This window comes from Sipha flava, unplaced genomic scaffold, assembly GCF_003268045.1.
Source record: "Sipha flava isolate LNK unplaced genomic scaffold, YSA_version1 255_pilon_pilon, whole genome shotgun sequence".
Taxonomy (NCBI): domain Eukaryota; kingdom Metazoa; phylum Arthropoda; class Insecta; order Hemiptera; family Aphididae; genus Sipha; species Sipha flava.
This window is the reverse complement of record NW_020272908.1, coordinates 332,305-404,393: the sequence shown is the minus strand read 5'-3', so window position 1 is coordinate 404,393 and position 72,089 is coordinate 332,305. Positions and strand designations below refer to the sequence as shown.

General features: G+C 30.2%; 5 protein-coding genes across 6 annotated transcripts in view; 4 read left to right on the top strand and 1 right to left on the bottom strand.

Moving 5' to 3' along the window:
- LOC112684678 (general transcription factor II-I repeat domain-containing protein 2A-like) overlaps window positions 1-6,381 on the top strand; it is a 19,306-nt gene extending 12,925 nt beyond the window's left edge. Inside the window, exon 5 of the mRNA XM_025556314.1 lies at window positions 6,268-6,381. Coding sequence (XP_025412099.1) covers window positions 6,268-6,381 — 114 coding nt within the window. The remainder of the gene's footprint in view (window positions 1-6,267) is intronic.
- Window positions 6,382-28,463: 22,082 nt separating this feature from the next.
- Window positions 28,464-30,371, top strand: LOC112684677. The gene has a single exon (XM_025556313.1). The coding sequence runs from the start codon at window positions 28,464-28,466 to the stop codon at window positions 30,369-30,371; it is 1,908 nt and encodes a 635-aa protein (XP_025412098.1).
- Window positions 30,372-36,878: 6,507 nt separating this feature from the next.
- On the top strand, window positions 36,879-47,767 carry LOC112684667 (thrombospondin type-1 domain-containing protein 7A-like). The gene is made up of 22 exons (XM_025556301.1): window positions 36,879-37,133; window positions 37,241-37,444; window positions 37,522-37,655; window positions 37,939-38,136; window positions 38,481-38,852; window positions 38,922-39,046; window positions 40,425-40,598; window positions 40,706-40,812; window positions 40,890-41,113; window positions 41,189-41,562; window positions 41,647-41,768; window positions 41,991-42,188; window positions 42,246-42,639; window positions 42,708-42,846; window positions 42,926-43,101; window positions 43,252-43,396; window positions 43,523-43,770; window positions 43,870-43,991; window positions 44,103-44,245; window positions 44,620-45,013; window positions 45,549-45,771; window positions 47,660-47,767. Exons 2-22 carry the CDS (start codon window positions 37,330-37,332, stop codon window positions 47,712-47,714), a joined length of 4,182 nt encoding a protein of 1,393 aa, XP_025412086.1. The 5' UTR covers window positions 36,879-37,133; window positions 37,241-37,329; the 3' UTR covers window positions 47,715-47,767.
- An 863-nt stretch (window positions 47,768-48,630) lies between these two features.
- On the bottom strand, window positions 48,631-56,768 carry LOC112684684 (acetylcholine receptor subunit alpha-type acr-16-like). 2 transcript variants are annotated; one of them, XM_025556320.1, is made up of 9 exons: window positions 56,488-56,768; window positions 54,599-54,747; window positions 53,951-53,995; window positions 53,565-53,674; window positions 51,622-51,835; window positions 50,102-50,282; window positions 49,845-49,997; window positions 49,299-49,465; window positions 48,631-49,020 (listed from the first exon to the last, which is right to left on the bottom strand). In XM_025556320.1, exons 1-9 carry the CDS (start codon window positions 56,564-56,566, stop codon window positions 48,856-48,858), a joined length of 1,263 nt encoding a protein of 420 aa, XP_025412105.1. In that variant the 5' UTR covers window positions 56,567-56,768; the 3' UTR covers window positions 48,631-48,855. The 2 variants fall into 2 exon arrangements, with proteins under 2 accessions (XP_025412105.1, XP_025412106.1); XM_025556321.1 differs by lacking the exon at window positions 56,488-56,768 and adding an exon at window positions 56,299-56,370 and having other exon boundaries at window positions 48,856-49,020.
- Window positions 56,769-65,287: 8,519 nt separating this feature from the next.
- On the top strand, window positions 65,288-71,845 carry LOC112684683 (acetylcholine receptor subunit alpha-like 1). Its single transcript, XM_025556319.1, has 9 exons — window positions 65,288-65,463; window positions 66,736-66,884; window positions 68,174-68,218; window positions 68,578-68,687; window positions 68,823-69,033; window positions 69,983-70,166; window positions 70,848-71,000; window positions 71,165-71,319; window positions 71,489-71,845. The coding sequence occupies exons 1-9, from the start codon at window positions 65,397-65,399 to the stop codon at window positions 71,627-71,629; spliced, it is 1,215 nt and encodes a 404-aa protein (XP_025412104.1). The 5' UTR covers window positions 65,288-65,396; the 3' UTR covers window positions 71,630-71,845.
- The last annotated feature ends 244 nt before the right edge of the window (window positions 71,846-72,089 follow it).

The following is a 72,089-nucleotide window of genomic DNA, read 5'->3' as shown; positions in this document are numbered from 1 at the left end:
TAAACAAATTGTATAACCATAGGTAATTCGTAAACAATTATAATTAATTATGATATAATTAATTATATTTAACCTTTAAGTTATCAGGTTATGTACAATATTATTTCTGTTTGTTATAATACTACATACATATTCATACAAGCGACTTCATTGTACAGTGTACACTAGTCAGTAAAAAGTCCATTATTTTTTAAGAAATTATTTTCTAATTTTTTACTGCATATTTTGATGTTTTTTAACGCATATTTATGCGTATATTTTAATACTTTTTAGCGCATAAAATTCCGAGCCTTGATTATTACATACAAGTAAATACTATTTATAATCAAACTTTCAAATGCATTATTTATTTTATACTGAATTTTGCTATTCTTTAGTATTTTGATTTAGGTGTAAACTTATTACAAATACTTCTCAGTGCATAAAATATAAAATTGTTTTCTGCACTTAACTGTCAAAATATTTCTGTTATTATTCGGCTCAATGAGTCGACTAATATTACTTGACAGACAACCTGTCAAGTTTGTCACAGCTTGACTATTCATTCGTGTGCGTTCTTCTGTAAACTAGACGCGATTTTTAAAACTCCATAAATTCCAATAACCTGACAACTGTGTGTAGATTTCATATAATATCCAATTCAATAATACATTTTCAAAACATATTTATAGTTCTTGTTTTCCATGATAAGTGTGAAATTTATTTTATAGTTGTTGATTTCTATTTATTATAAATGTAAAGATTTCATTACAAATTAAACTGCTACGCTACCATTACAAATTATTTATCTCAATAAATTCAATTTTGTTTCTGTTTAAAATAATCTTTAGTGTGAATAGTGTGATAGTACAAAAACCGCAGATTATTATTATTTATACTTTGTGTACTTAAAGATGAACATTTTCTAGACAAATTATGTTTCCCAGTCGTCTTATTCAACATTTTATTTTAAAATATTTCACTTCCGGTAACGTACCTAATACTAAAATATTTTTATATGACCTTTAATAATAAGACATCAGTGTATGTATATGTTTAAATTGTAAATATACATTACTTTTTTTCCTCATACATTACAATTATGAATTGTCACAAAAAAAAAAAGAAAAGAAGATAAATTCATATAATTAATGCAAAATCTCAACCAAAAAATTTAAAAAACATGTCTATGAGCTAAACTTAAATATTCCAACATTAAATTTTATATTGATTGAAGTTGCATAGTAACTTAATATTTTAAAGCATTTAGAATTCCCAATAAACTAGAGAAGGTGCTTTATATGGTACATGATCAAGAGTTCGACAGCACATGACAGTATAAAATCTTCGTGATTATTATAGTTAATATCATCTAGTATGACTGTAGCCCATGAAAACATCGTTCTAAAATATGTGTTAAGTCGTTTTCCTGTGAACAAAATGTTTGAGATACATTTTACAGGCTACACTATATGTAATACACGTTTTACATCGACGATCCGGAAAAACAGCCCAGAACCACTTGAAAACGCGACTACGTCGATAAAATGGTACCGGAGAATTGACTTCTGTGGTCAGCGACACACTTGTCGCCCAGGGACATAATTTGCCTTTTTTCCAAAATATTATTTATTTCTGTTCATTCGCTTTCCATCAGTCAACATTTTGAGTAAGGGGCTCCGTGTAAATCATGGTTTTATTGCCATTAACCATCGAAATATCTGAATATCAATATCTAGTTAAGTTCAGATGAATCGGACGTTTGTTTCGGATTAAATAGATTTTTTTTCAACTGTTTGGGGAAGACACAAAAAGTACGAGTACGAAAAAGACAAGACAGAACATAAATCCAATAGCACAACATGACTTTACAAAAGAATTTAATCCATGATATTAAGTTGACGGGTTGTAAGTAGTTATATACACTTGAAAAGAAGCCTATAAATATATTCCCACAGAAATTATGATTATTTTCAACTGGCTACATATATTATTATATAATCTTTGAAAAATAATTTATAATATTCTGTACTCACGAGAGTGATTTCAAAATTAATTATTAGGAATATACTGAATAAATAAATTAATAGTTATAAAATATAAGTTAAATCTTACTACTTATTATTGTCCTGTAATTGAATTATTTTATAACAATGCTTAAAGAAACAAACAGACACTTCGTCATATTGGCTTACAAGAATATAAAAAATGTCCAATTATGAATACTTATTTAAAATCATAATTTTAAATTAAATTTCTCAACATTTTGATGGTAGAAATGGAAAAAAATAGTTATTAGTGAAATAAAAATTTCTCATCACAAAGATACTTTTATATATATATATATATATATATATATATGCATTTTAATCTGTCAAGTCCTCATAACTTTCCTTCGTAACGAATAATCTAATATTTCCTCTCATAATTAAAAGCTTTAATGGACGTATAGATGTAATACCATTTGCATTGAGTGTATTTTTGAGCCTAACTATGTTTTTTTTTTTGAATCAGTATGAGTAGTTATTATTTACACATTAATAATACTGCATACAAGAACTTGTTTTTATTGATATTGTTTCTAATATAATTTCAATAGATTTTAGTAAATAATTTTTTTTTTATCTTTCTTTTACTTATATCAAATATTTTTGCCAAATAAAATAAATATAACTTATGAGTTCCTACTTACTTTTAATATATATGTTACAGCTTAAGTCCGAAACATGGATAAGGTGCACATTAACCAGATATTGTGCACTCTAGCCACACTGGTTAGTAGTAAAGTAGACAACGTTTAAAATCATAGTTTTGTACACATTACCTGGCTAAATTAACTTTAACCATCGGGTTATGGCTAATGTAAAATATTATTAATAAGTTCATAATTATATTTTATTTCAATAAAATGAATTAATATAGGTAAGTTAACAATTAAATAATAATAAACTACATGATATTCCCTATATTAATCTGGTATTTTGAACATTAGCCACTGATTGATGGTATAAAAAATTGACAAAACCTAGTATGATATTATAATTATATTTTCAACAGTACCCTAAATGTAAGATATGAAATTACTCATGGTGCTATTTTCATGAAGTGAATGCCGTAAAAAGATAAGATGGGACTATCTATCACTGCTTTTTATCTCGCGGTCATTTATCGTAATCGTTTGATGTTACCTATATGAATTTAAATCAGTTGAAATTTAGTTGTGTTCGGAGTAAAACGTCAACGTCTGAAATATAATGAGTTCAAAAGACAATTTTTACGTATGTTCTAATAAATTAATCACGGAAAAAAACAGAATTTGATTTATTTATCACAAAAGAAATATTCTTAAATAATAATTGAAATTAAAAACACAAAATCAATCTGAAAAAAACAAGCACAGATTACCGACGTTTAAAAAAATATGATATAATAATTATTGTCGGGAAAGACAAATTTATTTATCCTGTATGCCAGGGGTGGACAACTAGCGGCCCGTACTATATTTTAAAATTACATCATACAATTTTAAAGTTTATCAAAAACTCTTAGTGAAAAATCACTTATCAAAAACTAAGATACATTATAATTCCACTACAAGGAAGTCAGCAGCTGTCCAGTAGTCCGTTCAAAACGTGATGAATCGACCATGTGAAAAACCAGAGTAAAAGACACCATAAAGGATGCTTGCAAAGGGTCGAGTTCAAGAAAGATCAGTGTACTAGTACTGAAGGCAGACTTATAAGATCAGGCTCCTGATAGTACACCAACAGTAGTTTGCAACATTCGGTCGAAGAGATCCAGGGAGAACCGCAAAAGGCATAATAAACGGAGCAACGATATCGTTTTTTCGTACATCTGTCAAGCTGAATGGCGTATTCGATTTTCAGAGATTTCTGTCAGTTTTTCTTACACTCAACTAATTATAATTTCTTTATCACATATAAAGCGACATATGTTTTCAATATGTTTCATATTTGCCGTTTTTTTTTAACATTTTTATGCGATGCATAGCGGTGAATTGAGTTGCTGCGGCATTGGTCTGTGACAGCAATGTATCTCAGTGTGTGACCGGCCAGCAACGTAGTTGTGCTATAATAATTGAGCGGAAATGTCTGTTTTTTCGTGTTTTCTTTATAATTATCAATTGTTCTTATAGTAAAGAATCATGTGGCACTGAGATCACAAGTCTTCTTTTCATGATGGCACTGAGGTATCTTTGCAATCATTATGGTATCCGGTGGCCGTAGCTTTCATCGTGAATCCATTATCGTCATATGATGCACAATTAATCTTTCGTATCTTGTCTTTTTTCGTTATGTGCACCTCGAATTCGTTCAAGGATGTTGTTATTACTACAGTTATTTTTTGTTTAAACCACGTTTTTCTTTATTTTGATGTTTGATAAGTATTATTGTACAGAACTTAATTTCTGTACATTTATTCGTTACCATTTTTTAAGAAGTTTACTTCCCAGCATCAATTGCTTAAATAACAATTTAATTGAGGTTTTTGTCCTACGCTGCAAACTTGTATCTTTATTTGTGAATGTGGTTTAGTGATTGCATACACGCAGGAGCTGTGTATATTGTATAAAAATTAATCAACAATTCATTGTATTGCTCACATCCCTGGTGCATGGGATGAAATCCACCATCTACAACATAGTAGTCATATGTGAGTATTGGTCGATTTTAAGTGTCAAATTTATGTTCCTACTGATCGATGTAATGACATTTATCATTCAAAAGTTAAGGTGGTCATTAGTGAGAAAACTAAGGTAATAAGTAATATTATAATCAATGTAATTGTTTCGATCTATAAATAATAATAATAATAATAATAATATAATAAAAATAAATAAATGGGCGAGACAAAAAAATCACAAAAAACCTAACCTAATGTAGGTATGATAACGGGTGTCAGAATACCTTAAGCCTATTTCAAAAAAGTGTAACACTGAAATAAATAAATTTATAATTTGTATTTTTCTAATTTTATTAAATAAATATATTATTGTGCCTTAAATCAGTCTACTTATAATTAATTAAATTTTCCTAAGCTTTTTTTTAAATATTCGGAAGACGAAATTTTATAGTTTGATCTACAATATAACCCAGTTTGTAATTAATTTTGTTAATTTTGTATAAATAACTATGAACAAATTATTGGACAACAATTTATTGAGAGGGACTACATTTTTTTAATTGCAAGGGGCGGCAAAATACTTAGCACCGAGCCTGCGTATTTTCAAATGTTATCTTTTTATTTTATTATGATGGAAAATTTTTTATATCTAATTACAATCCAATTCATTCGAAAATATATTATAAATTTTATTTTTTTTGTTTTTAAAAATTATATCTCACAAGAAATGTATTATTTCTGAAAAAGTAGTGGGGCTATACCCAACCCTTCTATTATCTCCATTAGTACGCCACTATTATCGTTATTAAGGTCTATTTCCACCGTTGACTCCTAAAACCACACACTTTTAATAAAATACAGAAGAAAACTACACAATTTTTAAAATTGTATCTAAAAACCGCATACTTTTGATTTCGACCCAAAAAAAAGGTTATACTTATTTAGGTTAGATATATTTAATAATTTATAATTTATTCAAACTAAAAAAATGCATAACGAGTATTCTCGTAAAAATATATACTATATCAGAGATGGCCAACTTTAATAGACTTGCGATCGACCTCCGAGTTTAGAAAAAAAAAGTAGTTCAAAAAGTTTTATTGAGTATAAAAAAAAATTACATATATATATATATATAGGGTGTTTCAAAAAGAATGCAGGATGTAAATCTACTATAAATTAAATTTATTTTTCAAATAAATTATATTGTAATGAAATAAAAAAAAAAAAAAAAAAAATTAAAATCACTATAAAAACGATTCGGTAATAGAAAAATATAAGGTATATTTGTAAGTAAACATAAATAACATTACGATACAAGCAGTGTAGTAGACGATTTCCCAGGCTTGAATAGTACGCCGCTCGGTCTGTCCCTTATGGCCATTATGGCACAGTAACAATGAAACGTCAACATGTTAAATGTTGAGCGTAATATTGAAGCACAACGAATAAATTACTTCTCTGATAAACGCCCGACGGTAGATACGTCCGATTTGACGAATATACGAAGTAGCGGAAAAATGTATACTGTTCTCCGATTCTATCGGTTCCGCAACATCCTCGTTGAAGTCTTTTGACCCGACTCTGCTGCTGCGTTGGTTATTGTTTCTTCTGCAGTTCTTTATGGATATTTTCGACTCACAGTTGGTAGTTCCTGTTTGCATATTGACGCTAATTGCCAATTGGTCATGGACTTCTGATGGTTTTAATGCATTGATCGTTGGACAGTCTGGAATTCAAACAGTATTCCAATACTAAAATTTAAAAATGCAAAGTTATCCGTATACGTAGAGCCGACATATGGATTTTTAGGGCCTGAGCATATTAATTCGAGGGCCCCTCAATCATCACAATAATATACAAGTAATATGATAAAAAAATATATACCACGTTTGCAAAATGTTAGTAAATATAGTTTTCCAAATCTCAACCAATCAAGGTTATTTAAACGTATCGATACGATGAGTTACATTTTTAATAACTTCTCAACAATGTATTACCAGTTACCACATTTAACAAAAATGTATTTATCTCTTGATAATTTTTCAATAGCTAAAGAAACTAAAAACTTGGTTGTAGACCCATCAATATTTGCGATAGTGAATTTCTATGTAAATATGGATAAAATTATATGATTTTTTGCACTCCCAGAAATAACCATAATAAATTACAGTCATAACTATTTATTTATTTATTTATTTTATAAATTAGAATGACTGAACATGTAGCATGTATAATAGAGCTCAAACATAAACAAGTTAATTTTATTTAATTAAATTTATTAATATTTCATTAAGAAAAATAGTTTAGAAATAATATATTATTTTCAATAATCTCTAATGGGTAACGCCGAGTAATAATTCTAATAAATTTGGATTTTAAGGGGGCTCCTCATAAATTTTCCTAGAATGGGGCAAAACGGTCCCTTTGCGACGACCCTGCGTATACGATACACTAAATCGAAACCGTAAATATTACATTTATTCTCCTGTTGCACCGTCACGAATCTTTCAACTGACAAAGTCTTGTGTATCAATTCTTCATGTTTGCGCCTCATTTATTCATTGTATATGTGTAGTTGTGATTTTAATGTTTTGATAACGGTTGGTATTGCTCATTTGTTGCAGTGTTGTCGGCAATAGCATCAGCTGTTGGGTGTTGACGGCCCAACGCATGTGCGTATCACCGTTATGTAATCGTTTTCGTTATTTCGTATCGCGTGTGTGGGTTCGAAATATTTCTGGTTATGTTCTCGTGAATATTCAAGTCATTCCCCTCAGTGTCACCGAAAGTTCTTAATTTCGCGTGTTTTTTCAATTTATGTAGGTGACACTGAGATTTCGTGTCATAGTTCATGTTCTTGCCCGAGCAGTTTGTTAAAACCGTTCGACAAGCTGACTCGGGCCCTTCTTTTTTCTTCACGTCCGTCGATCGTGCTGGTTCCGTTGTGTTGTTGCGTGTTGTCGACTGCAGCTTTGTCCAAAACAACGTTTTTTTGTTGTGAATTGGCTGTTTGGTAATATCGTTCTAGGCTTTGCAATTTGTTCTAATTTGTTTTTCCCCAGTTTTAAGGTGGTCATTTATTGTACCAACAGTCTTTGTGAGTAAGCGTGGTTTCGTGGTTTGTGTTTGGGAGTGTTGCAGTCCAACTAGTGTTCGTGATTGTTATTCGTCTGGTGCGGTTAGCGGTGTTTTCGTGTGTGTGCGGGATCACACCTGTATTTTTTATTGTACTTAAATTTATTATTATACGGATCTCGACACCACGTGACACTATAACCGCACGCAAGGTAGGTGGTGCACCACCGTCAAAATTTATATTTATTGAAATGGCCGACATAGGCAACGTTTATATTATTTAATTTATATTGCATTGGCCGACATAGGCATCGTTTATTTATACACTGTTAGTGGCCGACATAGGCATTTACTACATTATTGTTACCATTTTGTTTCTTTTTTTTTGTTGAGCCAAACAGGCTACATTTGTGATTTATTTTTTTTTGTATTTATACCAACTGCTGTGATTTTTCTATTCGTTTTCAATTATACAGTCCACTACCAACATTATTTATATTATTTTTATTTAAAGAACGGCCCTATTGTTTCATTTTGAGCAATAGCTTAGTAATTAACACTTCATCAACACAGGAAGCATCGGCATTTTTTATACTTGGACCTCTACAATCTTCTTTCACAATCACAGGTCTTTTCATATCGGTTTTTCGCACGACTGTCTTGTTGCATTTTGCTAACAACTCAGTATCAACAGACAAGTTATTCTATTTCAGTTTCTCTATCATCAGCTTTTTTGTGGCGATTAGCTGTTCCATTGGCTTTATAATTGTAGCCGAACGCTTTCGCGATTTTTTTGTTTTTAAAATATTCGTACATTTTTTTGATTTACAATTGACATTTTCTAATGTGTTTATTGATGCTAAAAAATTTAGTTAGTTAGTTTTTTATGTATTAATAGGACTGTAAATTAATTTGCAAATATATTCACGATTTTTAGGATCATCTTCTGTGTTTAAAATAATCGAAGAAGAATCAGACTCGTCGTCCATTGTTAGAGGCCCGAAACGGTTAGTAGAAATAAACGTATTTTTATCTACACGAGCGAGTATCTTAAGCCTAATCGATTGTTCGTTTTTGTTTTTTAACTTCTTAGCTAAAACTGTCTTCTTTTCAGTCGTCTGTTTTTCAAATATATTTTGCTTAACTGGAATAATAACAGTAATATTTTATGATTTTCGATTTCGAGTGATTGTTTTTTTTTTTTGTTTATGTTTATACACGATTTCGACCGGTAAGATTGTTCTAAACATCACAATCAGTATTGGATTTATGAATAGGCAACATAGACAGGTGCCTAGGGCACAAAATTTAGGGAAAGCGAAAATATTTTCCACCACCTTTTTTTTTATTTTTATTTCAATACTTTTATTGTAATTCTCATGAAATTAAGATTGTTTTTTGTGTTTCATCAAAAATCTTGACTATCGATGTATAAAATATAAAAAATCAACTATCTCAACGTTTACCTTTTATGTTGCCTATTATTGTTTACCTGCTATGTTATGAAATTAGGGTTCCCAACTATCTGTTGTAACTAACTATTAGTTAGTAACTAACGTTAATCATTTTCATGAAAAATCTCAGCTATTTGACTTAAAAACATTTTTATATAAGAAAAACTTCACGAAAATTCACCAAAATATTTAAATTTTGCTGCGTATTTTTATATCAACGGTTATTACCAATTGTTCAGCAGAATGATATTTTTCATGTTTAAAAAGAGCAAAAATTTCTTACTATCTATTAAGTATCAAGATAGAATGAATTCACTAGCCATACTTAATATTATAAACATAATTTACTCGGCAGGTATCGTTTGACGAAATAATAGATCATTTATTTTCTGAAAAACACAGCAAAGGCACTATAAATTTCGATGCATCAAACTTACATCGTTGTTTTGTTACTATTGTTTGATATTTTGATATTTTTGTTTGATTTTACATAATAATAAACTTAAATTTTTCCATGGTCATAATTTAAAATGATTTATAATGAGAACTTTATTTTTATTTGCAGTACATGCCAATAAATAAAAAAAAAAATGAGAGGCTATGAATAGATGATGAGGAAAATAAGACCAACCAAAATACAAACTATTTATAGAGATTGACTATTTTTTTAACAAAATCTTGGAGAACCTTGTTTATCATTCTTGACCATTTATTACATGGCATTGAAAGCGCATGTTCAGCAGTGCCTAAAGGCGCAAAAATCCAAAGTCCGACATTCAATCATATAAGATGTTCGATAAATAATTGAATATAAAACTAGTGCTGTAAGAAAGTCATTTTTTAAATTTTTCATAAATTTTCTAAATAATCGAGAAAAACGAAGAAAAAAATTATAAATCATAGAATTTCAAACTCGGTACCACCTAGTATTTTATTACGTACTATCGTACCATTAAACTACGTGTATATAAAAAACAATTGTATACATTTTTCAAATGACTTTCTTTATAACCGACAAATAATCTTCTATAGGAATGTCGTAAGAAAGTTATGTAAATCTTAAAAAATGTAATCTCAGTGAAAAGTGGAATTTAAATGAATTTTGATTGTGTAATAATAGTTATTTGGTTATTATTCTATAAACCTTAATTATAGCTACTCGAAAAATGTACTAATTACTTATAATAGCATTTTAAAGAAATTTCAAAATACGTTATAACATTTTTACTGATTATAGATACCTGAAATTTTAAACTAAAAATTAAACCTATTTTACTAAGAAATTAGGTTATTTTACTATATTATTCTTCGTTAGAAATATAAACTGTTCTACTTGACCTCTGTCACTGAAAATGCTTTTTTTCGAGGGCAATGTATATTGTTTTCAAGTTTCAAAAGATGAATACAGCAATATATAATTCACTCGTTCGTTACGTTTCAATCGTTTTTATAGTTTCATAGGAAATATGTTTATAAAATTTTGAATACATTTAAAAGAAGTCTTACCATTAGATGCATTTTTCGCGGTGAATTGCATCTCTGTCGTTGGATTTTTAACTACCTTCTCCTTCGAAACCATTTCTCTCTCATGATCAAGTTTATTACTCAATTTACTATCAACTGTAATAGGTCTCTTGTTCTTTAATTTTTGCACAATTTGTGAACTGAAATTAATCGAACACGTAGTTTTTGCATCAGAATTTTTTAAAATTCCAATACAATCCTTTGACTTGGATATAGTCTGAGATGTTCCTGCAACTTTCATATCAACAACTGCCTTCAAGTTAATGATTTTATTGGAATTTCCTGTTTGTTTTAAATTCGATTCTATAGGTTCATTACCAACCGCAGTACCTTTGTCAACAGGGGTTAACCAAAGAATATAATTGGTAGCTTTTACTTTTTTCTTCACTACATTCGTACAAGCTATAATTGGTATGGAAACGGCTTTTGGAAGAAAGTCGTCCTCAATTTCATCTTCGAATTGACACTGTGTCTCGATGATCTGAAAATCTTTTTGGGTCCATGCAACGCGTTTGATAATAAACGTCTGAACAAAATTTAAAGGGACATTATTTTCTGGGCGCAATAGTTCGCAGATTGATGAAACTGTGAACTCAGTCGAATGTGCTCTTGCTGCGGTGTTCACCGAGCGGATCGTAACCGTACATTCGCTGTATTTCATTCGTCTCACGAACCATTCGATGAGAGATAGGCCCTGTATCTCATGATTGGGACGTCCATGTTGTGCAAATACATAAATAGAATTTTCATGGAAGAACTGACGTAACACCGATGAATTTGGATTGCCTACCAATGCGTTAAAGTATTTTGACACAAATTCACTTCCAATAGAATCAATATTTTTAACAACTGTACTTGTTTTGTCCATGTTGCTATTCAATTTGATATATTAATGTCCACTATTGGTCTCTTGCACTTATAACGTCAATTATCTTGCTGTTTTATAAAACACTTTTTATAGACATCAATAAATATTAACAAAAAAATTGTCTTCAACAAATACTAGTCAATAATGACAAACTAAAACCTTTTGGTTGAAAGTGTTTATAATACAATCTATGTTGCTATAGTTTTATGGTGCGTAGTACAAATATTATAGTAAGAATATACCTAAATCCAATAAAACCAATTAATAAAAAATAATTTGGACTATTTACATAACTGAGTCAGATATAAGTCTACCGAATTAGATATTGAGAAACGACTAAATAGTATATCAAATTAAAATTAAATATGATGATCAGAAATATATGAGAGAAATTAGGTTTTTATTGTGTGGATTATGTATGAGAAAATATGAGACATAGAAATGGTTGAAGAAATATAGAAAAAAGAGGAATTCCGATATTTGACTTTAATCAAAAAGTGAAATTATTTGGTTAAATATGAAAGTGTTGTAGGAAGAAGATATTTGAAGCAAAAAAGAATTAAGAAAAAAAGTGAAAAAGTTACTATTATATTTATTAAATAATTTTCATTTATTTCTCTATTTTGTACAATAATAAAACTTATCTATATTTTGTATAATTGTTTCTTTTTAAAATAGAGAGAATATTTTTCAAATATATATTCAACACTTGGTTTAATAATTATAACCAGTTATGCATTAGAACATACTAATAATTTAAATGATCCTGAAAAAGAGATTTAATAAAAATGATAAATAGACTTGATCTTAGAACAAGTTCTGATCAAACATTACTTCACTTATGTCTAGATTATGATACTAATGTGGATAATATTTTCACAATTGGAATATGTCGGTAAGAAATATTTATATTCTATGTAATTTATTTTAGTTAGTAGAAATGAAAAAAAAATTAATTATCTATAACTCTAATTATTATCTTAATTTATTACTGATAGATTTTATTTTATTTGTAGTCCATCATCTAAGCATTTCATTTTTTAAGAAAAATCGAAAATCAATTAAATTATTATTGAATAATATTTTGTCTTGTCTTAAATTTTTCTATTGTCCATTGCAGCTTTCCAAATTATCATACTATGAAGTTATTAATTTATTGTGGAGCAGACATTAATGTAATTGACAATAATAATAATATAACACTTCATTATATCAGTAAATTTATAGAAGATTTGTGAGTACATTATTACTTTGAAAAATATATTTTGCATTTGATGATTTTATATTTATTTTATTGTTATATTTTAAGTTCTCATATACCTCATGAAAGCGATTATTTGAAGTCAAAATAGATGGTTATTGAATTATTAAATTCTGGTTCTCATACAGATTTTGTAAACGAACGTGGAGTATGCCCTCATACTGGTTATTTAAAAAGTAATTATCTTATGTTCTATATACAGAGTGGGGCAGTGAGTTCTAGCAAATTTTAATTTAAGTTTATTAATCAAGTATTAGAAAAAAAGTAATGAAACAAATTTTATTATATTTAATTATTATTGACAAATTCGTAATTTTTAAAAATTACATTACCGTAGTGGCCACTTTCATTTTATATAATCAGCTATCCGTTTTTTCATACTGTTCAAAACTCTGTAGGATATGCAAGTCTTCTTTGAATTCTAAAAATATATGCAACTTATTAGTGAACACTGTAGATTATAAAAAACTCAAAAAAAAAGAAATCAGGTGGTGTTAAATCAAAATAACGTGGTCACCAGGCAATATTATAATTACGCGAAATCACACGATAGCTATGGCTTAACGTAACTTAACGTAGCACTTAACGTTATGTAGAAATATTGAACAACTTGTTGCCAGCTGAATTGCAGCGAATAGGAGTTCAATATTACAAGCTATCGTTCCAACAAGATGGTGCTACCAGCCATACAGCACGTATTTCAATGGCTATTCTTAGAAAAATGTTTTCGAATTCAGTGATATTGCCTGGCCACCATATTCTCCTGATTTAATGTCACCTGATTTCTTTTTGTGAGGTTTTTAGAAATCTAAAGTGTTCATTAATAAGTCACATACAATATAAGAATTAAAAGAAATCATTAAATGGGAAATTACAACCATCGATATTCATATCCTACAGAGAATTATGAACAGTATGAAAAAATGGATAGCCGACTGCATACGAAATTAAGGCAGCCTCTTCAGTAATGTAATTTTAAAAAGTTATAGATTTTGTTAAAAACAATTAAATATAATCTTTATGTTAATTAAAAATAATATTTGTTTCATTACTTTGTTTCTAATACTCGAATAATAAATTTCAATTAAAATTCGTCAGAACCTACTGTCCTCCTGACCTCTCTTTATTTTTGATTACTAATAAATGTTTTTTTATTTTTTTTTAGCTTTATTTAAGTTAACAAATAATACACCAAGAAATTTGAAGTGTCTATCTTCTATAGTACTTAATTACAATACTCCAAGGTAATTTTACTTCAATCAATTACCAAAAACATTGAACTTATTTGCTAGTTTACATTAAGTTAATTACGGGTTCCAAAATATTATTTTAATGTGTATTAATAAAAATTGAATATTATACATATAAAGTTGGTGATTGCTACTGTAAAATATTGAATAGTTAATTAGATGTTTTTAAATATTATGTTTTATATTGTTAGTCATATGTTTATATTTTATTCTTTGATGTATTATTATTATTATTATTATTATTTTTTTTTTTTTTTGACATTAAACAGCTATTAATTTTCTATCATTATTAATCATTGTTTTTTGTATAAATATTGCTAACACGGTATTATTGGTTTCACAATAAGTTTTTTTTTCTTTTAACACTTATTAGTAGTAAATTTACGCAGCCTCATTTTTTAATTTTTACCGTCAGGAAATTGAATCCTGATTAAGTATAAGCGTTACCGCCTAAAAATGATTGTAAAGTAATAATGTAATTTATAAACATATACAAGATGGATGATTAAAATTTTTAAATTCTGTATTCTTATTCTTTATCTATATCAGAATTTATAGTTATTCTTATAACTTATGCAATATAATATTTAATTATTAATTACTTATTTAATATTTTATAATTTAATTAAGTGATGTGTTGCGTCCAATCGATAGGTTCTAAAATATGTGACATTTAACAAAAGAATGATGTATATTCAATGAGATTGTTTTCAATTTTTTATCAACAACTAATAATTTTATTGCGTCATTAACAATAATAAATCCTAGTCCAAGATTATTATTCATCACTAAACATTTTAATAATAATAACGTAAAATAACAATTATTCACATTAATTTATTAGTTATGTTTTTATTGTATGATATACTACATTTAACATGTGTACCAGCGAATATTTATTTAAATATTTAAAATATTATCTTAATTCACGTTTGAGCCGAGTTGTAGTTGATTATTGGAAGGAAAAAATAACTTTCACTTTAAAAGCGGTTTAGACAATCATAATCAATTCCTATTTATTCAAATCCTCTGGGAATCCTGAGAATTCAACAGAAAACTTGTGCCTTTCAAAATAGTTCACAGAACTAATCATAATGTTTGAAAATTAAGTCCTAAGCAAATAATTCTTGTCTCCTATGTTTTGCTGCTCTACACCGTTGCGAACAAAATTTTTCGATGAACAATCTGTGACAATAATTTGGTATTTTCCAGGATAAGAAAAACGTCCTAACCAGCGGACAATAATATCATTAATTTTATAAAAATGTATTATAAAATTCATAGTATGATACTACGATGTACTCGGTACACTGTGATGATAAGAAGTGGCTATAAACATTTTTTTTTCCTAAAAATGGCTTGTTTGCCTAGAGAGCTTTTGTGTTTCATAATACAAATCAAGGGCATCTTTTTATTAAGCAAGACTTATAGCACTGTGTAAAATAGACAAGTATATTTTAAACCGTGGATTATAGATTATAATCCATAATTTATACTATTAATAATTATAATTATAATCCAACCAATAATCTATGGTTGTAGTTGATGATCCACTAGGTATATCGGTAAATCCTTTAAGTAATTTAATTTCAAATTTTAAGTGAAGTGGGCCGATTTTAAATATTTTATTAATTAGTTCTATATCTTCATTTTTAGGATTCAATGTAAAATATTACACTCAATGTTTCTTGGCTAAATCTTTCATTTAATTAATTTATCATAATACTTGATGCTATATCATAACAGTTTATTTTTATTTCTTGTTTTATAATTTTAAAATGTTTTAGGTGAACCACTCCTATTTTCTAATAGGCATGATACTTTTCTTTTCTTAACTGATTAAATAACAAATTGTTTGATTCAAAAACTCACGGATTACCGTTTACATTAATTTATAAATCATATCATAGATAGTTATACTATCTGTGTTATACTGGTGTACACCGGGCCTACTTGCCGCTATTCTTATATATTAAAATAAATAGTATTTTCTCTTACTACTCGTACGTTATAATTTCATTAACCAAGCAGTAACAGATATTTCCAAATAATGCTGTTTTATGACAATATACATGTAATCAACACTTCAAAAGTATAATTTTTTGTTAGGTACCTATCCAGAATGTGTGTTTTGTACAATTTTGTTTTTAAATATTATTAGAATGATATATAATTGATTATTTATAAACAAAGTAGTAATAACCAATAAGTGATTCTAAATAAAACCATTTTATTTTTGAATTTTAAAGAACCTTTATAATTTAAAAATTTGGTTCCGGTAGGTACTTAAGTCATCAATATAAAGGTTTCGGTTTCGGTTTCTGTTCCTATTATTTAAAAAGTTCCAGATCCGGTACCGGTCCTTTTTGGTTCTATTCCTGTCCCTGATAAGAACAATAATTCTGAACCGTAAAATAAACATTTAGTCGATAAAGATTGTTAATACAGATTATTTGAAAATGTAACTGTTCGTTCCAACAAACTAATATTTGAATCTGTCGGCAACTATTGACACGGGAACACGACCCGTTGGTTGTTTTCGTTCGATTTTTATCATCGCAACTTGTTTAGACAAGAACAATCAAAATAAACAGGCGTACCTAATATAGTTTTGTTCTCCGCACAAGATGCATTAGATACCATGCACGCGACTACACTATAGGTAATATCGACGGATTCGAACACTTTGATTTATTAGCTTTCAGATCATACGTTTGGGACAAAACTAACGGGCCCGGAGCCAGAACTTTTGTAGGTGATTTACTATTGGTGCACCGTTAGTGACACCGATGGGAGGAGGTGGGATTGCCATCAAACTGTGTAGGCTATATGGCTCTATATGTAGTTGTTGTACGATGCCAAATTGAACTAAAATTTGTCAATAGGAAAAGCCCCTCCCATTTCAAGCTTTGCTGACACCGCTTTTTAAGCTGTAATAAAGACTAAATAGTGTAATATTAATGAATAGGTTTAAAGCTTCTATAACCTGCAAATTCGTTTTTTTTTTTTTTACATAAAAAAAGAACTAACTGGACATTTTTCTATTGAGTATAATAAAACAAGTAATTTTAATTATTAACTATATAATTAATATGATTTCAAATAAACATTTAATTTAAACCAAAATATAGTACGAGTATAACAATACACGTTATTTATAACATATTACATATATATTACATATATATTACACGAAAACGTTTTTATTTTTATTAATTTCAATATAAAAATTAGTTTAGATTTTTAAAGTTATTCAATTAAATAATGTTAGTTATAATTAAAATTACATTAACTGGTTCATTAAAAAATATAATTAATAATGATGGTTATTAATTTAATAGTGAAAAAATATTTGTAGGAAAAATATCATTTCATCTTCTAGTTCTCATTTAAGAAAAAAAAAATGTAATTTATTTATTTATTAGTGAATATATTTTAAAATTTTAATAAAATGTTGAGACAGTGTAATTAAATGTTAAAAAATATTTTATTTTATTAAAATAGTTAAAACAATAAAAAGTAAACATAAGACCTGAGCATGTGGCCATGCGGGCTTATTATACTTTTGAAACTAAAGTTAAAGTACAAGAATAAGTAAAACTTATAAAATGAGCAAACAGTTTGTAACTGCCAACATAAATAACGTAAAACTGTTCTTTTGGATTTAATCGGCTTTTCAAATTTAATTACACATATTCAAGACCGGGTTATCATCATATTTATTTTTGTTTGTTTTATTTTTCCACATATGTTGACTAACTAACTAACAAACTTCTCTCATACACTTTTCATTTGTGCATGATATTTAAAGTTCCAATTACATTTAATAAACAAAATGAAATAAACAAATAATAAAGTTAACATTATTTTTGCTGTACACGCGCATGTGAGTAAAGATGTTACAGGAAGGTTCACTTGTATCTGACTTTTTGAACTGTTCTTAGACCAATAGAAATCGCTCATGAAATCTGATTTTCTTGTAAAATCTACATATCAATCATTTGAAAGTTAATTAATAAAACTTATTTTTCTGATTAAAATTTATTTAAAACAAAATGTATTGTTTGACTTATTTTGTAATTATAAAGTGGATCCACGCGTTCAGTACCCATAATTTATTTCTCAAATCTCAAAATTGACATCAGGTTGTTAGTTTTTACTTCTTTTTTATGATTTAATTAATTACTAAAGGTACTTGGAGCAAATCTATTTTTGGTCCTTGTTAAAAGTTATTATTATTTTTTTTTATTTTTTTTTTTTTTTGTAACATGTAATTTGCCGAGTAAAAAAACCTTTTAATAAAAGTTAATTTTTCTTATTTTACATAATTTTATTATTATATGCATAGCCATAATAATAGTATAAGTCAGCTATTACTATTTTGTTTAAGAAACCTACCTATAAAATAATGAATAACGTAAATATACCATAATTATAATCAACCAAAGACTGAAATATATATTTTTTTTTTTAAGAAAAAAAAATATTTACATTGTTATTATACTATTTCTCATAAGAATAACGATATACCTTGGGTTTCCTTTATCCAATTATGTTTATGTAGCTACTCCCTTTCTTAACGCATGCTGTTTAGTTGCATCAACAAATTCCTAATATTATTATAACAATAATATGTTATCATTATTGTTAAACATGGAGCTCTTTGCAATATCTGAATTCAAAAAGCCCAAGTTTGAATTGTATAAAATATCATAAATAACTTCGTTTCCACATTTAACTATGAGATACAACATCTTACACCGCTGTAATGTTAACTCATTGTTAAATAATTCAACAAAAAAAATCTAGCTACACCATGATGTAAAACACTAAGCTTTTACTTTAGTAATTAATATTCCTAATAACAGTAGTCATTGTTATTGTCAAAGGATAAGAAAAAATAATCACTCTGAATCTTTAAATAATAACACGAAAAACATTAACATATGCGTTTATAATACCTATTATTTTATAAAATGTATCAAAATAATTATGTTCTAATCACAGTAGTATAAAAATATAAAAATACAATATATTTTAGATAAAAATTTATTTCTATTTTTTAACTCCCTGACTATAAAAAAAAATGTTACTTCCAAACTAAAAAGAAGTTCATTTTACATTTAAATCTGATTCCTATAATAACAATATAACCAATATATCAGTGTCATATTTATCATTGGTGGCCTTATTATAAACAATTTTCTCTATTAAGATAAAAAATGTATTCTATTATACGTGAAAAAATTATAAATCTCACTATAATTAAGGTGAATATTTTAAAGTGTTAGTTTTGGAATTTAAAAAATAATAAACTTGTGGCCACTGTAATAAAACTATACGTTAAACGTTCGGATAAACATAAATTAATTTTTAAATAGAATAATAATATTTAATAAAAGAGTAAAGAAAAAAATTCTTAGCAATGAATAAAAAGATATATTAATCATAATTTATAAATAAAAATATATTTTACATAAAATATAAAATATATAAGCCAATCCTAATTAAATCTTATACACCCCAATTACAAACAAAATATAAAATAATATTATAAATAATGTTGTGTTTAAAATCCATATTTGGTTATCAGATAACTACATAAATTAAAAGTGTAATCTTTTTTTTTTTTTTTTTGATAAACAAATTTTTAATGTTAAAAAGTACGTACTTTTCCCTAATTTATGTTTGGTCACTGTTCATCATAAAATAGTTTCATGGCAGTGTAAATTCAGATTAATGTCCACCGGGGTTAATGCTGCGAGTCCGAAGCGGTTTGTTAACTCGCACATTTATAAAATCGCATCCGTCGTCCCAACGAACGAGAAAAGGGGGAAGAAGATTAAAAAAAGAAAAAAAATGCGAAATTGGAATAAGGATTTATGTTTCAAGTATTATGGTACTTTTTATATGCATTTTTTATATAGCTTTTTTCCTGCTGCACGGAAATCAACAAAAGTTCGTAAAACTCGCTGCCACTGCCTGTTCCTAGACAGATTTTGAATGATGAAAATGTTTATTATTTAAATGCCAAGACCGGATTTCTCATTACCAGAACGTCTTCTTATAGTGCAACTTTAATTCGTGGACGAAATTGTCGCAGAATCGGGATGACTTTAAAAAAAAATTCCAAATTAATAAATAATTATTAAATTACACTGTACACATTTATCGTACATATGGCGCAGTCAGTTCAAATATAACTAAACAACTATAGTGAACAATTATATTTGACCCGACATTGTGATTACGTTTGAAGACTTGATTGGGGTAGGGCATTTTTCGATATTTCTACGAATAACTACAAACAACTGAATGACACTCAACTGCTTTCGTTACATATGGTTACATCTTTTTCATGTTAATTCTATGTAACCTTACACTTATTTTCAAGATAATGTTATGGTATTCAACTAAAATATGGTACCCTTGTGAAATGGCTTTTTTCCTCTTTTTTTTTATTTGTAATTAATAGTTGAATAGTGTTTACAATATTTTAGTTAGTTTTTATTATCTATTACTATTTATTATTTTGTTATCACTTAAGGTATTTAAGTATTATTTATGTATAATACTTAGGCATTTGTGTTTTCGTAAGAATATAATATACTAACATTCTCTTAGCAAATAGTACACTTTATAATTCAAATTGAGGACCATTCGTATTTAGATATCGTCTAAGGTACAATGGATTTAAATTGTACTTAAACATTACTTTTCATATAAATTTCAAAACTAATATTTATTTTAAAATACAACTAATTAATAATGTACTTTTTTTTAAAACTAATATTTTAAAATTAGACTATTATATAAAGAATATTTTATTTCTGAATTATGGAATTTTAGATTGATATTTATTGAAGTCTAAGGTTTTTCTTTTTAATAATTATATATAAAAAGAGTTAAATACTTATCACTTTATGTGGAAATCTTTCATTATTTTAAAAACCATGAGCTTTTCTTTCTGTTCATGAAAATATATGGTTGTTTCTCTTTCAGTTTCTCGTTAAATCATCGACAATGGTGTATCTTTATCACGTTTTACACTATAAAAAAACCTCCTTTTCTAAAACTCCATTGGGGGGCGAGAAAACATAAAACCAAATGCCCCCGGATTTCGAGGTTGTATTACATCCATTTCTTTTTTTTTTTTTGAGATTTCTTCGTTATTTTTATCTTCATTTTCAGTAATACTTCATCTCAATATTACACTAGTCATTCCTAGCATTTTATTTTTTTATGAAATAAAGATAGATACATCTACTTCATAAGAATTATTATAGGTGCTTTAGACATTTAAAACTCGAATTTCCTACTATCATACTTGTGTTTCGCCTATAAATTAATAATTATTGAATTTAAATATTCAAATTTGATAATTTCTTGTTATTTAACTATCAAAATCATATTTTCTCCTATAAATTAAGAAAAATATAAAAAATTGTATTTTGAAAATATTTTATTTAAAATAATGTAATAATAATAATTAATAAAATATACACATGATCTTTAAAATATGGATCAATTTTGATTCTTCTATATAGAAATGTTTTTTTTATTTATTTTTCCTTTTTCTTCGAAAAATTACCTGGTTAATAACATAACGTAATTAAAGATTTTTATATTTATTTCCTATTATTGCTAAGCCATTACTCAATGCAAAAAAAAATAAGTTTAATGCTAATTCAAATCTTATACACTTAAAAGCCCTCTTTAAAATAATTTTACTATTCGTGTTTAGTATACATAGAAAAATAAGTGAATCTCAATGTACAATTGAAAATAAATCATTTATACTACGGGAATAACGGTAATTTTATGACTGACGGACATTACAACATGTTAATTAACGAAATTTTACAATTTTAAAGTTTAACAACAATAAATTCTTGTTGTATTTGATTGTCAAAAAGGACAGTAAATTATTATATGATACATATATTCTATACAAACACCACACCTATAATGTTAAGTTATTTAAATTAATGTTAAGTAATTTTATTGTACTTAAAATGCAACTAGATTCCATTATTAACAAATTTCAGCTACATCAGTTTGAAAGTTTCGTTCTACGAATAAGTTTTTTATTAAAACTTTATAAAATACATATGCAATTCAAAATAAATTGAGGTTTGTCATGTTGTAACATATAATATATAATTAATTACTTTCGTTTTTAATACGTTTGTAATTGTTAAAATAATGTAAAAACTAATAACGCAATAAGTATAATACTCCCACGTTAACAAGAACTTGGTTAACCCAAGTTATTGGATAACGCGAACCAATTTTTCAGTCCCAAAAAATACCATTTACTATAAATTAGGTTTTTATTTTATTTTCTCGATTTACATGCATTTTTCGGTTAAAACAAAACTCGAACAAAATTCAGAAACAATAATTGTTGGGAACAGATTAAGATGCACAATAAAGCCTTTGCGCGTCCGCGCAAACCAACGAGTACGTGCCCGTGAATGTCACAACGATTCTGTCGAGACAGCGCGCCGCTCCGTCGCCAACCGGTTTTTTCACGGGGAATGATCGACGACTACCTACGTCATCACCCGTCTTCGTTTGCAGTGCGTTTTCTGTTAGCTTTCGGTGCGTTTTTGCAGGCGTCTGTCACGACACCCACCTAGCCCAGATATATTTCGGCCGGCATTTTTTTTTTTTGCGTCTGTCAATGGCCCTATGCGCCACTCGCGTGTGAATCCTCATGAGTTTTTGTCTCGCTACGCATGACTGCGAACCAGGCCTTTGCGTCTCCGTCACGCCAACCGATATCGGTGTGTTTTCCGCCACTTGATTCCCGGGTTCATACGCACAAGGGCGTCAACCACGTGTTCGCCGTCTGTCTTCCGACTATCACCGTCCGGTGTATATTCTTTTGTTGCACTTCGGCCACGGTTGTTTTGTCACCACCACCATACTGCAACTTGCTGTCCGGCCAGTTCCAAACTTCAACGGTCAGCATCAACGGCGTCATCCCGGTTCCAGGAGGGTCAGGTCACTTTCGTATTTTTCTTTTTATTATTATTATATATTTGTTTTTGGTCAGACTAATTATTTATTATACGTTAATATACGTCAAATAATACAATTTTATTTAGTTTGAATTGTTAATGGTCACACAAGATTACTTATACATATATATATCATTCGTATTCCTTGTGCAATCCATTGTCTTATGATCTTTCCTATATATATATTTATTTTTTTCTCTTCAGCAAATATTAACAGTAATACGATCGGCGAAATGCGCTGAGTAAAATTATTTATTTATTCGATTTTATGGTCCTAGTCGACAATAATATTATTTTGTAGATTAGCATGAACAGAAAAATTCATACGACGTCATAAAACGAAAATGATATTTTCAATATCGATGAGACCGAAATTGTTTATAATATGTTGCCCAACCGTTCATTGGATTTTAAAGGAGTGAACATGAAGATGAAAAGAGTAAAGAAAAACTGACTATTGTATTATGCTGTAATGCAACTGGCTCAGAAAAACTCAAAATTTGGATAATAGGCAATTATCAAAACCCCAGATGTTTTAAAAACGTAAACAAACTCAGTCTTCCATTCAAACATAATCATCAAAAAAACGCGTGGGTCGATTCAACATCTTTTCACCTATGGTTAATTAAGTTTCAACAAAGACTGACACTTCAGGATAAAAATGTTCTCTTGACTATGAACAAATGCAGTACTCATAATAATATTAGCGACCGGGATCTACCAAATGTAAAAATAGTTTATTTTCCTCCGAATTGTACATCCCCGTAACAATAATTGCAATTATCCCTTGATCTAATAATTATTATTAGATCAAGGGATAATTGCTGATTTTAAACGTTATTTCAAGTCTAGAATTGTTCACCATGCACTTTAATGCTTTAATTCCGATCAACCACGTATAAAATGGAACATATGACCAAATGAACAGCATCAGAAAACAATTCTTGAATAACTATCAGGTTACGTTCACCCAAAAACCCATCACCAAATTATTTAAACCATCTATTACTCCATGACGTGAGTTTTAATTTAATCAATTTAGTTTAAAAATTTTAATTTTTTTTTTTATCATCCATACAATGTAAAATAATCTTATTTCCGTATTTCTTATATGTATAGTAAAATGTGGTATGTATTTAATATTTAACATATCGGTTTACACACATTTTTTTAACACGAATGGATCAATTTTCGGTCCCGTCAAGTTCGTGTTAACGAGGGAGTACTGTATTTATAATAGAAAAAATTAACAATATTATCATAAAAATGAATAAATCATATTACAGCTATGTTATCATTGTGTATTCTAGTTTTAAATAAAATAGTTAAAAAATATAATGTTGATATATTTAATTTTAAATTAAAAAAGAAATTTTAACTAATAACCATAGCTTTGAAACTGAAACGATGAAAAAAAAAATTTAAATCGTAAGTTAATTGTTGTTCAAAAAAATACTTAAATAAAATAAAAAGTTTCAAGTTTTATTTATTGACTAAATATCTAGTTTTCAATAATTAGCTATATGCAGGATAAAATGTTTAGTACCTCCGGTTATTTTTCTTATTAACAACTAACTAAATGACTTGAAACAGTTCATCAACGACAATTGAATGTTATGTTATGAAATTGTTTTTGATGAGCATTGGAACTTTAACGGAAATTGAAAATTGTAAATAATTTAAATTATTTTTGTTAGCCAAAAAGTACGATTTATTGACATTTGTGCATAAATGGGGTTATTCGAGTTTCCGATTGATTACAACAATGGCAGTACCGAGTTGTGCAGTTCTTTTAAGCAAATGTAAACGTCAACCCATGCATAAACTTGGACTTGAGTAAATGACAAAAAATGTTCTTATTTTTAAACAGTTTCAAGAATTTATTTGGTAATATTTCATTATACTTCAGTCAAAATAAATGTTATTGATATTAAATTAAGTAAGTACAATAAAATTATTTTACTAAATAATATAAATAATAATTTTACATAAACCATACAATTCGAAATTTAACTTATCTAGTTACTACAAAATAAATTAACAAATGTGAATAAAACCACATATATTATTTTAATTAATAATATAATTATTTATATTCAAATCAAAATACATTATGATATTTTAAAACCGTATTTATAAATATTAACAGTACGTGTCCAACTCCCGACAGTGAAGCACGTGTGTTAATTCATCGATCACGTGTGCGCCTTTATCAGCTCCCGATAGCATTGTGCAATTAAGACGATCATCGACGCTCGGCGTACAGGTAATATGTTCCTTATCGTTATAATATAATACCATTAGCAGAATAAAGTATAATGAATAATAATAGACGGTCAGGCTATATGCCGACATCGTCTCAACGGGCCAAACCACAAAGTGGAATTACAGCCCAAAATATTAAAACAAACCTCAACTCAAAAACAATCACTACTAAATCAACCACCACACTAAATAAAAACCAAGCTACAGGCGGATCACGCATTCCAGACACGGGACGTGATAAAGCAAACGTTACGTACGATACAACAACTAACACCGATAACAACGGAATATCGGACGGCGAAAAGTCAGATAGCACCGCACACATAAATGAAACCGTAATTAAAAGTCCCACACAATCTGAAACACCAACAATCATATCTAATAAAACACTAAACTATGCTAACGCAACAGCTAAAGAAAGTAACCCTCAAAGAGACCAAGCTATTTTATTTAATTCCATCGAAGGAATACCACAAATAGAATATATAAAAGCAATAGGCCAAATAGTAACACCAAAGAACATCCTGTTTGTATCTAGAATCTCAAACAACCGTTTTTGTATATTTCTTAACAACAAACATACTGTGGACTCGCTCATTGAAACAACAAAGTATATCACAATCAATGGAAATGAAATTCAATTACGAAGACTTATAAACCCATCCAAAAGAATAGTGATCTCCAACGTTTGTCCATCCATTCCAAACGAAAAAATTTTATCCGCACTACAGACTATCAATATAACACCAATATCCCAGATTAACTACCTTAGAGCCGGAGTAAACATGGCAGGATATGAACATGTTTTAAGTTTCCGGAGACAAATGTACATAAATGACAACGATGTTACTAAACTCCCTGGGTCGCTATTGATCAAGCACAATGAAACTCAGTTTAGGTTATTTTTTACTGATGATAAAATAACATGCTTTACATGCAAAACGTCGGGTCACACCACCTTTTCATGTAAAAAACACACCAACATCACTGAAGACAATATAAACACAAACCAGAATACTAACACAACAAATTGGACAAACAACACAAACGTACCAGTCGAGTCGACAGAAGATATCCCGCCCCCGTCAAGCCCTCATTCCGACGAAAGTCCTATAAGTCCTATAATATGGAATCGACGGAAATGAAATAATATCGATAATCGAAACTACTAGGCCATACCTCACCACAAAAATAGCTAAAAATAATTACACTCGCATTGCAAACAAAATGTTTAAAGCGCTCGATATCGAAACCATAACAAAGCCGATCCAATCGGACTCAAATGAAAACTAATGATAAACACAAACTTACAAAAAACAACCTTAACCCGCAAACCATATAAAACCCATATAAGCTATTTTATTTTTACTAAGATGTTCACGCTACTCCAATGGAACCTTAATGGTTTTTTTAAAAAACTTGATGAACTAAAAATTATTATCACAGAAACCCAACCAGAAATAATATGTTTACAAGAAACAAACTTTAAATACGACACCTCAGGAAAATTACCAAACTACACTGGATATAGTAAATACCGAACCACCGGGGCAAGAGCAAGTGGAGGTGTAACAATATACGTAAAATCCGAATTTCCCTGTAAAATTATCAATATAAATACGCACCTCGAAGCCACAGCAGTAACAGTCAAGATAAGACAGCTAGAAATTAACGTGTGCAATATGTATATTCCTAACCAACAAGACTTCACACAAAACGACATAGAAAATATTCTTAACCAAATACCCTCACCCTTCTTTATCAACGGAGACTTTAATAGTCACCACACCTCATGGGGATCCAAGAGCACCGATAGGAGAGGAAAAGAATTTTACAAATCAGTGGATAATGATAATATAGTAATATTGAATAACAATGAACCCGCTCACATAAACATAGCAAACGGTTTAATGTCCAACATCGATTTATCACTTTCCAACTCAGCGCTAGCACAAAGACTTAAATGGAACGTATACAAAAACATTACTAGCAGTGACCATTTTCCCATCATCATCAAATACCTATCACGGACCAACGACTCTACCAAGGGTGAAAGGTGGAACTTAAAAAACCCCAATTGGTCACTATACTCAGAACTATTGGAAGAGGAAATTAATAATATAAAAGACGTCGAAACAGTAGACATCAATACACTAGTAAATACGTTTATCAACTCGATCATACAAACAGCAAATCTAACAATAGGCAAATCAACCACCAATAACAGGAAGCCCAAAGTACCATGGTGGAACCAGAAAATAAAATCCGCAATCGAAGATAAATATAAGGCATTAAAACAATTCAAACTCTCAAAAACCCAAGAAGACCTCATAGAACTAAAAAAACATAGAGCAAGAACCAGATATTTGATAAAATACAGCAAGAAGACATCTTGGGAAAATTTCACAAACAGCATAAATGAAAAAACCGACACGAAAATAGTATGGAATAAAATCCAATCCCTTAAAGGACTAAATAGAAATAGAAAAATCAATCTGATTAATATGAACACCGACGCACTAATTAACGAAGAACTAGTAGCAAACCAATTGGGGGAATATTTCTCTCAAAATAGCAGTAATACCAATTATACGACACAATTTCAAACTTACAAACATAAATGCGAAAAAGAAACTATTCCAAACACTTTAGATCAAAACCAAATAGACCAAATCCAATTAAACCTACCAATCACTATGCAAGAAATTATATTCACTCTAACAAAATGCAAAAGCCATAGCCCCGGCCCTGATAGCATACCGTACATTTTTATACAAAACTTCGGGCCAAACTCCCTAAAATTAACTTTAACGATATTCAACAGAATCTTCACTGAAGGCTTTTGGCCAAGTACATGGAAAAATGGTACGGTAATTCCAATTCCAAAACCTGAAAAAGATAAGTTTAAGTCCGATGGATACAGACCAATAACGCTCCTAAACACCTTGTGTAAAATATTGGAAAAAGTCATGAACTATAGACTTACTTGGATACTAGAAAAACATAAATACTTATCCAAACATCAATACGGCTTTAGAAAAAACAAAAACACAATCGATAACCTAACTCAAATTAACCATGAAATAAACCAGACTTTTAAAAAAAAAACAAATAATGGGGCTAGTCAACCTCGACATCTCAAAAGCATACGACTGTACATGGAGACATAACATCATAGTCAAACTAAACCAAATATTATGCCAAGGAAAGACATTCGATTTAATAACTGACTTCTTAAAAGATCGCACATTCAAGGTTAAAGCAAACGGTCATTTATCCAAAGAATTTACCCAAGAAAACGGAGTACCACAGGGTTCGGCATTATCTGTTACTCTATTTCTCTTAGCCATAGACGATATAACCCAAAGCTGTTCGCTACCCACAAAATGCAATCTATTTGCCGACGACTTTAGTTATTCATGTCGCAGCAACAATATAAGCTCAGTACGAAAACACCTCCAAACAACCACTGATAATTTAGTTGAATGGGCAAGAAACACAGGTTTTAAATTCGCACCAACAAAATCAAACCTCATAATATTCACTAAAAAGAGAAAAGTTGGTGAACTTCTAATTACACTCAATAACAAGCAAATCCCCATTAAAAAAACAGTCAAAATACTAGGTATCTTCTTCGACTGCCGACGTACATGGAAAACACATATACACTATCTTAAATCTTCAACCAGTCAATCATTAAATATTCTAAAAATACTTTCACACACATCCTGGGGAGGCGAATCTAGAACACTAATCAAAATTCACAAATCAATTATCCAATCGAAAATACACTATGGTTCAAATATATACAAATCGGCATCACAATCTATTCTTAAAAAAATAGACAGCACAAACAACACCGGGCTCAGGCTAGCAATAGGCGCATTCCGCAGCAGCCCAATTTATAGTATCTACAATACAGCCGGCAAGCCCATACCAGAGATTAAAAGAAAAGACCTATCACTTAAATATATAACTAGATACTATAGATCAAACAATACTAACCCACCACTTGAAGACAGCGAATCATATGATGAATTAAAAAAATACGGCATTGATCTCAAGCAACTAATTGTAAGAGAACAACTGTCCACACCTCCGTGGACTTCTCCATACGAGATAAATACCGACCTCAGTGCATTCTTAAAAACACAAACGTCCCCAGAAATGTTCAAAAGATACTTCCTAAGTATAATAGAAAATTATAAGGAATATCAAGAAGTATACACCGACGCGTCCAAAACACAGGACCAAGTAGGAATCTCAATAATACTCAAAAGCAAAAACATATTAATGAAGTTACCTAACACATGCTCTATATACACGGCCGAGGCCATAGCGATACTAGAGGCGATCAAATCAGTTATAGACGATGAATATCCCAAGCATATAATACTCAGTGATTCCTTGAGTACACTCTACAGTATTAAAAACCAGTTCAAACCCGGTGACATCGCTACAAAAATACTGAACAATCTGAATGAAGCCTTATCCAAGAATAAACAAATAATCCTCATGTGGGTCCCCGGGCACTCCGGAATAGAAGGAAACGAACTAGCCGATAAACAGGCCAAGATCGCTGCCACAAATCCCAAAATAGCAAATATAGCAAGTCCTTCTTACAACGACCTCAAAAGGCACATAAGTCACATAACCAATACCAAATGGCTCAATACTTGGAAACAGCAAAATACCAAACTCAACACTATAAAAAGATGTACCAACAGGTGGATTAACAATTCTTTAAAAAGAAAAGAAGAATCGGTTCTAAACCGATTGAGAATTGGACACACGCGACTTACGCACGGGTACCTAATGGCAAAGGAAGAACCACCCTCGTGTGAAGTCTGCGGTGTCCAACTAACAGTAAAACACATCATAACTGAATGCCTAAAATTCCAACGCTATCGTCAAATCATCGGACTAGACTCATCACTTGACACCGCACTGGGACCCAACACCGAAGAAAACTTCAAGATGATAAAATTTCTGAAATTGACAGGCCTTTACAATTTAATATAATAACATATAACCTGACTTTACACTATGTAACCTCACCTATTCTGTAATTTCAATGTTAACTCTTAATGTATATATAAGATTACCTAAAAATTGTAAATAACTATTGTATATTTCATATTTGTAGCTAATGACCATAGTTGTCGGGCATTTTATTAGATCAATAAAAAAAAAAAAATTATAAATATTAATTATCAAAAGCATTAACTTCTTAAATGTGTACCATTTCTCAAATATTATCTTAACAATAATAAAATAATAAATAATAATAAAAAAAAGTTCGTTATATAATATCAATTTTAACAGTATATATTTTCAATTTTCATCTCTTATGTAAATAAATTTATATTTTTCTAAATGGAATTGCTCAGTTTTGAAAACAAATAATGAACATATATTAAAAAGAAGTGTGAAGTGTTTGGTATTATTTATTTCAATAAAAATTATGTAAGTGAACAGCTGCAACGACTAGAAAAAATAATGATACGGAAGTCATTTGTTGATAGATAATAAGTGAATACGAAAATATTTGAAAACGATTGAATGCGCAGTTATACATATTTGGCAAATTCACTTTTAGGTCCAAGTTATAATTAATAGACCCGAGAAGACTGGATAGAGAGAGAAAGGCGCGCAGAGCTGCACTGGAAAAAGGATTACGGAATTTATTCCGGCGGCCGTTTTCTAATTAAATTTGATTAAAACTTGTGACGGTATAAAGCATAATCCTCTTATGTATACGACTTAGTGAGAAGGATGGAAATTTGTATTTTATATTATTACTCCGTGTATGTGTAAGTCTGAACGGCCTCCCTCGATTACATCTCCATTATGTACGTCGTATACAGATAGTCGGCAGAAAAGTTCGAGACGATACGAAACTTGTCCTCCGCTGACAGTGTATTTCCCGGCTAGTCAGATATTGTTGTTGCATGATGTGTGGACACGAAACGGTGGACGACGTAAGATATGTTTAACTTTATTCGCGCTGCAGCACTGTAATTGAATAGTTTATTCACTCGCGGTGTATATTCACAATTTTGTACTGAAGAGGTGATTATGTTTTGCTCTTGTTTCGTAGTTATCGCGTTCAACAGAACAAAATAAAACGTGTTTTATCAATTTTCGATAAAACACATCATGTGTATGTAATACGGCAATCATATTTATTACACTTGGGCAGGTACAACTATATAAATTATAAAAATAAAACGAATAATAGTGTAAGTAAGCATTAAGTGAAATTTGTGATCCAGTATACACATACAATAAATATTAATATAAACTTTAGTTGAACTAGTGAACTTAGTTTATATGTTTTTTATAAGAAAAAAAACGTAAATATGCACATTATGTTTTTTATATAGATATTAATAATAATAATAATATTATTATTATTATTAGTATTTAAAATTGATCAAATTACAATAAGTCATGAAAATAAGATTTACATTATTTATGAAAGTTCTATTCGTATTAAGTTATTTATATATTAAAATGTTGAACGTGACTTAAAAAAATTTGTTCCAACAAATAAGTCAATATTATTATTTTGAATTATAAATTTTTTGTATTATTATAATAATTTTTTTATATATGAATAGTGGTTCAATTAATTACATATAATTATGTTATCAGTTAGAATCCAATTTTTTTCCATCCTGACTCTCTAATATACACGCAGATAAACATTATTGATTTGACATAATTTTATATTAAAAACTAATTCCTTGAGAAATTCTACCGATTGTTATGAACAAATTTTAGTTTTTAAATTTTTTAACAAACTCTTCAATACCGAGTAATAAATTAACTTTTGAAAACACGTTTTATAATGTAAAGAAAAAATAAACTTTTTGTGATATTTCATTAAACTTTTTTCCAGTTATTTATTTATTTTTATTTTTCACTGCCTTTCTAACAATATCTACAAATTTTCAACATTCGTAATAACGTGGCGAACTTTTTCCCTTTCAAACACCAGAGGACTTAGGGGAGTGGATACCAAACGGGGGGGGAGGGGAAATATAATATGAGAATTCTTTGGGCAATGCTTTTCGCCTGTATATCCTAAGAATTTTTGGGTCGACGTTTAATTAATACAGATAAAATTTATGGACTGTAGAAAGAGAGGACGCAAAAAGAGAGCGAGATGAAAAAGCATATACTTGTATACATATATATTCTTCAGCATGAAACAAGAGAAACAGCTGTGAGTTGAGCAGAATACGAAATTGTTCGCATCCATAAACCACCTTTTCAACAGCTTACAGCCATATAAAATGAAAACCCACACTAAACATTATTACATTTTTATAATTACATTACTATACGATTTGTAGTATAAAAAATTATTTGAACATTTTTCTATCAATATTTTTTTCTATAAATATAATGTATAAAATACCTTTAAAATTTTTATATATTGAATTAAGTACGAACTCGTTACCAAGTTATTTTATTAGCTTTACGCAAACTTTTACTGTTCTCAACAAAAACAATTGAAATATGTAGAAATAAAATTAATAAATTTTTTTTTATTTTAAAAATGGTGTTATTATTAGAACAGAAAAATAAAATATTTTTTTTTTATAATTTGAATTAATGAATAAAAATAATGGTTTAGTTAAAGATATTAAAAATATAATTATATATATATATATATAATTATATTAAAATAATAATAATATACATTTTTTTTTACCATTTTCTTTATTATATTATGAATAATATTAAAAAAAAAAAAAAATTATTAATTATTTATTTTTACTTAGCAGAATATTTGAAAATACCGTAATTTTATTTTTATTTTTTTATTTACATATATTTTTATAATAATCTTATGATAAATAAAATTGAAATTAGCACAAAATATAATACACCACATTCATCATTCTAGCTCCCTCTAGTTGAAGTGCTTCACAACTTTCCAATGGGCTAAATTAAGTATACGTAAAAAGGGAGCACGATTGACTAAATACAGATTCGTTTACAGAAAATTTTTTTTTTTTTTTTATTTATAAGAATATTATTTAAATTTTTAAATCCAGTTCAATGCTTAATAATAAAATGTAAATCAAAAAATGTTAAGAAAACAAAGATTTTGTTAAAAAATGAATAGTAAATATGAACCGTGTTTTCTTGTAGTTTATTTTAAAATAATGCTGATAAAACACTCGAACGGCCTATATAACTTATTGATAAAAAAATGAATAAATTTATATTATGTTTATTCATTGTACCAAATATATATAAATAATATCGTAAAAATAAAATCCACTTGTTGTGTTGAATAATTTTTGTTTGACAAAAATGTTATAAAAAACTTCCTACATCTATTTAATCTGAATAATCGTAACATAAAATAAAATCAAAAATAACAAAAAATAAATATAATAATATTATTATGTATAAATATATTATAAATACATATTATTGTAAATAAATTTGTATTATGTCTTTAAAATAATATTGCGATTAATATTATAATATTAATAACGATAATCTTCTTCTTCTGTATTTATAAAACAGTAAGCTGATTGACTGCTATCAACGCACAGCTCAAACCATTGGACGGATCTGGCTGAAATTTAGCATACAGATAGCTATTATGATGTAGACGTGCGTTAAGAAAGAATTTTTCGAAATTTTTAATTTAAAGGGTTGAAATTGGTTTAATATTTTTTGACCAGGTTGATAACTGCGCTATTGAAAATGAATTATATTAAATAAAACTATTAAAAAATTATTAAAAAACTATTAAAAACTATTTAAAAACTATTAATTTTATTTTTGGTAGTAAATGCATAAATATTATACAATATTATACAGTAGTTGCATAAATATTAAACAAAAAGATCCCGCAACAGGTGCCAAAACAAATAAGAATGTTAGTTCAAAAAATTATTATGCATATCGGTTGATGATTAGACGCGATCAGGACTAAGTTATTTTTCGATGCATAAGCTTTGTCAACAATTCATGGTCGAAATATATATAAAGATAGATAGCGAACGATTTCGATACTTCGATTTCGATTCAATCAAAAAAAGCTGCGTGCAAAAGATTCTCAAAACAATTGTTAGATATTGGAGATGGGAAAGAGATGAAACGGGATGTATAAAAGTACCAAACGATTTCTGCACAATCATTTATTCGCAAGATGCTCTCATTGACCAGATATGTCCCAGTGTACACAGACAATACACAAATCATGAGTGGCTGGCAGAAAGAGCAATTTTAGTAGCAAAAAATGTGGAGGTCAACGAATTGAATCTCAAGATACAAAATTTATTACCAGAAAACATGGTGTCATACAAATCTAGATACAGTTTGCGCGATGCTACTGAAGTTGTAAATTATCCAACAGAGTTTTTAAACTCATTGGATTTACTAGGCATGCCACCGCATAATTTACAATTGATCATTACAATTTACCATCGATAAAATACCTCCTTCAGAGTCGTTTAAAGTTGTAATACATGCAGATAAAAAACCACCAGAAGAACATAGAGGCAGGTATAATGCACCAACGGCAATTGAAGTTGCTTTAGTGTTAGTAGATCAGCAGTTTGATCGAAGAGACATCATCTTCGAAAACCGAAGTAACTCATTTCACCGTATCAGTGAGATACATCGAGCATACGACGCACTGCAGTATCCTTTAATGTTTTATTGGGGGGATGATGGGTATGCAATCAATATACCACAACGTGATCCAAAAACCAAGTTACCGCTTAAAAAAACTGTCTCTGCATCAAGTTTTTACTCATATAGAATAATGGTCAGAGAAGGGGAAGACAACTATTTAGTTAATTATCGTTCTCTTTTCAGTCAATATTTGGTAGATGAATACGCCAAAATTGAAACTGAAAGACTAAATTACATCAAAAACAACCAAGCCAAATTGCGTGCATTTAAAAGATGCGATTGGACGACGAGACATAGAAGCTAATCAGTTAGGCCAAATGGTTATACTCCCATCAACTTTTACTGGTGGGCCAAGGTACATGCACGAAAGAACACAAGATGCTATGACCTACGTTAGACATTACGGTCGTCCTAACCTTTTTATTACTTTTACATGTAACCCTCGCTGGGACGAGATAAAAGAGCTCTTACTTCCCGGTCAAAGATCATATGATCGACATGATATAATTGCAAGAGTGTTTCGGTTAAAAGTCAAAAAGACCATGAACTTATTGACAAAAGTAAAATATTCGGAGAAGTGAGATACTATATGTATTCAACAGAATACCAAACTGTAGAGAGGTTCAGGTAGTTGTAAGCTATAACTTATCGAATAGGTTATGATAATAACTAATTTAATATGTATAAAATATTATTTCAAAAATCTTAATTAATTTAAATTTCAATAGATTTAACAAAATTTAATCTTGGCAGGTTACATACATTTATATACTTAAACCCGGCAACGACGGATAATTCAGCTAGTTTAATATATTTTGAATATTTAAAATATTTTATAATACAAATCATTTTTGTAAGCAAAAACTATAAATGTGTATTTATAATTTACATTAAATATATAAAAAAAACTAATTTTTCAGATTTTATAAATTATCTTTATCATCTTAGTAGATATATTGTTTGATACCTTTAATTTTAAGGCAACGATTGAAAGTGAAGGCATCATAGAATTCAAAATTATTTTCTAAAACGATTTAACATAGTTTTATATGTAGAAGAAAACAATTTATCATAAATATGAAATTTTCGTTTCAATAAAATAATCTAAAATCTGTATACGAGAGCCAAAGTGTTTTCACGCAATCGAAATATTTTTATTTAATACATTTAGTGATATTGCATTATTTTCTGCGAACGTAATTACAATTTTTTACGAATTATTGTTTTATCGTCATTAATTTACAACCGAATAGCACGAAATATCATTTATTTTTTTTTTCAATACTAACGTATAGGTAACGGCTTGTCGTTTCGTAAAAAAAAATAATAATAATAATAATAATAATAGTAATTCATAACATTATTAACCCCAAACCGATGTGCGTGATTTCGTGTGCAACACCACCACAGTGTACATCCACACACACACACACATAGTATCATTCGCCTTCGCACATCTATAGTTATAATACAAATGTTGACGTGTTACGAAGAAATCTCAATCTGGGCCCACCCCGTTTTTCTCGTTACACGCACGCGAAAACACTCAGACACACAAACCTGTGTAATGTGCGCAGGATCGCCGCGTCCATAAAAATAAATCGCTTAATGACCTGTTACTGCGTCGTTTTAATTACCTGAGAACAAAAGCGCTGGAAAACGCGGATCATGGGCGTTGTGCTGCCCCTAGCGGCGAATCTCTAGCACAGGTCGCCCGGCGCGACATACTTATACATATATATACGTCCTTGTAGGGGGTGGTATGGCGTAAGGGACGGTTGAGAGGGGCAGGAGCGCCGGCGGTGCGTTACACGCGCGGTCACAAAGGAGACCGAACGCAGTCGCAAAAGTCGACGCAAAAGCGTTTCCCCGGCAACGGAAATCGTTCGCTCCCCCCGTGAATCGATTTGTCCGCGGCGGGCCCGTTCTAGGTATTTTCCAGACGTTTCTACGCCGTCGCGCACAGCGCGTACACAGCCCGGAGAGCGTACACCCGTCGCGACGACCGAAACAACAACAGCGGCAGAAGCGACTACGACGGCGGAGGATACTAGCCCAGCCGAGACGGGGTACGGAGAGATAAAAAACGAAGATGCCCGTCCGTCCGTTGTACAGGTACGTTTAACGCGCGGTCCCTTACCACGTCCGGAAGAACGACGCGTATGACTTCATCGCAGATCGCGTTTTTGAATCGTTTTCTATTCGTCTCCTACACATTTCAGATGAACGACAACAACGTCGTTTGAGAAGCTCCACGGTCTAGCTTACACGTCCGAGTTAACACCGTCCAGTTTAACAATACCGTAGCACGATGCAGCTGCTTTCCGGCGTCGCATTGCTGATCACCTTGGTCCTGCAGATCGGGTGGTCCCGATGCGGGTTGCCGCCGTCCAACGAAATCACTCAAAACTTTCTATGGAACACCGGTAATTATTTATATTTTGTGTTCGTTGCCGATGCAGTTGTTATTGCACGCGTGTTCTGACTTCGTTCAAATGCGTAGACGCGGTGGAATGGCGAATCGGCGAATGGGAACCGTGCACTAGGTCTGAGGACACCGGTCTGAACGAAAACCAGGGTATACGTCGCAGGAAGATATCGTGCGTTATGGTCATACACGATGGAATCAAACTCGAGGTAAGTGTTTTGGTTTTATATTCAGATGCATACAGTTTGTTTTCGACTGGGATGTTTTCGACCCGTTGTGTTTTCTAATCGCGATCGTCGTCGAATCAGAAAAATATATGATTAAATGTACATGGGTTAGTCGAATCTTAAACCACGAAAAACTGATAATTAATATTGTTCTCGCGTTTTTTGAATCGTGTTGATTCTCGTTATCTCCTTGTTCTTTTGTCTCGCATAATAAAAGTATGTTAAAACGATTTAACACTATCGTATACGCACGCACTGTGAACAGGAACCGATCGAAATCGAGGACACAAGCTGCCAAAATTTATCCCCGGGAACGCCTCCCGTAGAAGTGTGTTCACTTGAACCGAACCAAGACTGCGTAGTTACGGAGTACTCGAACTGGACAGCTTGCTGCGGAGGGACACAACGCAGAACCAGGAGTATCGTGATCGAGCAGAAAAATGACGGAGCTAAATGTCCACCGGTAAATACATTATTTACAAACAAAACTACATAACACTAATTTATCTATATTGGTTATGATTCATGGATATATTCATGTACTTAGGCACGGGCATGACCAAGTTCCACTTTTAATACAGTAGTAGATTCATTCCACAATAACACTGTTTATTAGATGAATAGTACAACTCTTAGTTAATATGACTTTATTTCAACCGTTCTGATAATAATTTTGTATAAATAACGAAAATGGGCATAATATTATTATCGTTCGCGATTATTAATAGAAGATATTTATATCGTATGCGTTGTTTTACTCGAATTACGATACTATCTCAACAAATCTTTATATTTCGATCGATTTAGCTGACTGAATCACGTTCATGTAAGCCGGACGACCAATCGTGCACCAATAACGTTTCAAAGGGATATCAGCTTAAAGTCAACCAGTGGCAACAATGCGTCCCATTCTCTGAACACACTATGGGTGACACCGACGGTATACTCAACTCGGGCTCGCATTCAGACACGTTTTACAAACACTGGCCTCAAGTGGGCACGCAAAAACGATCGATGAGCTGTTTCGATGAGTCTGGCATTCTTGTTTCTCTTAGCTTTTGCGAAGACAAACAGTTGCCTACCAACACCAGAGCTTGTATTATTGCGCAAGATTGCGTTGTAAGCGATTGGACAGATTGGGAAGTAACGCAAGGTGGATGCATTAGCGTTGGTGGCAAAGTACGTCGATGGATAATTATAATTTTATTAGGATAATGTAAGGCTATTTATTAATTAATTTGATCACAGATTCGTGCTGAGGAAGCGATTAGAAAGCGTCAAATATTACGGCTGCACGAAGGACAAGGTTCGCCGTGTCCTCATCTCGTCGAAACAAGAACTACAAAAGAAAATTTACCGCTATGTGCAGACAAGTAAGTTCAATTAAAATTTACATTTCGATATTCCGACTTCATCACACAAGAAATATGTTTCAAATATTTTACGTATACAATGTATACGAGTACTATACATAGAACGAAAGTACGAGTATATCGATTTTTGATTAAATGAGGTACTATACATACTGTATTGTTGATCAGTGTGACACGTTCGATGCAGTTTTACTATCCAAAAAAAATGTGTTACAAGATTAAAATAATATCGTAAAATTAATACATTTCTCGCATTGCTCAGAATAAGCACAAAATAATTTTCTAAGATTATACTAAATCTAATTGCATCAATTAATAAATAATCAAAATTTAGTTTATTAGTTTCAGGCATTACACGTTGTTTATGTTACACCGAACTCGTGAAATTGATGATTTCATTTTAAAACATTTTAAATAAGCGGCCATACGAGCCCCGCTTTCTATTGTTATTTTCATTTATACATAATAATATTTTATTAATTGAACACGATATTATACATCAAACGCATTTGGGTTTCTACAATGTTATTATTTTTGAATCAATAGAAACATAATATAAATGTGATCAGGCTTTTACGAGACCGCATAATAAATATATATATATATATATATATAAAATTAGTTATTTTTGTTTACTTATAATTATAATATATGGGTTTTTTACGTTTATGTTACTTTTATTTTCAAATATTTTATCAATCACTTATTAGTGTATACAGGGCCGTAGCAAGGGCGCAATTTCTGGGAGGGCGCAAAAATGAAAAATTTGCAATTTAATTGTTACTTATAAGTAAAATTAATATTATGTATTTATGAAATTACTTATATAACTTATAAATATTATTATGTTATACCTACGAACCTACTTATAATTATTATATATATTTATATTTTAAAAAGTTATTGATTTAAATAAAATTAAATAACGCTTACATAATTAAAAAAAAAAATCATTATTTATATTACATCTATAAAAAATATTACAGTTTTTTTGTGGGAATTTTTTTATAAATTAAAATACTTAAGGGTGTATTTTGGAGTTTCGCTCCTCCGAGCGCGATATTTGGTTGCTACGGCCCTGAGTATGTATAACACAAATCAAGATAAACTTAATAGAAAAAATACATTTTTATACTAACACTTAATTGAGGAAAATGGGTATGTAAAATAATAATCTAAAAATATTTTGATAACGTATAATTTAATTTTATATTATTATCGGAACAAGAAATCATAAATATAATCAATTTAGAAAGCGAAAAGAAAAATAACGATAAAAATTTGTACTTCGTTAATTAATTAATTAATTAATTTTATGTAGTCAAAATGATTCAGTATATTATAGGCAGCTCATTGTATACATTTGCATGTGTTACAGGTACAAATGGTTAATTTCAAGCTGGAGCAAATGTTCACAACCCGTATCCAATGCATCGGTTCAATGTGGTGGTGGACTTCAGTACAGAAATATCACTTGTATTGAAATTATGAATGGAAAATTCATGGACCCATCAGTTTGTCGAATTTTGGAGACACCTCCGACCATCCAAAGGTTAGTCATAATAAAAATACAGTTAACATTACACGTAATTAAACACTTGTTACGTAATGCTTGTATATAAATTGTTCGTGAAACATAACTTGAATAATTATTTAAAGATGCGAAATACCTTGTCCGAGGGACTGTCAAGTTGGACCGTGGAGCGAGTGGAGCCCTTGCATGCCATCAAAATGTCCCGTTGAACTTGAAAACGAATCTCAAGAAGGTATATTATTTACTGTTGATGTTATGATATATTGTTTGGACGCTTTGTCACGTGTTCGATAAAAATGTTTAAATTAGAATTCGAAGAAAACGGGTTCAGGAAAAGAGTCCGACCAGTGTTAATACCGCCAAGCGAATACGGTGTACAATGCCCCAGCCTTAGCGAAGTTCAACCCTGTCAGAATCCCCAGTGTTACGTTTGGGATTACGACCAATGGGGAAGTTGTATGCTCGATGACCCGAGTGAGAAATGCGGTACCGGACAGAGAAACAGACAGGTGTACTGTACCACGCACGACAAGGTAGACGGAATACAGTTAGAATTCGTAATTTTGCTGTTGTTTACGATTTCCAAAATGTTCTAAACGCATTCGCAGGAGGTGGTGCATAACTCGCTGTGCTCCAAACTGAAACCGGCGGAATCGGAACCGTGTTCCGTGCCGTGCCCGGAGGATTGCGTGGTATCCGGATGGTCAGAGTGGAGCGAATGTTCGATGGGATGCTCGATAAACTTCGACATAGGTGTTCGGTACAGGAACCGTACGGTCATCGGACCTCCGGGACCAACCGGGCACCCGTGCCCGTCCAAAGAAGACATGGTCCAGTTCGAAAACTGCAACACTCATGGATGCTACGGATACAGCTGGTTGGTGTTGCCGTGGACGGATTGCAATGGAACGTGTGGACGAGGCGTTCAGACCCGAGACGTTTGGTGCATGAGAGGCAACGATCAACATGTGGAAGACGAAAAGTAAAAATAAAATATTTAATTTTTTTTTTTTTTTATCAAACTGTTGGAAAATAAACGAATAATACTAACGCAAAATGTTTATAGTTGCATGGAACTACAAAAACCCGTGACTTCGAGAGAATGTTTTAAGGATTGTGAGAGTAAAATCTGTGTTCTATCAGACTGGAGTGATTGGTCGGAATGTCCTCAAGATTCTTGCATTAATGGTAATTTATTTTAATTTGGTTGTTTTTATCACCTGTACGTCGCGTGCTATTATTCATTTTTTATTTATTTTGTTCTTACGATATTAATTATGGTTATACTTGAATGGACACAACAAATTTTTATTTATTTGATAATAATAACATACGTATTATTTTTAATATTTCACAATACACGTCTCAAATTTGTAGAATCTGAATTCGTACAAAATATGTAATTTACAGAACACACAGATTTAACCAAATTCAAACGACAACGGAACAGAGTTATTCTTGGTGGTGAATCTTGCGGTCCTGTGTTCGAAGAAGAAACATGTCAAATTCCAAATAATGTCTGTCCCAAGTACTTCTGGGTTTTAGGTGTTTGGTCGCATTGTCAACTAGCGGAAAGCGTTACTTGTGGTCATGGTCTGCGAACAAGAGGTAATTTTTCGATAGATAATTATTTTAATTCATTAATTTTTTTTTTTTTTTTTAAAGATTTCTGGTGTACAAAAGACGATTCACCCGTTCACGTTGAACTGAAACACTGCCTGCAGTATCAGAATATCACACCGAGTAGTGTTGAGCGATGCCACGTCGACTGTCAAACACCGTGCCAAATGACTGAATGGTCTCATTGGTCGTCATGTCCACAACCTTGTTCGGGTCTGCGTACGAGAACCCGAGATCTAATCGGAGGTTCCATATCGCACCCGGCTTGTAAAGGAGTACGTCAGGTCGAAACAACGCAATGCCCGTGTTCTGAATATTTCTTGGAACCTACTTCTGAGTGGTCGTTTTGCTTGACAAACGAAACGGACGGATGCGGAGCTGGCACGCGATACAGATCATTAGGATGTTACAACATGGACAACCATCTCGTTGATCCATCGTAAGATAACCGATTTCGCAAAATGAAAACAAAAATTATTTCTCATGCGTCTCGTATTGTATATGTAGATTATGCGGTGGTGGCACTGGCATCGAAGAAGAACCTTGTTTAGTACCGTGCTCAATTGATTGTCAAATGTCCGATTGGAACGAATGGGGTGTGTGTAATAGGTTGTGTGGACCAGGAATACATCACCGCTATAGAAGCGTAAATTATTTAAACTTTTTAACTTAAGGGTTTTTTTTTTTTATTTTATTTTATAATAACGAAACACATTTTCAATTAGATCGAACGGAACGCGACCAATGGTGGACGACCGTGTGGTGAGACGGTACAGACAAAGGTGTGCAACACGCCATGCAATAGTTTCCAGTGGACAACGGACCCGTGGAGCCAATGTAAATTACCAGATAAAGATAAACAAAAAGGCTGCGGCGAAGGAGAAATGTTCAGATTAGTAAAGTAATTAATAAACTATTGAATTATAATGCTGAAATTCTGATCTTAATGAAACAAACGAGTACATACATTAAACGATGTACGACTATTGCATATTGAACCGCCATTCGTTGCAAATAATAAGATATGTTGACTAAATGAATAATGTTACAGATGCATACACGTGAACACCGGAATCGAGATGTCGGAAGAATACTGCGACTGGACAATACGACCAGACGGAGTGAACTTGTGTACGATCGCATGTCCCGGGGATTGTGTGCTAAGTGGTTGGTCAGATTGGTCACCTTGTCCAAAAGTAAATATACATTCATAAATTCTAAGCGCAATTATTCAAGCTTGATTCATCGTGTACATTAAACACATATCATAGGAAATATCATATGAGTAGTAAACATATTGATGAAACAACAATTATTTTCAGGATTGTCTATCGTCGCAGGAACAACAACGCACTAGATTATTGCTTAGAAGTCAAAGCCCTACCGGAGCAAACTGTCCAATAGCTATACAAACGCAACCGTGCCATTTGAATTTCACTTGCTTCAAGTATTCGTGGAAAACCATAACGAATGTATCGTGTCTGCCTTTGGGCGGAAGTCCGTGCGGTGAAGGCATGACGGTCGGAGCGGTATACTGCGAGCGAAGTGACGGTAGAACTGTCGCTGATCGGTAATGCTCGCGTTTTATTCCGTCCATATAGTATATCATTACAGAGCACGATAAATGTTGATTCCGGCGAGGTAAAACGTTTTTTTTTTTTTTCACAAGGTTTTGTGCTGACCATCCCAAACCGAATCCATTGGAAAAATGGTGCTACATCGATTGCCCCGTGGATTGCGCCCTTGAAGGCTGGTCGCCGTGGAACGCGAGCTGTTCTTGTAACGACACAGGTGATTGTATAGACATGATATATTGAACCCATCGACTCCGGTCTGGGGTCGGGAAACAATAATCCACGCATCACGCTGTTTGACATTATCATATATATTTTACTTCAAAAGGTGTATCACGCAGAGCTTACACGGCCATGAACCCGAGTCCGACGGGCAGACAATGCCCTATGACCGTCGAACAATGGAAACCCTGCCCGGCTGTACCATGCTACACTTGGTCCCTCGGACCGTGGTCTGCGTGTCAGCTTCATGTAAGTGTTCCGTTAAAACGCGTCCGCGTAATACGCAGAGGTGGAGCTAGGAATTTTGTCGCCCGGAGAAAATGTTAAAATTCCACCCTACCATAGACCAATAATCAAATACTCTTCTCGAAAATTTTTTTCTAACAATTAATATACAATCATACTTATTGAGTTTCAATCTAATATCAGTATTTAACAAAGTTAAAAATATAAAATTAGTTGTTAATAATTACAAAAATTACAACCTCTAAAATTTTACGCTCAGGGATAAATTTCCCCGTCTTTCACCCTCTAATTCCACCCCTGGTAATACGTAATACGTTACAACGCCCATCTGCAAATTATTACCGGCCGTTTGTATCGTATGCGTGTTTTCCGTACAGGGAGCCGCATGCGGACATGGCGTGACCACCAGAAACGTGACGTGTGTGCGGACCAACGACGGTGAAACGGTAGAATCTTCTTTCTGTGGCGCGTTAGGTCAGCAGAAACCGCTGTCCTGGCAAAACTGTTACGTATCCTGCGGCCCCGGTTGCACGTTGTCCGAGTGGAGCCCGTGGTCACATTGCCACGGTGATTGTCAGAAGGAGAGTATCGGATACGAAACAAGGTCCCGAACAGTAATATCGCAGTCGCCGGCCGGCACCACTGCGTGCACCGACCCCCTGTGGGAGACCCGAGATTGTCGAATACCCCCTTGCATGACCTACGACTGGGCCCTCACTCCTAACGCTGATGTTATCTGCCGTCGATCTGACGGACTCGTAGTGTCAGAATGTGAGTTGAAAATAGTATAAAAATATATTATGTACATCTGTACGCAGGGGCGTGGCCAGGGTTGTTTTGTTTTGGTGCAAATTTAATTTTTTAACGTAAGCTTAAACTCTACAACTAAAAATTAAAAAAGTCAATTTTTAAATTGTTTGAATCCCCAAAACTACATGTTTTCCCTATATATATAGAAAATATGTAGGGACATTTTGAATATGCGATTATTCGACAGCTATATTAAAATATTCGTAAAGCTTATTAGGGATCAAAAACATGGTTGTAGTTGCTTTAATTACAAATAAACCAAGTTTTCCAATTGATTTATCGTGTACCTAATTAGTTATTAATAACTGTAACTTGGTACGATTTAATAACAACTTATTATTATATTATTATAATATTTCATATTTTAAACCTCAACTTGAAAAATGCACTTAGTTACATTTAAAAACAATTATTTAATTACAATCTTCATGCATAATATTTATTGTTTCCCTTGTTGAGACAATTATTAATTTACGTTCTATATCGTATCTTGTAGCTTCTTGTAACGAATCGGAAAGACCTAAGTCAATGTGCAGTACCCTGCAAGGAAGTTATATATGCACCAAGGACATCTGTATGCCAGACGACAAATTAACATGTGACAAATTGACTACTTGGGTTCAACTCAAAGATGATCCACGCATAGTCGATTATGCCTTGTGTTTTGGATTTGGGATGATGATGATTGCTGCAATTGCCGTATTTCTCTATTTTATGCGGTAAGTTCGAACTGTTTTTGACGTTTGATTGGTCATTATCAAGGCTTTGAATTTAATGCACTCAATAAGTGTTATAAATTCATGCATTTGTGCATTAAAAACAGGAGAATTATAATTTAAAATTCCAAAATATGCAAAAATTTGCAGTAAAAATTCCAAAAAATTTATCTATGAAAATCTCATTATAAAAAAAGAAAATGTTAAAATTAATAATTAAAAACTATTTACAAAAAGACAATTCTCAAAAACGCATGGTGAAGAACCATGTAACTAAATTGTTAAAATAGTGGGAACCTATTTAATGTTTCTTATTTGAAAAATTTTTCGAATTTAAAAATATCGGAATAATAATAATGATTATCATCGGGTAATAATTTATGCTCATCAATACTACTATATATATATATATAGAAGTATTACTGTATTATAGTACAGTCGCAATGCACAGAAAAATTAGATAATAACTCTTCACATGTAACTATGCAAGCATTAACAAACTACCTACATTTCTATTAAAATCAAAAATTATTTTAACAGAAATATTCGTTAATTATGTGTCTGGTTGAAATTAGAAGATTAGAAATTATACTAAAACATAAAAAAAATACATGAAAACGAATAATTGTTAAAATATGGATTTATGTGACACATCCAGTGTTGGGAATAGTTAATGCAAAATTTATCTAGATAAAGATGAAAGATAGTATGTCTAAATTCATCTAGATAAAAATAACAGATAAAAAAAATTAAAATATCTAGATAAAGATAAAAGATAATTTCATTTTTATCTAGACAAAAAAAAAAAGATGTTTTCAAAAAATTTTATTTTTTGGTCAATATTTCATATTCTCATAATATCTATGAAGACTCAATTATAATCATTATTATCAATAGGTACTTAGGCGTTTAATGTTTATTGTAGTAATGTAGTGTACCATTAAGCAGTATTTATATATAATGTACAATATGATAGTTAATCACTAAAATGTTACATAAAAAAAAAAAAAAAAAAAGAAAATTGTTCTGTACGTAACAGGATGAATACAGAATACATAAAAAAAAATTTTAAGTTAACAATATTGTTTCTATATAATATTAATTTGATGATTTTCATTATTCTATAAGTAGTTACGACTTTACGGGTTCCAATAGTGAATTACTATTCAGCGTATGAGTAACATGTATATACTAAAATCAAACACCTAATATGTTTGGAATATCCATTGAAAAATAAGTTTAAAAATACCAAAAATATTTTCCTGACATGAAAATACAAACAAAATATCATACCAAGAAATAATAATCAGTTATTAATAATACACAAATTATGATTATGAATACAAAATCTATAAAAAAAATATAAAAAAAAAAATAGTATAAAAAAAAAGTCAAGTTATTTACAGAATTTATAATTCAAGAACGGCTGGACCGATTTTGATGATCTCTGATTTGTTGGATTCGTCTTCTTAAATAAATATAAATAACTCTAATCTTGGCAAGAATACAGACAATTATCTAGATAAAATGATCTAGATAAGTAAACATTTTATCTTAGATAAGTAATTAGATAGCATCGCGTTATTGATCTAGACAAGATAAAAGACGACAAAAAATCTATCTAAATAATTTATCTAGATAAGTCTTAAATATATAAAAATATGTGAATTATAATTTTGTATTTAATTCATTTATAACATAAAAGAATACTGGCCGAACTAGTTTTCTTATATAAAGCAACGAAAAAAAACATGAATGTATTAAATTCACAGTCCTGATCACAATACTTTAAATTACTGAAATAGCAATTATAATACTATTGATACTTTAATATCAGATTTTAATATTATGTCATCAATAATAATTATTCTTATTTGTATTGTTATTATAGCCCTTCAAAAAAGCGGAACGAATGCAAATACCATAAACAACCGGATTTAGCGTAAACTTAATAGTATGGTAAGATTGGTGAGACCGAACGGTATTAAAAAAAAAAAAACTATAATTAAACCACATTTTTCAAAATACTCATATAAAATTAAGTTATCCCTCATCATTAGATAGGCGTCGTATATATAAAATATATATATATATAATACATATAACTAAAATTAACATATAACAATAATATATGTTAACTATATTATTAATATTTAAATTATAATAATATTAATAATTAATTTGCAACATTTTAGATAATATATGGATCATCTTTTTTTTTTTTTATAATTATCATTATTATAGAATATTAATGATATATTACTCGTGTTAAATATCATAAGAAACTTGAATGTTTTGTAGATTCTTAGAATTTTTCTTGAAAATGCAAATAAAATTTACTTACCTTATCTTTCCATATACTATATAGTACATACTTACTACGAATATGAAAAATTGTTCAATTATTTGTTTTAAATCTTGTTCATGTTTTTGATTTTATGTTTTTGTTATTTGTTATATTAGCATGTATTCATTACTTTTTTTTTATTTAATCTTACATAAATACCTAATACACAATAAATTGAAAAATGAGTAATCTACATTATTCAAATATATGAATTGTATTTATTTATATGTAGTTATGGAGGTACAATTTAACTAAACAAATATACATTATAATAGCCCTCATATTTTTTTATTTCAAATCTTAAATATTATACGCCGTTTTAGATATAAAACTGATGTCACGTATTCATAGAAATTATTTCAAATTACAAAAATTAAAATATATTTACTTATAAATAAAACATAATAATTACAAATGATTAATATTCGTTTAAATTATAGGATTAAATATATTATAAATATATACTAAAATACCTTTGTTTTATTTTTGTTTTTTTTTTCTATAAAAATAAGAGGTACAAAAAATATATAAATCAATACGACTGATATAAAAATATTATTTCACGGTGGAATTCAGTGAAGACATGATAAGTAATTACATTTATGTTTAGTCAAAATATTTGTAATCCTTTTATCAGATAAAACATAATGAATCATAAAAAGTTCATATCAACTAACTCTGATACAATGCAAAATGTTTTCTTTTCTCATGTAAGGCTTCAATTCTTTAATATTTTGATACTATTTTAAAAAATATATTACCATTGCGATGAATATAAATATATAAATAATAAACATAGATCTATCCAAAATCAACGCCAGGTAATACCATTGGCTTTGTTTCATATGTGAATGTTTTGACGCATTTCCAATTGACTCGTCCAAAAGCTTTTCCGTGTCTTCTTTCTATAATCACATAAAAACGTTTTCTACTTTGGTCAGTTATAAAGTATTTTTTTGTGATATCATACTACATGTTACTATCATGTTACATGCGATCCATCATCATTGAAGAATATTTTATATCAAACAATATTGTCTAAGCTTTAAAGGAAATAGATTTCGTATTGGATTTACAAAAAATAAACATAATTTTTAATATTATGTATAATATGTATACGAATATTAATAAATAATTCAGAAGTTCAGCATGATTTTTGTACAATAATTTTTATTATATTTACCTCGAATGACGTATGTCGCAGAACTGTTCCAAATTTTGTGTTCAACAGGTTTGTAATATATTTAGGTACCTTATGGTCAGGTGTTGTGGATTTAGCCAAGTTGTGCAACAGTACTGAAAGTACCATCGATATGGTGACCATGCCCAGCGAGTTTGAATAGAAGAGTACTATAACACCAAAAAGTACATGTAGTTAATGGAAACTATGAAAACCAGCGATTCTTGAACTTTTTAGGTCACACATCCCCAAAACAAATAAAAAATTAATCACACCTCCCACGAATAAATAAAATAAAATATTTTATTATTAAAATATAATAAAATGACTGTCAATCTAAAAATAAATATATATAAGTGTGATATATAATATAAATATTTGACTTGTGCCTCCTCCCCCCCCCAATAATTCCCAAGGGAGGTGTGCCTTACAATTTGGGAACCGCTGATATAAGTGATGTCGGATAATCGATCGGATTCGTTTTGTGTTCGCGACGTTTACTTTGGTCGCAGTATCGTTGTATGAACACCAGTACAGCTTCATACTAACCTATTAACGGGATACGATCACTCATGATCGGCACATGGTTAGATAACATCGTCAACAGTATACAGATCACGATTAGTGTGACGCCGCTCAACATGAATTTCTCCGACGATTCCGGGGGCAGCCAGAAGACGGAAAGCGTCAAGAACACCACGACTGTTAACGGCAGTAGATTTACAATTAGATTTTCGATTTCACACATAACAAATGCACACATATAATGATAATAGTGTGTATTCTTTAACCAATTGGATCAATACCTAATCCCGGAATGATGACCACACTATGGAACGTCGGTATGTTCCTTTTCACGGTGATACTGTAATGAATGTCCTCGTATATGTCATTTGAATTACAAGAGTAGCTCTCGACTCTTCGTCTTTGAGTCACCTTCGTAATGTCCCATTTGCACCCTTCGTCCAAATTGATCATGTCTGCAGTCTAAACACACGAATGAACTCGATCAGTATTGATACATCATTATACAATACATGATAAATATCTATAAGCGACGCCCTGCAAAAAAACGAAATAATTATAATAATAAATTATCTGAAATCTAGCGTTTCATTATATTATTTTAATGGTTATCCATAATCAGTGTTTGGATAGGACGATATAAATCAAACCCTTATTTTTAGAATTTGTATGATTTATGGAAATTATATACTCCAGGGGCTCTATTCTCGAAATCGAACCACAAGTAGTCGCATACGAGTAAACGCAATCGATTTTGTCGTAGTCGACTACAAAAGGCTACCTCCAATATCATCCGACAAATATTAGTCGCATTTGAGATTAAGTCGACAAATCATAATCTTGTTAAATGAACCACATTGGTGAAACCAAACATTGATTTATAATCATTTATATCAGAGATATTTACGCCAAAATATGTTGGATTGTTACTAATCAAAATCTTATTGTATTATCATCGGATGGTTATTAAAATATTTAAAATACAGAGAATACTTTATTTTCTTCATTACCTATTTCTATAGACAGTAAATTGTATTACTTTATTTTGTTATTTTGTTACTTTTACTAGGTAGGTTCAAGTAGTTGTGTACCAGTAGACATCTTCAACATTCTATAACATTCTAACGGTTCTATAAATGGAGTGACTAACTGGATTAAATAATTTGTCAAGTTTTTACTCGAACTATAAGTTTTGACAAATGCTGTATCCGACAATGCAAAAAATGGCCTTAAAACCAAAAGGTTTTCTAACATTTTGCAGAGCTCCTAGCCTCTTAACGTTTAGCCTAGCAAACATCACAGCTTGTTCATAATCGTCTGCTATTTTTATAATTATTTAATAATTTAACTTTTATTAAAAACTAACTAGTAACTATATGCTTAAATTTAAATGTAATGTATACGAAAAAATACAAAGTGACTAATTACTAATGACTATTTTGCAGTTGAACATTTATAAATATATTGAATCTATGGCACTAGCAAATAAAAACCCATTCGGATTAATTATGTCGAAGTCGAAATAGATAATAGACAAAATGTCGAAAGATTTTCGTGCGAGCAATGTCACTTTATTTCGAGAATACCATTAAACACGAATCGATCGAGTTCTATTTTTATCGAATGCGACAAATTTCGAAAATAAGTCCCCCCCAGTTTCGATTTAGATCGTACGCAACGGTGACATCAGTCGGTTCTCACGTGGTATCAGTAAATATTTGCCCATATAATAATCAAAAACATTACAGAATAATCCATCACTAGGTTTCTACTGCAAGAAGAAAATATTAAATGACCGTACGTTTATTTTCTCGTTGATTTGCATGCTGACGGAATTGCCATCATACGTCCACGAACCTAGCCTCAGTGAACAGGTGTGTTCTCCAAACGGCCAGCTGGTGAAATCCACGTCGCAAAACACCCGGTACTTAGCCGGTGGTATCCAATGGACCTTACCATCCGACCGGACCACACAGTTGATCTTCCCGTATGTTTCGTCGGTGTGTCCATCGGCACTGCGAATCATAAAAATATTATTGCTCTCGATTACTCGACTGCACTTTTCAACGGAGTCGTTAGAAATTACGTTTAAGCAACATTTCTATCGACGTTGAAAAATTGTAAAATCATTGCTAATTGTGCATTTACTATACGATAACAACTAACTGTTAATCTATAATAATTTAATCGTAAAATATCTGTAACGTATATCAACTCCTTTGGAAATTATAACAATGGTAGTAGAACCAGTGGCGTATTTAGGAATTTTTCTAGGGGGGGGGGATGAAATATATAATAATACATCCTAACACCCATTAATTCGTACATAATATACATTTTTAAAATCCCCTAACTTGTTACCTATTGAGGTTAGTGTGGATCAAGGCAAAATAAGAATTAATCTTTATAATTACCTCATCATTTTCCAAACAAATTTTTTTATTTGTACTAAAATAAGAAAATAAAGTTTTTTTTTGTTTTTGAATATTACTCATATTGTCTTAAAACTTCACAGTTACAACTTACAAGACGCAAAAAATAAAGTCGAACAATAGTCAATTCGGTAGTAAGTCAGTACTCGGAATGGCGCGGCGTCGCTATCCGTCAACGTCCAATGACCGTACATATCTACTTTTAACGAATCACGATATCATAAGATAAAATATATATATATATAGCTATACATTAGCCATAAATCTACTAGTAACAAATTTTCTAAAAAATAAACCCGCCCGGCCGCCCTATGGTTAATCCACGGTCTTCATGGTCATTTTGTTTTGTTTACCGATTGCTTATCGGGTTTATTATAAACACTCTTGCATGAAAAATAATTCGCAGAAACGTACAAAATACAGTACACCATAATATAGGTATATGCCTGATAGTCGTATATGCCGCCAACGATAAACGATTAGTGGCGATTAGTATATCAGACTATCAAAGCGGTACAATTACCACGACTAGAACATTTAGAAAACAGAAAACATACATGCTTGAAAGTAATATCATATTAAGAATATTAGAGAAAATGAGACAACTTATAGCTACCTAGGAAAAAAAAAGGTCAAGGGGGGGATCTATCCCCCATACCCCCCCCCCGTAAATACGCCACTGAGTAGAACTATAAGATACATTAACTTCTATTCTAACCACACTACAGCTGCTATAAGCGTCAAAAGACTTTTTTGAGAAAAAAAAACAATTAAGTTCGCCAAAATTAACACGAGGAAATCGCTCGAATTTTCTTTGATGAAGATAAATTTTGAACAACTCGCCAAGAATTGGGTTCGTATAAAATAAGAGAAAAACACGTTTTATAAAATTATTACTTTTTTTTTTTTACTTGTTTCCATTTTACAGATGAGATCTCAAAATATACATGTAAAATAATAATTTTTACGAAAAAAAAATATAGTCTCAGAACACTAACTATTGGACAACAAAGATTTTAGTTTAGGTGTATTGTATTTGGATAATATTATTATACTTATATATCTTCCAAAACGATTCGATCGTCTTTTACATAATTTGAGTAAAAAATATATAATTTGAAGCCGATATTCTTACAATTTGATGCTCAATTTACTAATCTATTATGTATTATATTTATAATATTGTAGTAATTGTAATATAATAAGCTATTATAATACCTATTTCGATAAAAGCATAATCATTAAGCGATATGTGTATAGATATGTTTATAGTAATTTGGTTTCGCAATATTCTATAACAGACTTATCCTACCTGTTGTAGGCCACTATATCAGGCATCCATATTTCACCATAAGCCATGTTTATAGATTTAATGTCTCCGTATTCCGATACGTTCCACAGAAGTTTTTCATCTTGCCAAGTCTACGAAAGTAGGAGTACAAAAGAATATTTTTATCTATGATTTGTGTATAGGAATGGCAAACTCAAAGACCGTTTTGGTCTAATTTTATGTTCTTTATAGCAAACCCAAAACTATTTCTTAAAAGGACATATAAGAGGGATAGTAAAAAAAATTAAGAAATTTTCTAGGATTTATATAGAACCACATTATCAATAAATATTAAGATCGATTGTCGATCCACTGCCATAGAATTAGAGATTTAAGTTAAATGCAAATCGATTTATTATACTGCTTACCATTGATACCCAGGCATTAACGGTCATTATGGAATTTTGGAAGTCCTGCGAACACACAAATGTTAAAAATTACATTATATTTACGTTTTATCAATGTAAGTTTACAAGAAGCATTTGCAATCGACATAGCAGAAAAATATCAACGTGACTTCACAAAAGGAAGATCCGCCAGTGACCTTATCTCCACGCTTAGGCAAACAATGGAAAAATATTATGAATTAGACTTACGAAATTATATTTATAGATTTTAAATAAGCGTACGGTAGTATCGACAGATCGCACCCTTGGATAGTATTACAGAATTTTGGATTGCCCAAAAACTAAAAAATCTAGTTGAAAGCTACAATTCTCTAATACTACATGCAAGGTTGGGAAGAGAGTCAAGCGACTTCGAAATCAAGTTTGATTTAAACAAAGGAATGCGCTACCCTCGGTTATTTTCAATATAGCATTAGAATGAGTAGTGAGACATATGCATGAAACCCGAGAAATGGATTTAAATGGTAAGGGAATATTGCTAGCATATTCTGACGATATTTCCTGTCCAAAAATGCCCCAGAGAAAAAACCACTTTAAACTCCAAAACACGTATTGCCAATTTATTGATGAACTAAAAATAAACGTGCTTAAGAAAAAGCTATTACTTACTAAGTCAATGTACTTCAAAACTGTGTTGACTGTGACATTGGTCAGATTATTACTGATAACCGGTCTTGAATGTTTATCGTAGTATCTCAATAAGTCTTTTCTCAATTTGTCCACCGGCGTACGTCTCTGACGAAGCATGTCACCGTTCTCTTTAAACACAATAACACGTTCAATACATTATATTATACTGTGTATAAATATTAACAACCCACTATCCATTTTCATCCGTATGTAAACAATAACATATGCATCTATTAACCGAATTGAAAATAGTGTCAACCCTATGCGCATTCGATAATAATATTATCCTAATTACGTGTATCACTGTGCACAAATAAAATTACACCATGGCTGTATGATTAATCCTATCCTGAGTGAACTATTATTTTTATGGCTGTCGCTGTCGAGGTTGATTTCGATGGACAAACGTAAATCGCACCCAAAAAAATGTCAGGTATAAATTTACATTACAGTAAATTTCGCCAAATAAACTTCAAGTATACATTTATGTGTAGTTAAATTTATTATTTTTATAATAGTTACTACCCATAAGACACCATTATCACTGTCCTCCAAAAGATTATTTTTTTTTATTAATTAAATAATATTGGTGGGTATATTAAGTATACTAAGTTATTAAAAATATTTTTTATTAATTTAATTTATATAAGAGTAAAATATAGATAAAAATTGGCTTCGATGTATGTACTCGTATTATGGGAGACATTATTTTAATTTTATAGTCGAGTAAATAAAACATAATATGCTTACGATAAAATCCAGGATATAGGTACTTCGACTAAGCTATTTATCACAATTTTATATTCCAATTAAGTCATTAAGTAATAATACATTGAGTGTTATAAGGATTTGTAGGGAAATAAAAAAAATATGACTTGTCATGTTTTTTCGAGTAATAGAGGTTTGAGTTATGTCGACTCGATTGTACTATGGATGCAGTTTACTAACCCATTTTTTAGTGGCGTATTTTAAAATTTTTTGCGGGGAGGATTTTAAATTTTTCTAAAAAATGAATCGTTTATTATTATTTTTTTTTCTTAATACATATAAGATATAAATTAACAGTTATATTATTCTATAATTATTACTATACTGAAGTAAATCAGATAATGTGGAAAGTAATACAACATAAGTATTTCTCACATATTTTATTAATTAACATAACAATGTATTCAAAAAAAAAAAAAAAAAATCAAAGAAATTGATTAAAAAATATTTTTAAAACAAAATAATAACAAAACTTCACAAGAAAATTAATGTTATTGAATAATATTTATTTAAAATCTATTACAAAGGAAAACAAAAAATATATTGCTTGCTCGCTCAAAATGTAATAAGATAAATATTTATTATTTTATATTAATTAATTTTGATAAAATCAATTACGATACGATTTTTTTTTTTTTTTGTAACATTTGAGTTTTAAATTCGATATTCACTACTTATTCAAACCGTACTTAAAGAATAAAAACTAATATTTTAATAGTTTAAACAAATACTTATGAATAAACATAAATATCTTTTATCGAATTTCTTATCACAAAAAAAAACTAATATAAAACTAATATTTACATACAGGCTTATTTAACTAACTTATTATTTGTTCATACATTAGACGTTTTAGCTACATCTAATTGGTTAATTAATTTTATATATGAGCATATAAAATATATTATTACTTGTATTTTTTTTATTGATTCAAGCAGTATTTAGATTTTTGTTACGAGTCGTATTTGTTTGGCAGTTTTATTAATGAGAATTACTACGTATACATATATTATATTACAATGCGATGGCTGAAATTGAAATAAGTTTATGTGGAACTAAAATAAAAAACTACAATATTAATCAATTTCTGATAAACATACCTGTAAATGTATCATTTGTATTCACTAAACCAAAAGCAGAGATTAAAAATAGAACTTTTGTTATATTGCAGGTACACATATTAATTAATTATAAGAATTGTACATGTAAAAAGATAAGAATGTGAATTAAAAAAAAAAATTGATTGCACCAAAAACAATATCAAACTTAGAATTTAATTATAAAACTATATTTAATTGTATACACAGGTAAAAGTTAAACACCACAATGCAATCGGAATATTATGTGTTATTCGAGCAACTGCTTTGATACAACTGAACGCCGATGTATATGTTTTTTATTTATAACAGAAGTAAGATTACACCAACCGCATGATAAGGCATTCACATTTTGTTTGAAATAAATCGTTCATTTTTCAATAACAGATAACACCTAACGACTCACTATTATAATAAATAATTAATATACATGATCGAAACGCTTGAGAATAAAAAAAAATGCATGTGCAATTGAAACAAGTCTCGAATTAATTTTAACATATAGATACTATCAACAAACATTTTAGTATATTTTATCTTTGAGTCGTTAACCTCATAAGTACATTTATCCATTTTAATATATTACAATTGTATTACAATTATTATTATTATATACAGTATGCAAATTAAGTGTTGAATATTATATGTACTTAGTTTTTTTTTTTTTATTGAAAAAAAAAACGTTTTTGATATATTATCCACACAATAAGTAAATTTAAAAACACTCACATAAATGAACTCAATAGAGGAAACTACCCAACATTATTCAGTAACGCCAATTTAATTGTAGCACCTTTAAAGTATACAAAGATAAATAAACAATACTGAAGCAGTACACAGTTACTGAAAACGAGCAAAATGTACACACTTCTCCCACCACTAAAAGACAATAAAGTTTTTTAACAGAATTAAGTTCAAAATATGTATAAATAATAAATTTACTTACTATAATTACTACATATCTAAATACAAGAAGACAACAGAAAGTAAACGGGATACTTTATACGGATAAAAATAATAAGTTCAACTTATTTATTTTCCCTGATAATCAGAATACTCTTTTGATGATATCCTATAAATGTTGACCTTGCTTTTTCTAGTTGTAAACATGGCCTGTTCTTTGCCCTTAGTGCCAGCTACATAAATATTAGAATCCGTCATTATGCTAAATAAAAATATTTAAAAATAAAATTTTTTGAAACAAAGATTAACTGTAATAATATATAATAAATGTTATAAATACTTAATCATAAATGTTTTGTGTTAAATTTGTATTTGTTTCCCATTTTCCACTTTATCTATATGTGTATGTATGTTTATTATTAACGTGTATATTATTAAAGAATAATTAATTATATATTGAATTAATAATAAATACTATTGTTAGTGTTCAATGGTAAACCATAAATATGAAACATTTCTATATTATTTTGTTAATTTCAATTATTCCTTTTGTATATTTTTTTCAGTTTAAATCTATGGATATATTCCTGTAAATTAAGCTTGTAAACAAGTTTAAATAGTTTTTTATTTTTAAAGTTGGACAGATGGAAGTACTAAAATTATTATGAGGCTTTGAAATCCTTAAGTACGTTAAAAAATTGGAGATTTTTTTTTTTTTGCCCTGAAGTACCATTTAATACATGGCTCGTTTTCTTCTCACGGACGACACTCCAGTATTGTTAATCTATTTCGATGGAAGTAGATAGGTGAAATCACCACGGATTTAATAGGAATCAAAGTTAAATCTCATTGAAAACTAATACTAATTGATAGTTAATAATAGTTATATAACCAGTGTCGTACACTCAATCTTACCAAACATAAATCGAACGTAAACTAATAGTGACCACCTATACTTCATCGCACAATAATAAATTATCGTACACTAAGTGCTTTGAAACGTCCAACTGTGACCGATAGAAAAATAGAGGGCGTAAATTAAGATTTGTTGATATACGATATATCGTAAAATTACCTACTTAACAATGTATTTAAAAATCAATTACCCAAAGTAACAACGAGCATTTCTAGTACCTAGTGATATGGATGATCTCATACATGTATTTTGAGACTTGATTTTTGTTGACATTTTTACAGCCAACTCGTCAAACAATTTTCTTCTCATTCGAAAATGTTTAAAGAATTGTTTATTTTTTTTCTCGAAGATTATTTAAATATGTATAAAACATCCCTCTTGTTAGTCGACTATTGGTGAACGGATGTACCCAATATCGTCTTTTTTTTTAAGATATACTTTATAAGTATCTACTCGTATATATAAGACATGGGAAAATATTTTTTTTTCTGTATGCCTCAATTTCTACAACGCGAATACGACACTGGCGTGTGACAGTGAAATATTGGAAAGCGGTTACTAGTACGGAAAACACGCAAATGTACATTAAACGGCCGCGGTGACACTACGACTCCACGTGTTAAAAATCCGCACGTGTGCATCAGGCCTAACTTTCCGATATCTCAGCTATACAGAAAAATGCACATGCATACGAAAGAAGTATATGGTTTCAACTTTGACAGAATTAGGTGCATAATTTTCGTTAAACAATGTTTTCATTAAGAAATATATTTTGAACTAACGATTATTCTCTCGGTATAATGATTATGGTTGCTGCCCTCCAGATCACAAAACCTATCGGTTCGTGAATTTTTTAGTTTGTAAAATTTAGAGCCTAGCAAACGAAACCTTTGCTCGAGGACAAACTTAAAATGCAAAATAACGACAGAAATGGAAAAAATATCACTACAAATGTTGCATGACTATACAGCAGATCGAGCGAGCAAAAGATTTGATAAAAATGAATTAATGGGCCTCAAATAACAAACGTTATTTTGACAACAAAGTATTGATGGAATAATGTATAGTGTATATAATGTATATGTATATAATGTATTAAATAATATATCCTTAATGTTTTTATATTAATGAATTTAAATTCAAATTATATGAATACAGAATTATAAATTTTAAAAATCATATTGGATAAGAAAAAATTTTACAGTTCAAACTTTTCAAATTATTTGATTTAACAATTTAACACTCAAATTAATTTAATGCGAACATAGAATCTTATAACACGTCCATACGATGATGCAATAACAAAACAAACTTCAGCAGCATCAGCAGTTATTGATTTTCTCTTCTTTATAACCATAAACTAAAATACTTATAAAAGATAATAACTATTGATTTTATAGTTTAAAATTAAGAATTATAAAAACTCTGATAAAAATTAATTGATATAAATTTAAACACTATCACAAATATAATTTGTAGAATAATATGTATTCAAAGATGTTTAAAATGATAGTGAGTAAAATAAATTAAATACAATTAGTCATTACTTTTAGTTAATATAGGATATTTATATAAAAGCCTTTTTTAAATGTTTACTCATATGATTATTTATTTATTATTAGTTATTTATTACTTATTGAGATGATGTATTTTTTGGTTGATCAGTGAAACGTTTATTTATTCTACTATTTTATTATTCACCTTACTTGGACAGTAAACCTAACCCTAAAAATAATAAGATACTCCATACCTATGGAATAGTATGAACGCATAAATTATATCGACCTTCAGTCAAAATAGTTTTTCAAAACCAAAAGCAATAATTTAGGTTGCTATAATACATTTTTTTTTTTTACAAGTGGGATTATGGTAAAAAATTTGCTTAAAAAAATTACCTTTTTTTTTTACAATATCTTAAATAAATGGTTTCATGCCTTCGATAAATAGTAAAATTAAAATATTTTTAATTCGTTCTTGTCTTAATAATCAACACAAATATGAAGAAATTCTTAAAGAATTCGGATATCTCTGATAATTAACACTACTTTACAGTTATATTATAGACATTTAAATATTTAGGCTAAATAAATAACTTTTAATCATTTTAATACATATAGAATATATTTTATAAAATTGGCAATTTATGCAAAGTCAATAATCTGAGTAATTCATATAATCATTTAAATATCGGCATAAAGTTGATTGTTTTATGAACTATCGTGTTGTAAATACTAAAATTATAAACTTTAATACTTGATGTTTGCATATTGGATTGGATTTTAATTGATTTTAATATTATCAAACTACAGCTATGAAAAATAGTCCTAATTTAAACATCGGTTAAATAATATTTAAGAAATATCTTGATTTTACAATGATATTTGTAAACCTAACATTATGTAATTTTGTATTATTATAACTACACTCGTGACTATAATGAAGTTTAAAAATGTAAACTTCAAATATTTCGTGTCATGAAAGAGTAAATGTATAAAATGTCTTTATCTCGTAAAATACTCGAGTTATAGTTATTTTATGATTAAATATTCAATACATAATATTATATCATATTACGTTGACCTTCGCTCAGAATCACTTCTGAAATGAAATCATTTATCATTGCTATATATTTCATATGTATACAAATAACACGATCAATACGTTCGCCTAGTGACCTGAACAATGTTTTAAATTCCTCCACTATTCCTTTGCAATATGCTGTTCGGACAACGGGGCGACAGAGGTTGTAGTTAATTTACTTACTGAGCTTTTCATTTTTTCTTTTATTAATTTAAATATTTAAGAATAACCAATTTCTATTCTTGTATGTAGATTTATAACTAAACTTATTTCATCAGTAGGTTTGATTGATTTTGTTATCTTTTGAAACAATTACGTAATAAGACAACGATTTTTTTTTTTTTGTACAATTGTTCGCATATGAATACTACGAAAGATCTCACATAAATCTTTACTCAAAGGTTCCGCAATGTACAGTTTAAAAACTACTGTTCTTGGTTATGTCATACATTTTTCACGAGATTTATATTATGCGCCTTTATTAGCTATGAGAGAACAACTGCATACAACAGCAAGGCGTTATTTGTTTTACCATCAAAATTCGTTTTACCTGTTATTAAAATAACAATAATTATCTATTCAAAAAATTTGAACATAACACAGATAAAATGATTATACGACGATTACGATGTGGGTAACAGTTATAATTAATATTATAATTATACACTATTATATTAATACACTATATATTTATGTTACATACACTATATCCTTAAGCATCATAGTTCTTATTATGGATTTATTTATATTTATTTATTATTATTGTATTTATTTATGAGATAATAGGTGAATATGTCGTCATCGATAGCTCATTCCATATAATTTATTCTCACACACGTGTAACATTGCAAAAAACAAGTTCACGTGAAATAATCATAAGCTATTGGGAATTTATTTCAGAGCTAATAAATCTGTATTATGGAATAAAATGTTTTAAAAAAAAAATCATAAATATTATTAATGTTGATACTGAATACACGTATGCTGTATTTTTTTCGGAGTATTTCGCGATGATTTACAAGTTCAAATTAATAAAAAAATGCGATTTTTGTTATTTTCATCTATTTTGACATTTTAACCTTGTAGAACAATGGCACTGACTTGTATTTAATTTAATTGTACAAAGTATACAAATTAGTTACCACCACCGCCCACTAAGCTAAAGCAAATTAATGACCAGCCACATGATTATATAGTAAATTCAACTATTACAAAGTTAAATACAGGAGCGAACTGCCTTAAAAATGTACGTGTTCGAATATACAATATAAGGTTAAAAAAAAAAATTTAAATTGTTTTTTTCTTTATTTTTGTATATTTTGTTATTACTGTAAAATTAAAAACTATTTTCAAACTAAGATATTTAGAAATCCGTTAAAAATATTTTAAAAATAAAATTGTTGTAGATGCGTTAAAAACTAAAATATAAAAAATAAACGTGGCATAAGTGGATGCTCGTTATGATGATAGCTGATAACATATTAAAAATAATTAAAATAATTAATTTTTTATCATATTTTCTAATATTTGGTTTAAATACATAATATTATAATTTTATAAAGAAAATAAAATAAAAATATAATTGTTCTACATTTTTAGAATCAAATCACATTACCCCTCGTTTTACTGTCTTACAATTTTCAATCATTATACATTCGGGACTAAAACTATCGATATAACGACGATCGAAAAAGAAAACAATGAAATAATATTGGCTGTTAATGATAACTTTCATGTAATGATATTTTTCAAAATGTACGTTTTAATTTTTATTGAATTTAAACCCATGATACAATATAATGCAATATAGTGCTACCGTTATGATATACATAATACTATATATTTATACAATAAACTAAAGTAATATTTTTATATCAATGTATGTTTAAACTAGAACACATATTATATTCTTGACTTAACTCATGATTTATTCGGCATTAAATTACATCTATATTTGTCCTTCAAAATGGTTAAGAGACATTATTATTAAAAACAAATTGAACAAAAGGAAGAAAAGTATGTACAATTGACGGTCATTATGGATGTGGTTGATAAAATATTTTCATACACGTGAAATACAACGACTGTCAACTAAATAACGAAATACATTAAAGACGAAACAATGAATGATATTTAAAAATATATAAAAATCGTTTTATTCGAACATTTTACAACATATTATACATATCATACAACATTTATTATAATACATACAATTTATGTGTAATTTATATTTAATTTACTGTTTGCTTGAACAATTAAAATTACCGAAACTTATCGGGAACGGATTGAACGTGATAACTGCAACCTACTGTTTAATATTATTTGGTATATCTGAATCAATAATATACTCTTAATAACCGAAGAAATGTGTAAATTTAAATGTTTTACTCGAAAGTAACTCGTTAGAAACGCAATAACAATAACTATATATTATCACAGTCTAATTTTTTATACATGTACCATGAGTTGAATTATTAGAGGAAAAATGAACATAATACATGTACATATACATACAAAACTTTCAAGTTTTTATTCTTAGAAATTATATAAAATGCGCAGTATACTATTACAAAGAAACCATTATTTTTTCCGTATTTATTATTTTATTTTAGTACTATCATTACTTTGTCGACCATAAATAATCTTAGTTATTAGTTTAAGTGTTGTTTTGCATTCATATAATATACGCATTATAGAACAAAGTTTTTTCAGTTTTATCATTGGTGGTTGTATTGCGTTTTAAAAAACAATCTACTGTAGTTATTTTAAAATTATAAACTACTAAAGTCTGCATTTATCACAGTTCACTAATATACGTTATTGATTACAAATAATCCATGCACTCAAATTCCGGTTATCATTGTATTAGCAAGCGTTTTTGTGTTCAATTCATCCAAATCTATTATACCGGTGGTTCCCAACCTATGGGCTGCGGCCCACAAGTGGGCCACGAGCAGGTGGTACTGGGCCGTGAACCATATTTTATTAACATTACTTACATATATTTTTAAAATATTAAATATCAGCAAGTGAAAAATATTCGTTAATTGAACTCTCATGTGATCAGACTCTAAACTCGTTTTTTAAAACTACACCATTATTACCATTATACTTAAATATTCGGCGAGACTTTCCAGCAATTTCTAAAATTTTACTTAGAAATTTGGTGGGCTATATTTCGACAAACCTGTGTGTCTGTGTGAACGAGCTTTTTCTACTTTTTAAAAAATAAATGTAGGAATAAATTAAATTTTGAGTGATTTAAGGCTAAAACTTTTCATTTTTAATCCAGATATTGATTCTCTCATGGGGAACAATCCAAAATTGCATTAAATTGTTTAACTCTTGAATAATCTAGTTCAATGAAGTTCTATTTTTTGATAAACAATTGTTTTTTCAATAAATAAATTGTAATAACTGACGTATGTGTACATTATACATATATAACTATTGGTGGGCCTCAAAAATTTTCTATGAAATTGGTGGCCCACACTATTAAAAAAGTTAGGAACCGCTGTATTATACAATCAAGACACTAAAGTTACTAATGTTAATTTCAAATTTATATTGGAAATAATTTATTTAAATATGAGTTTATTAGAGAATTTAAATACTTAAATAGAAGATCTATAATCAAATTATTAAATGTAACGTATAATTCATTTTTAATTTTTAGTAATTTAGATTTTTAATTGATCAAAGTATAATACTATATAAGTATAATATATTCCAAAACATACCGATTTGGTGAAAAAAAAAATCTAAGAAATAATGAAATATAAGTTTAGGGCTTTGTTTTTAAATTTACTGCAATCCTAAAATATACACTTGATCAGAAAGTCATTAGCGTTATATGTGTATAATATAATGTATAGTTATATGTATATGTATAATTCTGTGTAATATTAATTTATTTATTTCATTAATCACTGAATTACTGAATTAACGGCATGATTTTATTTATTGTAAATTAAAAATTTTCACTTATATTTGTAAAATTTATTTTATTTTTATATGAAATTATTTTAATAGTAATTAATATTTTATTATATTAGTTTAAATTAAATTCTTAAATTGTAAAATCTGTATATCTAAATCAAATTATTATAAAAAAAAAAAAAAATTAAAAAAACTGTCATTTTATAAATAATTTTAATTGAACAACCTCATGTTGATGCATACACATCCTGGGAAACAATTTGTGAAACGTAGTTGAACTGTACAAGATGTACGAAAAATGTTCGCAGACACGAATTTATATGGACGCAGTAAATGAAATCGACCCACAGGTTTGTATAAGACTTCTATGGTGATTGGGTTTAATTGAAATATACTATGAGATATTACATCCTGCGTTAGAATTTAATAAATACCGTGTGCTGCTAACAAAACATTTACGACGCTGCTTATTAAGAGGAATACCGAGGAACGCGACGAAGATAATTGTAATCTTGACGTTGCCCACGACGGTCTTGCTGCTGTAGTCTGCTCCCTGTGGTGCCGGTCAGCGATGGACGTTCTACGATTGCAGTCATTCCTGATCACTTTGACCGCGTACTTTTTCGCGGTCGACGCAGGTAAATAATCAATATCACGTTGTACGATAATGAAATCGATCATCTATCCGGGCGGCGAACGGGTAAGCTTTTTGCACACTTAGGCCCTCCTCCGTACACGAAGCTACTAAAAAAAACTAAACTAGTTTAAACAACGAACGTCGATCGTGCCGAGTATCAAACGTTTCTGCGTGCAAGCGACTCGGGTGCACTTCGAGGGAAGAGTTTACGTCAATTGATCGTTTGGTAAACAGATTGAAATATATTTTCGTCGCAAAACGAGAATATCGGCTTAAGAACGTTATGTAGGTTCAAATGGACAATAATCATTATTATACAGTTTTTGATAATAAGTTGAGAACAGCGTACACAAATATAAAACTAGCATTATCACACATACAGGGGGTGGACAAAATACGAAACAACCAATTTATCAAGCGACCAATTTTAGACGACCAATTTTACTACGACTAATGTCACACGACCAATTTCATACGACCATTTGACTGTACCCCCGATGGAGAACTGGGTGGGTCCCGTTGTGCACAGTTAAACGATCATGTTTCGCGTAGTGGTTCTCAACCAAGACTAAAGGCGATGCTTACATACGCTCTGTGACAAATGTTTGTGTTTCCAACGTTGTCGTTGGCACTAATCTCGCTGATAGCCGGTATTTTTGCAAGTTGCAACTATCGTTTGGTGTACGGCTGCACAATGCGGCATGTGCAGTCCTGTATCCCGGTACCGAACTACCGTTCTCTACTTCCGTTCAAAGATTACATTCACCATCTCATCGCATGTATTTTTATTTTTGTTCAATTTTTTTTCTGAATTAATAACTTACCGCGAGATAGTAAAATTACAGTGGCAACAGCTGCAATCACGTCATCCGTTTTCTTTTTCCTACTACTTTATTAAGTTAAGTTTTTTGTATGAAATTAAGTATGAAATCGTACATGGTTATACACTGGAGGGAAGTATGCATCCAATACGGAACTGGATCCAACGTTGGCTACAACGCGTAACAGCATCCTTGAATCAAACATTAGTTCCAATGTTCGACCAATGTTTGCACATCAATGTTGGAGCCAACATTCGGCAAGCACCGCCTTTCCAGTTTGACCGTGGACGACTTGCAACGCGTTGATAAAATGTCACAATCGTCCCGAAAATGGATATTATGTATTATACATATTATTCGCCGTCGGGATGTACACGATTACAATATCATCACGTACGCTTTCCGACATCTGTTACTGGTTCATTATTTTCTTTCCGTTCGTCATGTTGTAGGCTTTGTGCAAACACCCAAGGAAAACATTACGGCTGCGCACGCATTAAGAAAACATCTGTTCAAGAACTATGACCGCGTGGTGGTTCCTGCCACGAGTAAAAAACTTGTTCAGATAAAAATGATAACCATTTTCAACAGCGTGGAATTGGTAAATTTGGCAATAGTTTTAGTTACCTAAAACAGGGGTGGCAAATTTTTCTAATGTTACGCGCCTGTAGGGTTGCCAACTTTGTAATGTTCGACAATCTTGGTCATATCCATTTTATACCATATTTCCAATGGCCTAGCCAAGATTTGGGAATGGAGAGGGGACAAAAACAATAAAGGGTATATTAATTTAAAAAAAAAATACCACCACTATGGCAATTTATACTGGTTCTATGTATAAAAATACGACTAATGGAGGACATAGTATAATAAATAATAATACTACCAACGAAATATAATATAATCATAACTAACAAAAGCATCTAATACATTTTATTTATATCACTTTTATTAAATTAGGTAGCTTATTGATACTTTTGACTTCAGTGTCCAGTATACCATGTAATATATATACTACATTTATTATTATTTTTTCTCTTTCCTACGTGCTATTAAATTATGAAAATTAATATTATATACATGAAATATTAATTAATTTAATTTTTTTTTTTTTTTTAAATAATTTGGCTTTATTTGAAAAATTACGATCTATACAGTATGTACAATAAGTAATATAAATAATTTACAACAGTTGACCATGAATAGAAACATGAGGTGGAAATTACACATTTGTGACACCTCTTACATTTATAAGCTTTAACTTAAGTTATCAAATCATGGCACCATTTCCTTTTGAGGCGTCTGGTTGGGTTACCTGGAAGTGTTAGTGAAGCTAAATCTTTGATTAGTTGGTTGGAAATATTTTGAAGTTTGGCGTGGAAGCGTTTGAAGTAGATAGCAGCTGTATTGTCGATGGAAGGTAATTTGAGGCCGGAGTTTAAGGTCTCGTTCGAAACGATTATTAATTTAATTATAAAAAATAACATTACCTATTTATTTACCAATTTAATTGATGTGACTTTTGTTGTTACGATGCTAATTTATTTGTATTCGAATTATTATTTGGTAACTTTAAATAAACTACATGTGGCACAACAATATTCATCCGTTTATCAGGTTTTCAAATAGATTTAAATGAAACTTGTTTCTGAAAAAAGTGAAAAAAACGACAAAAATAGCCAATGACTATTTTTAAAGTGGTTCGTTTTGGCCTTATTATTAATTACTCGTATTAAAAATTTAATTTATTGAAATAGATATTTTAATTTTTTTTTTGCGTGCCCTCATAATTTATTTGCGTATTATGAACTTGACATCCCTTACGCAATAACGTGTTCGCGAGTTGTAACACAATAATTTTGATCGCCTTTGTCGGAATTAATTTTTCAGAGTTACGACACGTCACAAATGACATTTCACACCTGGATGAATGTGGTGAGTACCATAAATAATATCATCGCGTTGTCTTAGGCCCGTATATGATACGAAACAACTGGAATAGAGGTGTTCAATCTTTTAAGACGGCCGGCCCACTGTTTATATTTAAAAAAATTCCACACGCCTCGTTCGTAATGAAAACACGTATTTTAAACGAAAATTCAATTCTAGTCACTTCACGTTTTCTTATGTCTTTTACAGCCGTTCTAACTGGACTGAAATACACAAAATACATATAATTCCATGCTTAACACGTTTTCGTGGACAACGGGTCTAAGACACCTGTTCTAGGACGCGTACGATTATCATGTGCGTTCCCGTACTGGGTGTTTTATCGGTGCGCGTTCGTTTTTCAGGAGTGGAACGACGACCGTTTGACGTGGAACCCGGATGATTACGATCAGATCGGAAACATAATGGTCGAACCCCACGAGATATGGTACCCGGACTTCAGGGCCTACAACAAGTAAGTCGGACCCAAATTGATGAGTGTATAGTATTATTGTAGTAAAAAAATTGACTACACGAAACCGTTTATTTTTTTCTTTCTCATATTTGTTTTTTTCTCGCTATACCACTACGCTCGCCCGTGATTTTTCAGCCTCGGAGTGGACGTGGAACGCGGCAACACGCACGCTATGATCAACAGCACCGGTCATGTATTGTGGGTGCCACCGATCCGGTACCGGGTGCACTGCAAGATGGACATGGCCCGGTGGCCGTACGACGTGCACACCGGTTATCTGAAAGTCGGGTCTTGGGTGTACAACAGCAAAGTGATAAATATGACCGGAACGGCTCCGTTGCACGAGGTCTGCACTCGTTATTCTCGTTAAATTGTATACGACATCATTATACCGAGTGCCTACGCAACAGCCTGTCGTGGACTGGTAAAAAAAAAAGGACATAAGAGTCCTAACACCGTCTTGGAGCGAATCTAACAAAAAACATTAAGAAATTCATAAAATATTTTAGTTTCATTTGTTTTCTATTCCAATGGAATATATTTTACAATTAGCAAATTTAGTACGATTCACAGACCATGATGCGAAAATAAATGCATTTTTCATAGTGATGTTACACATGTGCACACGTTTACGGTACAGGGAGAAATCGCATAAGGATTTGTTGCCTAAGAGAAATTTCTTTAAATCCTACTTATCGATTTGATCGGTATTACAACGGGTAAAAAAAATACAAGGAAAATTCGAAGTAAAATATTTAAACTTAAGGCTCGAACGGATGTTGAACATCCAAGCCGGTCCACGGCTGTGCACAGCATCGTCCGCATATAGCAGGGGTGGACATTTGGCGGCCCGCGAGCCTTTTTTATCTGGGCCGTACTATATTTTAAAATTACTTCATACAATTTTAAAATATATCATCTATAATCTAATTTATCGATATAATAATTGTTATATAGTATTAAACATCATTAAATATCTAAATAACATATGTATATATAAGTATAGCGTTCAACCATAGCTGTTTGTACCGAACTATTTAATATCTACGTATCATTCGTACCGTGCTGTCGTGTATGTTGAATTTATTATTGCCGTATATATAAATACTAATTAAAATTCATATTTTGAATGACCTTTTTTTTTTATTTTTATTTTTATATGCTCTGTCCCGCTAGATTTTAATTTTCTAAAAACTGGTCCTCTAGTAACTTTGAGTTGCCCATCCCTGGTATATAGTGATGCCACACAAGTAAATACGATAGCATAACCGTATTTCGTGTTGGTATTTTCGCAGATCATGGCCGTCAGCCCGTACCCGGAATGGCAAATATTGCGCATTTCCAGCGAGAAGTTCACACGGATCTATCCGTGTTGCCCGGACGATCCGTACGAGCACGTCGAGTACAACGTCACCATTGGACGAGAGATCCGTGAACACGGCACCGCCACCTTCGCCCTCATCATCCTACCAGTGTTGTGTAAGTATTTTCCATGTCCCTTCGTCCCGTTTGGAGCGGTCCTGTGTGTCACAAGAAAAAAAAATATCGCACGACTCGCGCTGCACAACACCAATATGACAGACAAACGCGTATTTTATAGTAAAATAACCTTTATTCTTGTACCGACATTATCGTCCTCCTCTAGGATCCCTATTCTTCGTCGGTAGTATACTTAATCGCCGATCTCATTCCTAATGCTGACTTCCTCGAATTATAATCCAATAAGATATAATTTATGTCCCTACTAAGGTACATCGCTGTAATGTCGTCCGACAAAAGTAAATAAAAATTTAAAAAAAACCATTGCACGACCTCTACCAGTGACAAAAATAGAATAATTATTATTTCCAGGTTCTATAACTGTAGTTATAATTATTATAGGTATGTAATGTATAACATTAGTAATAATTAAAATATAAATTAGAGGCCTACGTATATACCAAAAATTATATTTATGATTAAATTACTTCATATTTCATATTTGATTAAATATTCACTGAATTTTCAAATCGCTCTTCTGAGTACTTTTTTAAGTTTTTGCAGTTTTGAACTGGTTTGTCTATGTATAATTGTCTATCGGCGTTAATATATAAGGACATTTTTCCGACACGTCATCGTTGTCTGATAAAACGATGTAAATGTATTTTTATTTTTTTACAGCTACGGCTCTGTTGAATTTGCTAGTGTTCTGCATCCCACCGGATGACAAGTCAAAACTGATTACCAGTCTGTTCAACGGGTTAATCGTTGTCTCCATTCTACTAGTCATTTACTCCAAAATACCATTAATACTGTCCAGCGTCCCGTTTATTGGTACGTATTTAACGTAATATGTAATTTATGCTTTTTAACCGTTGCACAAACTTATGCTCCTAAAAATTTTAATATCCGAAAAAATCATTCACCGCATTAAAATAACTGTATGTTAGACTGTATGTAGTAAGACCAACCATTTTATGTTTTGTGTTGATCGTTAGTTTTATACTACGCCTACAGTTTGGGGCTTACAGTTCTGGCGGCAGTAATATCAGTGGCATTGAACAACTTGACCACAACACCCAAACCCCTCCCAAAACCGATAAACGTTTTTGTCCAGTCGAGATTTGTAGAGATGTTACAAATGGAAATCAAAGTAAGATACATATATACGTTTCAAAATTCAAACTTTTCAGTTTTAAGTCTTTCGAATATTTATTCTCAATATTTATGTACTATGGTTCACAACAAAACTTTATCATTCTACAGATCATCTCTGATTCATGTTATTATTATTTTATATTGATCTCGTTCAATATTTACAGGGATCAACACATGACGATCAAACGGATTCAAAAACGGTGGAATTTAACAGGAGACGAATATTTGCTAATGTAATAGATAAAATATGTTTTGCCCTATTTTCGTGCATTTATATATTTCTGATATTCCGCTTTATATTTTAAGCAATAAAAACACATTTATTTAATCATGTCACTAAATCGTAGTTCAAATCACTAGTTCAAACATTATTTCAAGTACCGAAGTTTTTATTTACCAACACATTTTAAAAATAGTTTCCAACCCATGGTCTTGGAATTTTAATCATTTATATTGTATTCATGATAATAAGTTAAGTAAATCTAAATCCGATGGCCATATTATAAGAATAATTCATTTTAGTTACAAACTCTATTTTAGAAGTAGGTACTCTTGATTAAATTCCCTTCTCTCCTCTTGTAGTCACGTCCTATAATCCACGTATAAGTTGTACACATATTTGGAATTATTGATAGTCTAATCAAATTGTTAAGTCATAAGAGAATAAATAACAAATACCTATGTAGTGTTAAAAAAAAAAAATTGTGAAACAGATGCTTTAACTATATTTTTATAAATTCAATTAACTAATAAATAAAAAACTAC

What these genes read in the sequence shown, in the direction of transcription:
- LOC112684677 (XM_025556313.1), top strand. Translation starts at nt 28,464, where the DNA reads ATGGGGCTAGTCAACCTCGACATCTCAAAAGCATACGACTGTACATGG.
- LOC112684667 (XM_025556301.1), top strand. Translation starts at nt 37,330, where the DNA reads ATGCAGCTGCTTTCCGGCGTCGCATTGCTGATCACCTTGGTCCTGCAG. An exon ending in ACTGTACCACGCACGACAAG is followed by an intron (nt 41,114 to 41,188) that starts GTAGACGGAATA and finishes ACGCATTCGCAG; the next exon opens with GAGGTGGTGCATAACTCGCT. An exon ending in GTATTTCTCTATTTTATGCG is followed by an intron (nt 45,772 to 47,659) that starts GTAAGTTCGAAC and finishes TTGTTATTATAG; the next exon opens with CCCTTCAAAAAAGCGGAACG.
- LOC112684684 (XM_025556320.1), bottom strand. Translation starts at nt 56,566, where the DNA reads ATGTGTACCTGCAATATAACAAAAGTTCTATTTTTAATCTCTGCTTTT. An exon ending in TTTTGAAGTACATTGACTTA is followed by an intron (nt 53,996 to 54,598) that starts GTAAGTAATAGC and finishes GTGTGTTCGCAG; the next exon opens with GACTTCCAAAATTCCATAAT. An exon ending in TGATCGTATCCCGTTAATAG is followed by an intron (nt 49,466 to 49,844) that starts GTTAGTATGAAG and finishes TTGGTGTTATAG; the next exon opens with TACTCTTCTATTCAAACTCG.
- LOC112684683 (XM_025556319.1), top strand. Translation starts at nt 65,397, where the DNA reads ATGGACGTTCTACGATTGCAGTCATTCCTGATCACTTTGACCGCGTAC. An exon ending in CTTTTTCGCGGTCGACGCAG is followed by an intron (nt 65,464 to 66,735) that starts GTAAATAATCAA and finishes GTCATGTTGTAG; the next exon opens with GCTTTGTGCAAACACCCAAG. An exon ending in GAACGGCTCCGTTGCACGAG is followed by an intron (nt 69,034 to 69,982) that starts GTCTGCACTCGT and finishes GTATTTTCGCAG; the next exon opens with ATCATGGCCGTCAGCCCGTA.